This window comes from Triturus cristatus, chromosome 12 (assembly GCF_964204655.1).
Source record: "Triturus cristatus chromosome 12, aTriCri1.1, whole genome shotgun sequence".
NCBI lineage: Eukaryota > Metazoa > Chordata > Amphibia > Caudata > Salamandridae > Triturus > Triturus cristatus.
This window is the reverse complement of record NC_140595.1, coordinates 679091734-679163822: the sequence shown is the minus strand read 5'-3', so window position 1 is coordinate 679163822 and position 72089 is coordinate 679091734.

Genomic DNA, 72089 nt, shown 5'->3' with positions numbered 1-72089 from the left:
TCCTTATCAGGATATACAGATACTCACTCACTTAGGTGGCATGCTTCTTCATCGGGGCATGCTCCACGTTGGATGGTGTGCAATATTCAATGGTCTCCATCTAAGGAGCACTTTTGAAGCTGTTTCTGTGATCATAAAGACACATAAAATGGTGTCTGGAGAATTTTTGAGAAAGAAAGGAAGTGATTTAAAAAATGATAAGGGATATAGCCAATAGGTCTCGCCTTTGGGACCTGATAAGTGTTTAGCCAAGCAGCACATTTAAGACCCAATGCGTTACAAAATATAAAATAATTCAATGAAAACAGTCTGATAATTATCAACAACCTTCCAGAGAAAGCCTGAAGCACACAATGAGCTTGTGGTGCACTTCCAACAATCAAAAACATGTGCTGCAACTTCAGAGCAACATGGTAGTCACAAATAACTTACATTTTATGCTCCATGTCAAGCCACCAACAAAAAGCACAGTATGCTCTGGCCCTCGCTTATGGGGGATCATTTGTATGCACCCTCCACTCTCCGCTATACTCAAGCTATCCCGATACTCACATCGGAGGATGTGGAAGGCCGCCTTCTGCCTTTTCTCAAAGATTTTGCCCAGGTGCAGTCTGTGCTCCTGGTCTAATGAGCAGTTCAGATTCCCATTTATTGCCTAACAGCAACAATCACCCACAGACTGTAAACAAACCCGTGAGCCCAGACAGGCAGTAGAGGTGGGGCCTACAGGTAGCGGTGCTGGGAGGAGGGACTTAGGCTGGCAAAGGCAGAGCTTAGGCAAGGGAGAACTGATGCAACCGGAAGAGGTGTGAAGGAGGTGGCGGAGATTAGAAGAGAGTTAGTTAGAGGTGAGAGCCACAGTGGGGACCATCTTGGTCCTTCCATAACCACTGCAAAACACCCAGCTCACCAAAACATTTTCTTGTGTTAACTGTTCAATTGTACTTTATATTTTTATTGAGTCACAGTATGTTTCCTAAAACTCAACGCTAATGCTTCCGCACTAGGCTTGATGGATAACACACATCACAAATGTATTTTGCGCAGTGATATCTAAACTTGTGTAATTTATGATGGTTCCCATCTAGAGCATTACTATTATATGTTAGGACTTTGTTCCAAAATGGCATCCATGTTTTTAGGTGAAATAGAACCCCCTAAATCCCCGTTATTTTGCTGTGTGAACATTGCACGTGTGCAGACTATGGAAATGGTGGGGAAATGAACCTTTTGCCCGACTTAAAGTTGTCTGGCTCTGGGGACTTGGTACCGCAGTGTGTGAGCTGTAGTAGCGAAAGAGTGACTGGGTTATTTCAGTATGGACAAAGCTATTGTGCACCATGGTGACAACTTACTTTTTGGTTTCAGACGATAAAAGCAATGATTGTGGAGAAGTGCTAGCCTTGATTCGTATGATCGTGAATGCGGAAATGTATAGTAGTTAAAACAAATCCGAATTTTATTAAGTTAGCATGAGAAATTATTTAGAAAGTTGTTTTTTAAGCTGTGACCGTGCCCTGTTGCCCTATCCTTCCCCTTGCGTAGCCAATGATGGAGATAGCGAATGAAAAGCTGAATGGGCTAACAAAAATAAATTAATTAAGAAACGGCGCTCGTCTATATAGAGCGGAGCCCGGAACACCAACAAGAGACTGACAAAAAAACAGTGCCCTGAAATGAATGGTTAAGCACTAAAGTTACGATGCCAGAAGTTAGGCGCTGCTCTGTGGGAGGAAACAAATGAGCACAGGGTGGGTCAAAGAGGAAAGATCACTAGCAACCAAGCATTTTTAAAGGACAATTAAAGTAATGAATAAAAAGGCAATGGGTGGGCTGTAATCTCAGAGTGAATGAATACAGCATGTCTCAAAGAGACAGCACGTGCGCTGCCTAGGCTTAACCAAAAAACACAGAATGACCCTGCTCCAACGTAGCAGGTCAGTGTTTGTTCCATAGTCAGATTAAAGTAACCCAAAAGCACTGCTCTCTTTTTGGCCTTCAAGTATGTTTATTTTTGAAGGACAGTAAAAAGAGTATCACAACTGAATACTCCAGCTGGCTGGATGATCCTAAGGTATTTTCCCCTGCCTTGTTCCTCCTTTTGTCTGATGTGTTCAGTTTTCTGGCTAGACAGTGGTCTCTAAGTTTTCTGACTAAGAGGAGAGGTGAGGGTGTGAGGAAAATGAGCAGAGGGGTAACAGAAACACACAAGACAACCGTATAAAAAGAGGGGTGAAGTAGAGGAAGTTAGATATGAGGCAGATATGAGGCAGAAAGGTGAGGTAGGGCAAGACATAACAGAGGGAGAGAAAGGTAAGGTTGTCGGACTGAAATGTACAAACAGGTAAAAAAGGAAGGTAAAAAAGAGCTAGAGAGAAGCGAACGCTTTATGAGAGAGGTAAAGAAATACAGATGGAGTCAAGAAAGTGTAGAAAGGGGGAGAAGCGTGTTGTGCACCAGTTGATGAGGTAAAGCATGGGTGAGGCAGGCTAGAATGAGAAGTGAGTTAGAAACAGCTAGAGGAAGGCACAGATTTAAAGAAGTATAGAGATAGCAGTGAGGCAGATAGACCAAGACATGAGAAGATGTATAGAAAGACAAGTCATGTTGAGAGATTGGTAAGGCAGAGAGAAAAGTAAAGAGGGGTGAAGGGTAGAAAGAGTTGAGGTGAAGAGAGAAAAAGGTGAAGTAGAGGCAAAGGGATGAAGTAGAGAATGAGAGATGATGCTAGTTCAGAAAAAGTAGAGGGCAAGAGATAGTTTTGATAATGTAGCTGGTAAAGAATAGAGGAAATCAGACACATGGTTGAAGTGAAACATACAGAGGAATGATCCAGGGAGCTGGAATGGAAAGCGCAAACAGTAAGCAAGGTGCACAGAGAGAGGGTTGAGGTATAAAAGATGTAAAAGTAAGACTAAAGAGTGGTGGAGAGAAAGTTGAGATTTAGATCGCGTCTAGAGGAGTATAAACAATTTGAAGACAAGACTAAAGAGTGACGGGGAGAGAGCTGAGGTGTAAAGAGCATCAGAGATATAAAAGATGTAAAGGTATGTTTAGAGAGTGGTGGAGTGAGAGTCAAGGTTTAGAGAGGTATTAAAGATGTGATGGTAAGACTAAAGAGTGGTAGAGAGAGAGTCAAGGTTCATAGAGCATCTAGTGAGGTATAAAAGAGGCAAAGGTAAGACTAGAGAGAGGTAGAGAGAAGGTTGAGGTTTAGAGAGCATCTACAGAGGTATAAAAGATGTAAAGGTAAGACTACAGTCTGGTGGAGAGACAGTCCAGATTTGTAGAGCATCTAGAGAGGTATAAAAGATATAAAGGCTTACAAGTAGAAAGAGAGAATTGAGGTTTAGAGACTGTCTAGAGGGGTTGAAAAGATGTAAAGGTAAGACTAGAGAGTGGCAGAGAGAGTAGACGTTTGAGAACATCTAGAGGGGTATAAATGATAAAAAGGTAAGACTCCAAAGAGGTGGCAAGAGGTAGGTTCATGAGAGGAGGCTGAAGAGAGGTGTACTGAGACAGATAGATATACGTAGGTGAATTAGAGGGTCCAAAAAGTGGGGGTGAAACAGAGATATAGAGGTGTGTGGAGATAAAAAGAGAAAGGATAACGGTAAAAGCGATGAAGTGAATTAAGGAGAGAGACACGAGATAGATCAAACAGAGGGTGAATAAGGTGCCTCCTGGTAATGCCCATAGGACCCCCTGGTAGTGCTCATTGGGTCCCCTGGTAGTGCCCATTGACTCAGACACAGAGTTACTGGCACCATCGGCCTCAGGAGCATCGAAGGTGAACTTACCATGTGTTATGATAGGCGTTAAAACTGGGGCCTTATCTGGGCGTGGGAAGGGCCAAAATAGCAGTGCGGGATTCAACAATTTATGTTGGAGAAACTTGCAGAACTAGAAAGGACTCTTTGGGTGCTCTCCTTTGGTCAACTGCACCTTAGTTAGTCGTCAGTGAGGGACACCTACAGTCGGCCCCTGTACATCACACTGATTAATGTTATAAATATGAACACAAGCTGCTCTGACACGGTCTCTTTCACATTCACCACATCAAGGACACTCCCGCTGACGTCACATGCATGAGGCGCAGAGGTGAAGTACTTTGAGGAGTGGGTTTTGCGAGGGTCCCCTCTCCTTTTCTTGTAGGAGGAGCCCGATAATGTTTTGTTATGTCAATGGTGCGATGCTTTTTGTGCAGTTTGTTGTTATCCTTAAGCGCCTCCTTTGACACATGCAGCACTGTTCTGGAGGGGGCTGCTTTTTGGTGCTAAGAGGTGCTTCGAGGTACACCATCATGTGCACACAGGTTGAAACTGGGCCTGGAGACATGTCTGGAAACAGAACTGTGAAACACGCAATAGAACAGATACATGTGTTCTTATTTTATTACAAAAAGAGGGCGTCGGTGCTTTAAAGCTTAGTAAAATTGCACAGGTTTTGCACAAACTGTTCTACTAGGAAGGTCTGTGCTACAATTGACACAATGCAAGCCAGAATAAAAAAACATTTCCAAATTGACATAAAGGATGTGTACAGTTTACTTTTTTAAACAGAGCTATGCTTTTTCTAATGCATGGGGCTCCCTTTCTATCAGTCTCTGTTATAGTAGAAAGATATCCAAGTAATTTCTCAGTTTGAGCCTCTTAATGTCCGTTTAATCATATAAAAGCCCCACGGGAGAGCTTAGCCGCTGGAGTCATGAATATGCAGACAATTATTACTACCCCTCAAACCTTGCTCCTGTGGACAGGGTGTCCTTGAGGGGTCTGAATCTGACAGACTCTGGAAGAGGTGAGAGGGGTTACATCCCTGCAAGCCCCCCTCTCCCCATAAGGAACTCCGTGCTGCCCTGGCTCCCCCGCCCCCTAAGTACACCCCTCCGGAGAGTTCATAATGGTGATGCTCCCCTCACCCCAGAATCCCGCCTCTCCACGGCTTTTCAACAGCATTAGTCGCAGAGATGGGATTGGAACAAGTCTTCCCAAGATGGCTCAGCAAGTTAAACGCCCGCAGCTGACATCTAATCTTCTGGGAGTCCCCGTGACAATCCTCTCAAGGCCACTTCTGCTTTCCATCTTTACGAAGTTGGGTAATTAAATACCCTTAGACAGGGCAAGAATACCACACATTTTCACAGTGCTTAGAAATAGCGCTGATACAGTATCAAGCACTTTGTAAGAAACAGGATATTTTAATGCATCAGACTTGACACTGAAGGGTGATGCTGGGTCAGTCCCTTCAGATTCATCGCTGAAAGACAGTGATTCGGTGAATTCTATCAAATGTTAGACTGCTGCCTGTAGGGCTGGGGCAGGGTCCGTGACTTACCAGAATTCCTCCCTGAAAGGGCGGGGAGGGAGCTTTGCTGGATGTTGCATCTTTGAAAAGCTGCCAGAGCTTGGACCCTGTCATTCAAGTGGCGGACGTCTGACTAGGAACCTGGAGGGCTGGGAAGAAAACGTTCACAGGGAAGCAGTGCTTAATTTGTGCCGGTGCTTTCCGGTGCTTAGCACCGGTACTTAATTATCAGGGCCGGGTCTACGAGTCTGCTGGCTGCATGCAGTATTTGTAACAAAAGTATTATATATAAAAAGTTAAGAACTCATATATTATAAAGCTAAACTCACTCCAGTACTGACTCGGCGCAGTGTTGTTTTTGATTGCTCCCGAGTCCGACTCGAGAGTCCCAACCCTGCTCCCGAGTCCCGATGAAGAGAGCTGAGCCATTGATTCGGCCAAGTGACAGAACAGAAGATTACAAAATCAAATATGATGGCATTGACAGCCGCCGAGCCGCGGGCCTTAGTTTAGTGTACTGTTGTGCCGGTGGGCGGGACATTGAGATTGGGGCATTGGGATGGATTTGGTCGTTCGGGGTAGGGGCTGTGCGGCAGCGTGCGCAGATTTTATTCAGAATTGCCACGCCCCGGCACACCGCACCGAGTCATCATCATTCTAGGCAGTGGCGGCAGCACGAGGACGTTGAGGGCAGCCAGTGTAGCACCAGGCACAGGCAGGCCAGCTTAAATCGGTAAATAAACTGTCTCTAAGGCAGTGTGCCCCAGCCCACCACCGTAACTGTAAGTACTACTAAATTTAGCAGTATTGTAAAGTAAATTAAACAACAGTAGTAGCCACGCATCGTCGTTACTGTCTACCCCCATCCTGTGACGTAGCTTGGGCCGCCAAACGCGCCTCTTGGTGTGGCACTGCCCCAGCATCTGTGTACTTGGCTCGAGGGGGTGGGGGCAGCGGCTGTCGAACTTCTTATCTTGCGCCGGTGTACAAACCACAAACATTATTTACTGGCGCTAGTTTATGTTGTACTGCAATCGGAATGGAGGATTTGGATCATCAGTAAATCTTAGCAAAAAAAGAAGAATCTCCCTCAGTGCTGCTCCAAAATAAATAACAGACAAACGGAGTCCACTGTCCACCCCACCCCACGAGAATGTGTTAGTAATCGCCCTAGCGCACATAACGGAACTATATTATTGAAGCCATTCTTGTGGGTGCAACAGCAGTTTCAGTTTTGGTGCCGTGCTGCGATGGCCTAATCGGAAAGGCCAATCCGATCGGATGCGGGCATAAGTACTATAAATAGCCCATTACCATTGCAACACCGCGCAGGCAGTTTGCGCAGTCACATTTCTGCCATCCGTGGCCTGCTCCCAGCCCCGCACTTGCAAGACAAGGAGCTGCCAAGCAGGAAGCGCCCAACAACCCAGATGAAAGCCATTATTTCAGGCTTCTTTTGAAGGGGGGGGGGAGGGGGGGAGGGGGAGGCAGCAATAGTCAGAGTAGTTTAATGGCAGCTGGTAAATATATCTCCAACTCTGAGTATGGAAGACTTTCAAGAATGCTGACTGACCGACCCTAATGGATGTGTGCCTCAAATCGGTTCCCTCTGTCCCTAGTCTGTATTTTCTTCATCCTCTTCATGAGCCCACCCGGATGCCTAATAACATCACCTATATTCAGTTTTTAGTTTGAGCCGGTGCCGGTGGCTTCCGGTGCTCGGCACCTGCATCTCAATCTACAACATCGGAAATTATCCACTAGGTATTGGAGTGCTTTTCATGAGCACCAGATAATGTATGCATTCATTTTTTTGTATGCACGCCTGTTATCCTATTCCTAACTTGAGCAAACTTAAACCATGTATTGCTCTAATATTCCAGTTAAGAGTTTTCGAATTAAGTTTAAATTCATATATTTGGGGCGTGGCTTGCGCGCCGCTGCGAGATGGCGGTTCGCGCTTGAGCTCCGTAAAGAGCGAGGGCCGACGGAGACATTGCTGACGCTGAGGAATGCCCCGCTCAGTGCAGAAGATGAAATATTGCCTGGGAAACTGCCGTGTATGCTACGAGGGAGTTTTCTGGTGGTGGAGAGTGGCCAGAGTCCATTTATCGTCATTTTAAGGTGGCGCTTCATGTTCTCACGAGTGGCCGCCATTTTGTTTCTTCTGTGAGGGAGTTTTATTCTCGCTTCTACACGACGACGCTACTGGATTATCCTGTCAGGAATGGAGGCATACAGGAGCTGGTGACGTTTTTTTCACTTTTCTTGAGTGTATTTTGTTTTTTCCTGCCGCCTATTGCAGTGCTGCCCACTGTGTGAACTTTTTGAGGTTTCTGCTACTATATTATTCGTCAGACGCACTGCCACTTCCTTATGTGAGGCTTCTTTGCTCTGGGCTTGATTTTGGTTATTTTCGTAGTCGGTGTGTGCCTACTTGCGCCTGCAGCACATGATATTTTTTGTGAGGTGGTTTTTTCTGACTGGGATCGCCTGCCATATTCTCTGTTCGGCGTTTTTTGATGCAAGTGCATTATTTCTTCCTGCCCATTTTTCATCTCGCACATTGAGTGTTTTACAGCCCCTGGCATTTCTTGCTCTCACTCTATCTGAGGAGGTGTATTTTGTTCCTATTGAGGTGGTTTGCCCTATGGCTGAGAATATGGCCCCTCCACCGAATGCTAAAGACGTTAAGGACTCTAAAGCATCTCTTAAGAGGTCCAAACAGGTTTCCCCAACACCTGAGCCTGCTCCTAAAGACACTAATTCGACTCTTGAGTCCATCCTGACGCGCCTTAATGAGGTCTATGAAATTGCGCAGTCTACTAAGACTAATACAGATTTACTGCAGGTGGAGGTGTTAGCCATCAGGAATGATTTCAAGGCCCTTTCCCTTCGTGTTTCAGGTACAGAAGCACGGATTAGTGGCGCAGAGGATACCATGCAAAAGCACTCTAGATCTCTCACGCAGATAGAGCGTTCCATGGCAGCATTGAGGAAAGACCTCACTGAACAAGAGGATCGTAATCGTAGATCCAATCTGCGTATTTTTGGTCTTCCAGAGGATGTTGAGAAAGAGGCATCTTCCATGATTGAGTTTCTTTATCAATGGATTCCATCTACACTACAAATTTCTTTCCATAAAGATTTTGAACTGGAATGGGCACACCGTGTCCCCTCCTTTCGCCCCAAGTCTGCTACGCAACCAAGAGCGATAATTTTTAAACCGCTGCGTCATCAACATACAGAGCAGATCTTGGCTCATATGCGGAAGGTTAGAGCTGTCTCTTGGAATGGCCATCGTATTTCAATTTCTCAGGACTTTGCCAGGGACACGGTGATAAGGAGGAAGGGCTTTCTTAATCTTCGGAAGCGTTTGTCTGAGATGAATATCCCCTTCTCCTTTGCTGGTCCCTCAAAATTCCGCATTACGTTCAAAGGTCGTGTCAGAATTTTTGACGAACCTGTGGATTTGGCCTCGTTTTTGGATAATCAAATGGAGTTGCAGATGGATCTTCAAACGGGGGCTTCACATGTTCCTGGTTCTTCTGGCACCTGATGCGGATATACATATTCCATTGTTTTTTGTCTTTGTCAGATCTATTAAGTCTAGCTGCTTTTAGATCTGCGCGGTGGTCTCTTTGTCCATTGGTTTTGACGTATTTCTGTCGTTTCTTGGTGCTCCCCTATTATCGTTATGGTGTTTTGGTCTTTAGTGTTGTTAGTTTTATTGTATAAACCTTTCAATTTTTGTGGTAGCATCTCATGTTGGCTTGACTTCACTCCTGTTCGCGTGTCGTCCTGTTACTCCTTGCCTCCCCAGTTTGTCTCTCGACTTATTAGGTCATGGTCCTTTTCCTTTCCCGTTGTTTGTCTTCGGTATGTGCGTCGACTTTTGTGGTGATATTTGGTTTATCTTATCCTTTTGTGGTCGGTCTTTTTGCTTCATGGTTGTTTTTTGTTATTTCGTATTCTATGGAGTTGGTCATTGTTTTTTTCCTTGCTTTATCAACGTGTTGTTGTATGGTTTGTCTAGGTGTTTTAATCACATCTGTTTACTAGGTATTTATTTATGACTATATTTAGAGTCAATAATGGTCATTCATATAGTTGCTAGTTATACCTTCTTTATTGATTTTTTCATTGAGTGATTTGATTACATTGTGTTATTAATTGTCTGTTTCGAGTAGGTTAGTTTTTTATAGATGCTTTGTACTTGATAGATTTATGCCTCTCTTACCTACATGCCCACTTACTTAGGCAAGTATACTTATTCTGCCAGTTTGGGTGTATTTGGCTTTATTTACTCATGGCCAGTTATCTATAAGTTTGTATATAGATTTTACACATTTATATGTAGTATTAGGTCTCTTATTTAGCTGCCATAAGGATTCACTGACTGTTATATTGATAGGATGCTATATACCGTTTCTTATTATGTTTCACTTATTATTCCATATTGTATCATATAGTATGCTTTAGATTGTATTTCTTCTTTTCTCTTCATTATGGTCCTTTTTCTCTTGATGGAGTCCTTTTCGTCTCGTTCTATCTAATAGTAATGTTATCTTTTAGTTCACTTTCCATCAGCTCTTATTGCCTGAACGTGTTTTCTTTTTCTCTCTTTCCTGCTCTTACCGCTCTCTATGACTCATTTTAGTTGTTATATATATATTAATTTGGTCAAACGTGTTGCCTTTATAGTCTCTCATTTCGCTTTATTTTCTAAAAAGTTATAATTAATCCCAGTTCTTAGCTTTTAGATAGTTTTTCTTTTAAAATGTATAATCAGCTATGCACTGTTCTGGGGCTTTTTATGCTGTTGTTGTTGTTTCTCCTGTTGGCCCCTCGCTCTTTTTCCCATGTCCCCCCTTGTATGAATTTGGTCTTTTTCAGACCTGCCGGATGGGCCCTTCTCTCTCTCTTTTTCTGTATTCTCTTGCTTTCTTTTTCCTCTTCTTTCCTTTTTTCTCTTCGGATTTCCTCTTTGGTCTCACCCTGTTTTGTGTTGGCTGTTGATGTCTGCTGGTTAGCTCTCCTGGTTGTTGCGCTTCATTTGTCACATAGGGAATATCTTTTTTTCCTGATAATGGTTCTATGTCTGGACTAAATATACTTTCCCTTAATGTTAAAGGGTTAAATCATCCGGTCAAAAGGTCAAAGATTTTGGACTACTGCAAATCTCTTTCTTCGGATCTCGTCCTTTTTCAGGAGACAAAGCTCTCTGCCAAGGAGGCGTTGTTTCTGAAGAAAGAGTGGGTCTTTGATGTTGCTTGTTCAGATGCTTGTGGCAAAAGGAATGGGGTAATTACCTTAGTTTCTAAACACTCTGGGTTATCTATCGTTTCCTCTGAACAGGATACAGAGGGTCGTTGGTTACTATCTAAGATGTCCAATGGTAATGCTGACTTATTTGTCATGAATATTTATGCCCCCAACAAGGATGACCCGTCCTTTTGGAATACGATCACCAAAAAGCTCGAGGATACCCCTCACTCTGGCAATCTTATTGTAGGTGGTGACTTTAACTTGCCAATGGACCTTATCTTGGATAGGAATTCTGCCTTTAATTTTCGTCCCCCTAAAGCACACAAACAAATGACTAATATGTGCTCTCTTACCCATCTTCAGGATGTTTGGCGTCTTCATAATCCCACTGGTAGTGACTTCTCCTTTTTTTCTTCCCCTCATTCGTCCTTTTCACGCATTGATTATCTTTTGGTTCACTCTTCTCTGGTTCAATTTTCTTCCTCTCCGCTTATTCACCCTATTTTAGTTTCTGATCACGCCGCAGTGACATTTACTCTTACGTCCTTTGTCCCTAGGGCACGAGCTCGTTCGTGGAGACTCAACACAGAAATTTTACATGATGAGTCCTTGGTGCGAGAATTTTCCAATGACATTGAGACTTTTTTTACTGAGAATGTTGGGTCAGTCAGTTCCCCTGTTGTTCTTTGGGACTCTTTTAAATGTACTTTCCGTGGTCAGGTCATTAAATGTATGTCAAGGAGAAACGCAGCCATTAAAAAGGAACTCACGGATTTAGCAGATGAGATCAAACGTCAGGAATCCCTTTTTCGACATTCTCAGGACAAGACCTGCCTCCAGTCTATTAAGAACTTAAAGTATTCATACAATACTATAGTCACTAAGAGAGCTCATATTGGCCTGCAGGCTCAGAAATCTAAGAGACTGCTGTTAAAAAATCGTGCGGGCAAGATTCTTGCAGCCACTTTAAAGTTCCAGGAATCTTCTTGTAATACTTTCCAAATTCCTTCTATTACTGACCAGTTTGGTATGAAAAAATTTAAAACTGCAGAAATCCTTGAGGTTTTCCATGATTTTTATAATAATTTATATACCCCGTCGGCTCAAGCTTCTTTTGAACAATGTCAGGAGTTCTTGAAGTCGGTTCCTTTGAAAGTTGTTTCGGAGGAAGATAATCAATCATTAAATTGCCCGATTACTTCTGATGAAATCATTTCCGCGATTAAAGCTACTCGGTCTGGTAAAGCTCCTGGTCCTGATGGATATCCTATTGCGTTTTATAAAACCTTTATTCCCGTGCTTGTCCCGAAACTCCAATCCGTTTTTAATGCTTTTATTAAGGATGGTTCTGTGTCTGGTTCCGCGGCTGATGCTACTATTGTAGTTATTCCCAAAGAAGGGAAGGATCACGCAGATCCCAAAAATTTTCGTCCCATTTCCCTTCTTAACATGGAAGCCAAGATCTTTGCTAAAATTTTAGCTAAACGCTTAGAGTCCTTTATTCCTCAATTGGTTCACCCCTCCCAAACAGGTTTCGTAAAGGGGCGTCTTGCACGGGATAATATTCGTACTTTTTGTCATATTCTTGGTGCCGCTAAACGATCTAATCTTCCGGCGGCAGCCTTGGCCCTTGACGCTGAAAAGGCCTTTGATAAGGTATCTTGGCCTTTTTTAAGAGCTGTTCTATGTGCACATAATCTGGGTGATTCCTTTATTCGTATGGTTATGTCTCTTTACTCCCGACCTAGGGCTAACATACGGGTGAATGGTGCTACGTCTTCCTTTTTTAACCTTTGTCAGGGCACTAGACAAGGGTGTCCTTTGTCCCCTCTCTTATTTTTGTTGACCATTGATCCTCTCCTCAGAATGATTGACTCGCATCCAGATATTAAGGGGTTCTCTTTTGGGTCTCATCAGATAAAAACAGCTGCATATGCAGATGATGTTCTCATTTTTTCTGATGATATTGAACTGGCCATCCCTGCTATTTCGGATACGATTGTTCTTTTTTCAAAAGTTTCAGGCTACACTCTGAACAAAGATAAGACAGAGATGTTTCCTTTAAATGCTTACTGCTTCTCCTCTCATATGGGTTCGGCTGGCTTTAAATGGCAATCTAAACAGCTAAAATATCTGGGTATCCATTTTTGTTCCACCCTATATGCTACGGCTACTTATAATGAATCCCAAACTATTCTTAAGGTGAGACGTCTTTTAGAAAATTGGACTCCGAAGCATATTTCTTGGTGGGGCCGTATGCAGACTCTTAAAATGATGATTAGGCCTATTATTAATTTTGTTGCCTCTATGCTTCCAGTAAGGCTTTCTGATTCCTTTTTTCATGAACTTGATTTACTTACTTCTAAATTTTTATGGAATGATAGAAGGGCTAGGATTGCTTATAAATTTTTACGGAAATCTTATGATATGGGAGGCTGTAATTTTCCTGATTGGGGGAAGTATCAAACTGCTTTTCTGGCGTCCCAGGGTACCCTTTGGTTTTCTTCTCCATCTATTCATGCTCCTGCATGGTTGACAATAGAACAGGAATTGGCCTCCCCACTGCCGACTGCATCTTTTTTAACCACAAACACCCTTTCTATTCCATTCTCTCGTTCTATTATTTTAGACACTATTGCTACGGTTCGTAAGGTTGATAAGAGAGTAGCAATTCCATTACATAAAACTAGATGGTCGTCTATTTGGCGCAATTCTAAAATCAAAATTAATATTGACCCTGAGTTGATGTCTTACTGGGCTGGGAAAGGTATCTCACTTGTTAAACATCTCTATGATTCCAACAATGATCCTTCCCCTTTCTCATCCCTTGCTCAACAATTCTCTCTATCTAATTTGGATTTTTATACTTTTCTTAAGATTAAGGTTGCACTTGCTAAAGTCCACCTTCATCCTTCTTCCCCTATGATTACGCTTTTTCAGCTTTGGATCAGGACTGGTCATGTTGCGTCTCGGATTTACAAATTTTTATCGTCCTCTACTCTCCTTTCCCAAACTGTCACACAGCAAAAATGGTTACATCATTTTGATCATAGTGTTACTGCTCATATCTCTTCTGATACCTGGCAAGATATTGGTAAATTTTCTCTTCGGGACAAAATTGCCCCCTCTCTAACACAGTCTAAATTTTTTTCTATTAATCTTCTTCACTGGACTCCCATTCGTCTGTATTCACTTAATCTCAAAGAAGACAATTTGTGCTGGAGTTGTGGGCTTCTACCAGGCGATTTTCAACATATGTTCCTTGATTGTTCCCTTCTCCAACCCTTCTGGGATTTAGTTCACAAACACCTCATGCTCATCTTTAACATCAAATTCCATCTGTCTTTTCCATTAATTCTTTTGGGTCCGTTGGCGGCCCCAGTCCCTTTGCCCTTAGATCCCATGGAGTTACAGCTGTTGGACCTCTTATTAACTATTGCAGTCAAAGTAATTCTCATGGAGTGGAAATCTTTTTCGTCCGTCTCTTACCATACTTGGTGGGCTTGGGTTTCCTTTCTACGAAGTGCTCATACGTCAGTGGACCATGCTCATCTTTCTCCTTCTATTTCCTCTGGTGTTTGGAAAGCCTTAGATTCATACATGGAGATGGCATCTGAAGGGTTGGTGGAGCAATATCCCTTTGATTTGTCTGGTTAGTGTTGTCTTGTGTGATGGGTGATTCCTTTGGAAATCCTCTCCTCTTCCTTTTCTTCTCTCTGTCTCTCTTTTTCTTTCCTCCTCTCTTTCCTACTATTTCCGTCTTTTCTTTTTTTTTCCTTTCTTCTCTTTCCTCTTCTCCCTAATTTACCATCTGTGGGTGATACTTTTGATATATATCTTTGCCAGATATCATTTTGGGTCTTCCCTTCTTAAGTAATTTATTTATCTGATGTCTGCAAATTAATGAATGACAATGATTTGTTCTCCTATTAATTAATTCTACATTAATGTTTCTATTACCTTATTGTCCGATATCAATTGTGTCACTTTGGCTTGTATCTTATGTTTCATATTTGCGCTTTTAAAATAATAAAATTCTTTTGAAATCAAAAAAATTCATATATTGAATAGGAACAAAATTCAGTTTTTAAAAAGCACACGTATACATGACCATTTCACACACTGTGTGTTTATATTGCTGATCACGTGTTTAATTCCATGTTCATGACCTCTGCCTGCACTTTTTATAATTCGAACAACACTAGCTGCTCATTATACTGTTGCTCAGTTGTTTTGAGCTGGTTTTTATAAACGGGAGGTGTGCTAACATTTCATGTGAATAGAAAGCTCCATGCAGATTGCATCATGACAGTCCCATCATCTACGTGAGTAAGCAGTAGCTCAATACTGACTATAGTTGGACTAAAGGGACTAGTACTAGTACTGACAAGAGTTACCGCTGCGAGCACTCATTTAGCATTGAACCTGAAAATGCACAATTGTGGCTCAAAGAGGTAAAGTGGGGCTGGACTCAGAGCAGCATAGCCAGTGAGAGCATGTTTTCTACTTGGCAAGAGCATCAGACCAGAACGGAGTGATAAAAGAGTATCAGCATCTGATAAACTTAGAAACAGATGGGACTTAAACTGCAGCCCAATATTCCAGTGAACAAGCCCGGCCTCGGTAAGTGGGTGCGCCAGATGCAGACTTGGTCAGTGCACAGTTAATGCTCCGCCACTGACCCTCTCCCCAGGCAGCCATGACCTCACACCTGCTATGGAGGCAGCACATTTGTGAAAAAAGGGCGAGCTGGCTAAAGTAGCTGTTCCACTTTTCACAATGCAATGGCAACATGAACTGTTACTGCACCTGCCTGGAGAGGAATGACTGGGGCATCAACGGTACCTCCTTTTCTCCCCTTTCAAGTGGTAGCCACACACCACCATCAGTGTGCCACCTCACATGAGGCACACAATGTGGCCCCTGCCTGCTCATTTGCCGTGCGCTGATATCTCCATGCGGTCGCGTAGAGAGAGTGCACAAAGTAAAAAGGTTTCCCTCATTTGTATGGAGCCACCTGGAAGCATTTCTTTAGGTTTCTGTAGAATAGCAGGGTCCTGGGGGCTTTAGCAGGTGAGTGTAGTTTGGCATCAACCGACAGGCACTGGCCGGCCACAGCCGAATAATTTGTTCTCTGCATTTACCTATGCATGCCTGCCTGGGGCATATACTATAGACCGACGGATTGAGGTGCCTGCTTTCTCAGCCTTGGAAGACTTTTAGCTCCAGTGACTTTAGAATATCATATTACCATTGGGGGCAAAATGCTCTAACAGCTTTATTAACCTGTGTATGTCAATACCACTTATTAATGGGTCGCCCTCTATCCCTTATAGGCCTGTGAATTGGGCTTTTAACTCGGGTAGGGGGCCTTTAACAGCAAGTATAGACATTGGTAGCAGGATATAATCTCTGGTGCAGGAAGCAGCTTGGTTCCCTCGCAGGCAGAGGCTGGATGAGTAAATAGGGAACAGCCAGGCCTGGGAGGAAGTGTTCTCTTGGCAGCAGGGCTCATATTGGAGAGTTTCATTTGCCAGGTAGTGAAGTCCTAATCTACTCTCCCTGAAGTGCAGTGCACCCTTCGCCCAGTGACACTGACACCCGCCCGCCGCATAGTTGCCAAGGTTTCAGATTGCTATAAGTGCCATTTTCATAATTTCAGTCAATTCAGTGTAATTATTAGTGATATTTCAATGACTATGAATGTTTCTGACACTTTCTAGTGAGCAAAATCAAGCAATGAAGAGAGATTAGAAACATAAATATCAGACATTGCACCCATTTGTACATCGAGATTGTCTGAATCATACGTTTTGAGCTGATTATGCTCCCAAACAGGGCGTTACATGTCTGTGATTGTTCAACACCTTTGAGAGATGCTTGTAATTTTTAGGCCAAGGTTTTGGTGAAAATTTACTCTATTTTTCTACGTAGAAAAAATATTTCTGTAGTGTGGCCTGCAACAAAACCGGAGACTCACAGGACTCGCTTTGCTTCAGAGTCCTACGTCGAGCCATCTTGATTCTGAATTGAGTGGGTGGAGCCAGTGGATGAAGTGGGTGGAGCCGGAGAAAAGTAGGTGTGGCCTCCGACAAACATTTGAGCACCTGTACTTCATATTTTACAAATTAAGCACTGCAGGGAAGCTTCTTTCAGACAACAGCTGCAACGCAAGGGGGACTCTGGGCGTGTTTTCTACAGCCTTTGGGCTTGAGCACCGCAAATCGTCGAGAAATCACTGATCGAGTGGTGTCCGGGAGAAAACTCGCTGTCTGGCATTATTACTTTTGGGTTCTCAGCTCCCCTTCCAGAATTGTCTTAAATAAAACAGGGAGCCTGAAACTGAACGGTGCTCATGAGACAGTGACGGGAAACCCCTGCCCTCGTAGGAGGTCATGTGTTATGTAAAACTATAATTTTTAGCTTAATTTGTGTATCCCCCACAGTTTGTGTTTTTTGGTGATCAACAAGTTGCAGCTTTGCATGCGTGACAGTTGCCTTTTATATGGAGATCCGTGCCTCAGCGCTCTCTTGTGGATAAGGGTGGCGTCCAATCCCTTGGAGAGCAGTTGTCTTTAAGATGGGGGCGTGGTGGCAGAGCCATGAAAAGCTGGGAAGGAGGTCACAACCGGGACGCGGCACCCTTCACCCCCTACCCACCTTCTCCTGGTATTCTCGACAAATCTCTTACTCTTCCAATGCCTAAAAAGACCAAGCACTTACAGTGCAATCATGCCCGGTTCTAGAGGGTGCGCCGGGTGGGCCAGGCCCACCCAAACATCAACCTGGCCCACCCAAACAGATGCTTTTGCCCTCGCAGTGAGGGCTTGAAGGCAGGCGCGCAACAGCATTGGGCTCACATGTGACTCATACACCTTGTAATCCTCATTGGTTTATGGGGCATTCCCTGTAGACTGATATACATAATTGTATGATTCATTGTCTCTGTATAATGTGTACGTGTGTAAAGTACTGACACACTACACTGATATGAGTAGCGCTATACAACAAATGAAATGCATATGAGAGAGGGGCTACGTAAAGATGAGGGGCACTGTTGGAGGGTGGCAGTAAGGGAATCTGAGGAGGAGGTAGTGGGAGGGGCTATGGAGCGATGTGGGGAACTGTTGGAGGGTGGCAGTGAAAGAATCCAAGGAAGCGGTCATGGGGTGGAGGGGGAGCTAGGGAGAGATGAGGGGCACTGCTGGAGGGTGATAGTGAGGGAGTCTGAGGAGGAGGTCATGAGGGGGAGGGGCTACAGATAGATGAGGGGCACTGGTGGAGGGTGGCATTGAGGGAATCCGAGGAGGTGGTCATGAGGGGGAGGGGCTATGGGTAGATGAGGGGCACGTGTGGCAGTGAGGGAATCCGAGGAGGAGGTCAATAGGGGGGCCATGGAGGGATGAGTGGCACTGTTGGAAGCTGGTAGTAAAGGTATTTACGGAGAAAGAGGTGATTGGTGCGGCACCTAATAAGACTTTCGCATCAGCGCTGAAGCTGGCCCTGTCATGGCCTTTCTGTTTTTGTTTATTTATTTAGCAGTTGGGTCATAAGGGCTACTGTGGAACATACTTTAAAGTGTGTGCTAATTATATTTACTGCTATATTCAATGTTTTAAGTTTGAAGGTGATTTTACTAATGTTTTTACCGGGAAAAATGAAAGTGGAGCCCGATGGTGCCTGATTTGGGGCTGGGGCCCAATGTCAGCTGTGAGATAAGGTGCACTGTAGAGGAGTAGTGGATAATCAAGCCTGTATGGTAGTGCGTTGCAGAGTACGGGGTCAGGTGGAGTTAGTAATGAAGAGGGATTCTCCCTGAAGGCTCGCACAGAGGGAGCCCCAGAAGTGTCACTTGCCTGATACTCCCCCCTCAGAAACCTCCTCTTCCCATCAAAGGAACATTACATGGAAAAAACACTTTTTGAGAGTGATAATATTTAGAAAGAGATTTGGAAAAGAGTGCCTTTTACTGGCCCTTGTAAGACTAAGAAGAGTTAAAGGAGGGCCCGGAAGCAGGCCTGGCTAGACATATAAGTGACAAATCGAGCCCGCAGTGGCCCACCCAAATGCACCTTTGGCCCACCCAAATAAAAATTCCTGGAGCTGGGCCTGAGTGCAATAGGTCTCGCATTTGTGTTAATAAAACCTGCAAGTGACGTTTACGTACTTCTTTTAGTTTTTTTTAGGGGCCTGTAAAGCGCTACATAACAATATTATTAGTGAAATAACTGGCACAAACATGCATACAGGTTCCAAAATAAAGACTACGCCTTGAGAAGAGTGACAGTTATGAGACTGGTGGCGGCATGCCCACTCACAGGACTTCACGTTTAATGGTAAGGTTAACCTGTACCTTGGACTCTGGTGAAAACACTCAGCTTTTTTTAATAGAAGTAGACAACACCCTCGCAATACATCTCCACATACCTTTGGACGACGGCTGTGTTTTTGGCCCCTTTTTTCAGTTTTATATAGCGCAAGCTCAACCCGACTATGTTTTAGTGCTTTATATAAGCACCAGTTACATTATCCAGGGACACATTAATTTTGGGTAGACATGGGAGAGATTTGCTCAAAATCTCAGGATGTTCAGCCAACGTCAAAATCGAACCTGCGTTACATTGCTGCTGTTAAAGCGTAACTGGCTCATACTGGTGCAAGCATATTTTTACTTTACTTTAGTTAAGAATCACACGTCTGTGATTGATAAAAAAGTGTTCTAATGCTCAGTGCAAACGTGCGCACTGGTAGACCCCGGATTAAACTGAGCTCTGAGCAGGGGCCTGTAAAGCGCTACATAACAATATTATTAGTGAAATAACCGGCACAAACACTCATACAGGTTCCAAAATAAAGACTGCGCCTTGAGAAGAGTGACAGTTATGAGACTGGTGGTGTCATGCCCACTCCCATGACTTCACGTTGAATGGTAAGGTTAATCAAGACTAAATTTGATTCACCTGAATGGGTCAGCTTTGTTAACAACTATGACGTCTGTCTACTACAGGAAACATGGTCCTCTGAGGCTCGGTTTATGCCGGGATATTTGAATTTCTATGTCCCAGCAACTAAAGGCCCGAAAGGCCGCCCATCTGGAGGACTAATTATTTGGCTCGCCAGGATTTATTCTCGAGCGCTGTTGTGATCGACACGGGGTCCCTGGATATCCAATTAGTGAGACTAACTTTCGATCAGGAGGGCTCTTTGGATATTTACAACATATATCTTCGGGGTACAAAAGGGAAAAAGTCAAGGGAGTTGGACACTTTAACCACCATCATAGGAACTAAATCGTGCAATAGGGACCTGATCGTAGCCGGGGACTTCAATGTTACATTCGAACCCCTTCTAGACTCGGACTCTGAATGGGGTTTCGACCCCGACGAGGACCGACACTGGGGCATCCCAGCACTTTCGCTACCCCCTATTAAAAGGTGGTCTACGGTAGCAGTACAGGTAAATGCACTTTGCCTTGATAGCGGCTTAAGGGCATTGAACGGAAGAACACAAGGAGATAAGCTGGGAGTATCCACTTTTGGCAATGGCCGCTCAGTAAGTAGGATCGATTATGTCCTCTGTTGTTTGAGGCTGTGGTGCCATCCCATAGATATGGTGGTGGAGCCAAGACTAGAGAGCGACCACAACCCCATCTGTGTTTCTCACAGCTGGTGGGGCAAACCCAGCTCGCTGACCAAGGACCAAACACTGGTTCCCTTGGCGTGCGTTCCAACAAATGATATGCGGAGGTTAAAATGGACCTTGGTAAAGACCAATACCCCAGTAATGGCTCGTATCAATACCAATCTCTCCACAATTAATGCGAATCTCGAGGAAACTTTGAAAACTAAAGATCATAATGAGCAAGTAACCAGAATACATGAGTCATTTTTCGAGGGTCTACGTGCCTTCTTCTTCAAGCAATCAAGCAAGGGTAGTAAACCACCATGTAAGCAACTAAGGTGGTATGACAAACAATGTAAAAGCGCAAGAGGCGTTTTGGCTCAAGCCCTCTCTAGTGGGAGTAAATCACTCATCCAATCAGCTAGATCTGCTTACAAGAAATGCTTAGCCCAAGCAAAAAGAAAATGGGACGAATCGTTCTGGCTTGATTTGAAGGAGGCTTGTCATGCCCGGGACACTATACTGTTCTGGAATGTGATAAAGTGGGGCAGAGGGGGCCTGCCCGAAAATCCCTCAAATCATGTCACCCAAGAAGATTGGTTGGGGTATTTCAAACCCCAATATGCATGTGACCCTTTGTATAGAAACTTGGGCACAACCCCATATGTCTTTTACTCGTCAGGGCCCTTTAGCTCTAAGGACGCCTTAGCCGCCTTGTCCTGTGTAGCCGCAGGGCGGGCTCCAGGATTGGATGGTGTTCCATCCGATCTTTTTCTTGACAACAAAGTTTCCTGGAGCAAGTACATCACCCTAATTGCGAACGCTGTGGCTGAAGGTGCCCCAGTGCCTAAATCCTGGGGGGGTGCTATTATAATTCCAATATATAAAAAGGGTGATAAAACCCTTCCAGGAAATTATAGGCCCATCAGCCTAATTGACACAATTCAAAAAGTCATAGGGAGGATGGTATTGAATGAGGTACTCATTTGGATCGAAGATAACCAGATCCTCTCTAGTCTCCAAGCGGGTTTTCGCAAATACACCAGCACCGTGGACCAGGTGTTCCGCTTCAAGCAATTGCTCTGGAAGGTTGTTGAACTAGGTAAAGGCAGTCTCTACGTCACTTTTGTGGATTTAAGAGCTGCCTTTGACCTTGTCCCCCGAGAGCAACTCTGGAGGGTCCTTGAAAAGCTCGGTCTCCCCTTGGAGCTATTGACTTTAATTAGGAGACTCAATGAGCCTAATTTCGCAAAAATACAATGGGGCGGCCCGGGGGAATCAACCCCCGAGTTTCCTGTCGAGCGAGGTGTGCGACAAGGTTGTGCCATGGCCCCAACACTCTTTTCTTTGTATATTAATGGAGTAGTCGATTACATCCTTCAAGCTAACACCAACGCTCCCAAGTTGGCAGGAGCTCTAACACCGATATTAATGTTTGCCGACGACACTCTTATAGTGTCTAAAACCCCGTGCGGCATGCAAAGGGCTCTGTCAATCTTCGAAAACTTTTGCAAAGATCATGGCTTGGAGGTCAATGTGTCAAAGACCAAACTTATGACATTCAACCCACACCCAAGTTACAGAGCTGGTAAGCTTATAATGAACGGCCAAATTCTGGAGGAGGTAACAAACTTTACATACTTGGGCATTCACGTGTCCCAAAACAACTGGTGGAACAGACATTTGGAACTGTCCACGCTGAAACTCACCCAGATTACGGGAACGCTGGTTAAAGAGCACAAAAAATCCTTTACCAAACCTGTTAAACCAGTGTTACAAGTATATGAGGCAAAGGCCCTAAACTCAGTCCTGTATGGGGCAGAGCTCTGGGGCTTTGATGCACTAACATCCCTAACAGCCGTCGAAAACAAATTTTTTCGTTGCATTATCGGCTTACCACAAAGTATGCCAATGGTCCCATTGCGTTATGATCTAGGCAGAAAGGCCATTAAGGACTTGGCCAATCTCCGTCCGGTTTTATACTGGAGGAGATTATGGACTACACCGGAGCTCCGATCTTACGCATTGGGTATCATGGACGTAATTCAGGTTGACAAGTTCCATAAGATTGGGTGGCTTAGGAATCTTCGCGAATCATTAAAAGCTCTGGGGTTGGAAGGCCTATGGAACGATCCAGCTGTCGCTGAGTTTCCTGCTAAAAAGCTATTGAAAATACTATACTGGGAACGGGCAAATCACAGGGTGTGGGGTGATTCTACTCCCCCCACGATGACCAGCCGTTTCTTAGAGGCAAAGGTCACACCTTTCTTTGAACCTTATTGGGATCTGATCACCTCACCAAGTGATAGGAAACTCTATTTTCAATTTAGAGCAGGATCCCTCCCACTTAGGGCTCTAACTTGTGGGTGGTTTGGAGTAAGTACATGTACTTGCCCTGTTTGTGGTGCCAAAGAAGAAACTATTGCCCACTTTTTGTTCGTCTGCCCTGTATACGCTACTCCTAGACGACACTGGCTTTCCCCTTTATGTAAACTACTGGGCACAAGGAGTTCTGTTGAAGCTATTAGAATCCTACATACAAGCAATTTACCAGTCCATTCAATTGTCCTAGCCAAATACTTGGGGTGGGCATGGTCTCTTAGAAGGAAAGCCCTTCGGTGCACTGAGAAGGCAAATAGGTAGGGCCCTAAAATTCGCCATTACTTGCTAGTTATCTCTGTTTTATCTATCGTATTTTATCACCGATGTGTATTGTACTTCATCTTGTCTGCTCTATGTTTAATTCTACTCTTATCTACAAATTTTACCTATTTATTGGAAGATTTTATATTATCTAGCGATTGTGATATTTTATAATTCTGTATTTTTTTGTGTTTTATATGAATTATTTTTTAATTCGAATAAAGACTATGATGATGATGATGATGATGGTAAGGTTAATCTGCCCCTTGGCTCTGGTGAAAACACTCAGCTTTTTAAATAAAAGTAGACAACACCCCGCGATATGTCTCCACGTACCTTTAGACGATGGCTGTGTTTTTGGCCCCTTTTTGCAGTTTTATATAGCACAAGCTCAACCCGACTGTATTGCAGCTCTTTATATAGGCACCAGTTAATTTAGCCAAGGACACATTCATTTTGGGTAGACATGGGAGAGATTGAGTGATTTTCTCGGAATCACAAGATGTTCAGCCAACGCCAAGACTCAAACCTGCTTTACATTGCTACTGTTAAAGCGGAACTGGCTCATACTGGTGCAAGCATCTTTTTACTATACTTTAGTTAAGAATCACACGTCAGTGATTGATAATTAAGTGTTTTAATGCTCACTGCTAATGTGCACACCGGTAGACCCCTGCTCAAATTAAGCCCCCAGCAGGGGCCTGTGAAGCGCTACATAACAATATTATTAGTGAAATGACCAACCCAAACAAGCATACAGGTTCCACAATAAGGACAGAGTCTTGAGAAGAGTGACAGTTATGGGACAGGGCAATCAGTTCAGACACTACTAATATTATTATTAAATTCAAATACTGATTTTTTTTTTTTAAGTCCTCAGACTCACATGGCCTCATGTTTAATGGTTTGGTTCATCTGTCCCTTGGGCTCTGGTGAAAACACAGCTTTTTTAGTAGAAGAAGACAACACCCCCGTGATACGTCTCCATGTACCTTTGGACGACGGCTATGTTTTTGGGTCCTTTTTGCAGTTTTATATAGCGCAAGCTCAACCCGACTATATTGCAGCAGTTTATATAAGCACCAGTTACATTATCCAGGGACACATTCATTTTGGGTAGACATGGGAGAGATTGAGTGATTTGCTCAAAATCACAGGATGTTGCGCCAATGCCAAAATCGAACCTACGTTACATTGCTGCTGTTAAAGCGGAACGGGCTCATACTGGGGCAAGCATCTTTTTACTTTACTTAAGAATCACATGTCTGTGATTGATAAAAAAGTGTTCTAATGCTCAGTGCTAATGTGCGCACCGGTAGACCCCGGATTAAATTAAGCCCCCAACAGGGGCATGTAAAGCACCACATAACAATATTATTAGTGAAATAACCGTCACAAACATGCATACAGGTTCCAAAATAAAGACTGCGCCTTGAGAAGAGTGATATTTATGAGACTGGTGGTGTCATGCCCACTCACATGACTTCACGTTTAATGGTAAAGTTAATCTGTCCTTTGGGCTCTGGTCAAAACACTCAGCTTTTTTGTGTGAAGTAGACAACACCCCAGCGATAAGTCTCCATGTACCTTTGGTTAATGGCTGTGTTTTTGGCCTATTTTTGCGGCTTTATATAGCACGAGCTCAACCTGACAGGAGGGGCCTGTGAAGCACTACATTCACATTGTAAATTACAACGACTGGGGGGGGGGGGGGATTTAGGGGAATTGTTGAAAAAGCGGCCACTATAATAAAAGCGTGCCCTGATTACAAAATAAAATATTCTACATTATATGTTTTTACACTTATGTGAGGTGAGGTGAGCTGGTGCACACGTTCTTCAAGGCTGTGGGGTAGGTTTGCTAAAGCAAGGAGAGGCACCCGAGTGGCCATTATCAGTATGCAAGCAACAACAAATAACCGGCCAGCGTGCATGTCTGGCCACCGATGTGGTTAAGAAACTGTAACTTCGCTACTGGAACAACAATGAGCGCACCTGTGGCCAGCGTGCCTGTCTGGCTACCGATGTGGTTAACAAACTGTAACTTTGCTAATGGAACAACAACGAGAGCCCCTCCGGCCAGCGTGCCTGTCTGGCCGCCGATGTGGGAAGCAGCGCCACTGCTGAGCAGTGTGGAACTGAAACAAAATAGTGCTTACCACCCACATATTGAAGACAGTGTAATGCCGAAAGCAAACAATCCAGTTCGGATGGACCGTCTAAAAAGGAGACAGGGCGGTAACAAAGAAGCCTCATTTTCAATCGGAGGCCACCGTTCAGCATAAACTATGACGATAGCCAATGAGAACGATGGGTGTGGCTTCAACCCCACTTCTGAAATCTCCTCGATTATAAAAAGCCTCGCAGAGTGAGCAGCACATGCGTGCTGCAACGCAGCTCTGTGAGACCTAAAAAACAGACTGGGCTGTCCGATCAGGCGCAATGAGCCCTGTGCATGTTTACACAGATGAATAAACATGCTGCTTAAATTGTTCACCCCCGATAGCGCCGTGCCAGGCACGGCCCAAAAACACCTGGAGGCATGAACAGTCAGCCCTAAAGGGTACCGCAAGGAGGCGAGATAAAATGCCACAAAAGGCCCTGCATCACTGACGCTGCCTCATGGCTCAAGAGCGTGAGAGTGATGTGGTCAAGGTGTATTAAAAGAAGTGACGCTGGGGGGGGTGGGTGGAAGGGAGGCAAGCAGGGATGCGAGTGAAGTTGTTCAGGCAGCGACCTGTGCAAGTAGCGAAGGTGTGCTTCTGTGGTCCTAGAGAATTCCTGCACGGCGACTGCCATCCAGTAACTGAGATGAGAGCCAGCGATCCTACTGTTGGCAAGCCGCGCTCACACAGCTCGTGGTGCTGGAGGTGGGGCTCTGCTCCTGAAATGTAGGGGGATTAGTTGTGGCAGCGTCAGTGCCCTGCTCACGGGGCCGTGTTGAAAATAAAAATGCAAGTAGCATGCTGCTGTGCCACACACAGGTGCTGGGCATAGTTTAAACAAGCCAACTAACTTTGAAACAGACAAAGAGTAGTGGCACGGGCATGCAGCCACATGAGAGGGAGGAAAGCTCCATTAAAATGCCAGCAGTTATGGGCGCCGAGCTGAACACAGGCAAACACTAACACAAGCAGGAAAGGAGAAAAAGAAAAGTCCCCAAACTACAAATAAACAACTGAAGCGTAATAATGCAGTACTTAGAACCTGCTGTCTGGGAGGAACAGAAAGACAAACAGGAGGAACAAAGAGAAGGACTGGCCACTAGTAAGGGAGGATTTTAAAGGACACTGAAACAAACAAATGGCCAGTAGGGGGATGGCTTTAACCCCACAAGATAAGTTACAATAGGTCTTGAATGCTCGACCTAAAAATTACACCACACATCAAGTGTGATTTTCACTTCTAGGGCAAGGAGCATAAACTCTGAGGGAAAGTCAGTGAGGTTTGGAGTGCACATTCTCGAACTTCACTTGAAAAGGCACAATTTTAAAAAGGAATCAATTAAATGAAGGAATGTATAATACCGGTGACCCTGCAGCGATGAAATTACGGATTTGTGCAATTGTAGAAATTTGAAGCTGTGCATTGTTTTATGACCTTTTTATAAAGTCGCATGTGCTTGGTTTTCCTTTCTTTTACTGCTGAGGACAAAGACGCCTTTCTGGCCAGAGAACTACAGCTACATTATGAGAAATAAAGAAACCTCCCAATTTTGCATTGGCTGCCCAGGCCCACGCATGGAGACTGATTCCATATATGGAGGCTTTTTTAAGGCTGACATGAACCCTTAATTTTCAAAGATATGGGGGCATATTAACAAGCCAGGCAATATAAATATTGCCGCTTTAGCGGCAGAAAACTGCCGCTAAAACGGCGATAATGGGCATGATAATATGCTCGATGGAATTCCAATTGAAGCTCATGTTAGACGTCCTTCACATCTAACATGGGTTTCAATTGGAATTCCACAGAGCATATTATCAAGCCCATTATCGCTGTTTTAGCAGCAGTTTTCTGACGCTAAAGCGGCGATAATTTTATCGCCTGGCTTGTTAATATGCCCCATAGCTTTTATTATCATTTGCTAACACGTTGTGTGGCATTATTCTCGGCCCACCAGCCTTTGTTACACTTTCCTCCTGACTGAGATTCATTGCAGTTTCCTGTTGTGTGATCCTTTGTTATTGTTTAATCTTGTCTAAGAAGATGCTGTTGCAATTTCTTGTTGTGTGCGCCTTTGTACAGTTCCCGCTTGTCTGTTGAGTGAGCCTTTGTTACAGTTTCCTCTTGTCTGAGATGTTGTTTCTTGATGTGTGAGCCTTTGCTACAGTTTCATCTTGTCTGAGATGTTGATGCTGCTTCTTTTAGCTGAGTCTTTGTTGCAGTTTTGCATTCTTCGGCACTTTGTTGCAGTTTCCTCTTTTGTGAGTATTTGTTATTGTTTAATCTCTTCTACAAACATGCTGTTGCAGTTTCTTGCAGTGTGAGCCTTTTTTACAGCTTGTTCTTTTCTGAAATGTTGTTTCTTGTTGTGTGAGCCTTTGTTACAATTTCTTCTTGCCTGAGATGTTGTTTATTGTCGTATGAGCCTTTGTTACAGTTTCCTCTTGTCTGAAATGTTCTTTCTTGTTGTGTGATCCTTTGTTATTGTTTAATCTTGTCTAAGAAGATGCTGTTGCAATTTCTTGTTGTGTGCGCCTTTGTACAGTTCCCTCTTGTCTGAGATGTTGTTTCTTGTTGTGTGAGCCTTTGTTACAGTTTCCCCATGTCTGAAATGTTGTTTCTTGGTGTATGAGCCTTTGCTACAGTTTCATCTTGTCTGAGATGTTGATGCTGCTTCTTTTAGCTGAAGCTTTGTTGCAGTTTTGCATTCTTCGGCACTTTGTTGCAGTTTCCTCTTTTGAGAGTATTTGTTATTGTTTAATCTCTTCTACAAACATGCTGTTGCAGTTTCTTGCTGTGTGAGCCTTTTTACAGCTTGTTCTTGTCTAAAATGTTTTTTCTTGTTGTGTGAGCCTTTGTTACAATTTCCTCTTGCCTGAGATGCTGTTTATTGTCGTATAAGCCTTGGTTACAGTTTCCTCTTGTCTGAAATGTTCATTCTTGTTGTGTGAGCCTTTGTTACAGTTTCCTCTTGTCTGAAATGTTGGTTCTTGCTGTGAGCCTTTGTTAGTCTTCTCTTGCCTGAGATGTTGTTTCTTTTTGTGTGAGCCTTTGTTACAGTTTCCTCTTGTCTGAGATGTTGTTTCTTGTCGTGTGAGCCTTTGTTACAGTTTCCTTTAGCTGAAATGCTGTTGCAGTTTTCCATTCTCTGACACTGTTGCATTTTCCTTTTGTCTGAGATGTTGATGCAGTTCCTTGTTGTGTGAGCCTTTGTTACAGTTTCCTCTGTCTGAGATGTTGTTTCTTGTTGTGTGAGACTTTGTTACAGTTACCTCTTATTTGAGGTGTTTGTAGTTTCCTGTTGTGCGAGTATTTGTTACAATTTCCTCTTGTCTGAGATGTAGTTTCTTGTCGTGTGAGCCTTTGTTACAGTTTTTTTTAGCTTAAACGCTGTTGCAGTTTTCCACTTTCTGACTCTTTGTTGCATTTTCCTCTTGTCTGGGACGCTGTTACGGTTCCCTCCACCCTGACATGCTGTTGAAGCTTTCTCTTGAGTGTGACACTGTTGCAGGGTTCCTTGTCCACGTCTGCTCCTTGAAAGAATGAATCAGCATTGGCAGAAAACTCAGCACGAATTAAGGCCCTGTATTGCTAAAAAGACAGCAAATACAGTACGAATGCAGTGACGTCACCAATGTCTCATTAGTTCTAGTGCAAGGAAGGAAATGCTCACCTGGGCCACTGTTCGAGCTGTGAAATGCTGCACTAATCAGTCTTCAGTGGACCCCTCAGGTCACTGGCCCCAGTGCCACTGCAACTGCTGCACCAGTGGGAGCCACGACCTTAAGCGAGTGAAAGGTGCGCCGAAAAGCGTGAGAGGCAGTTAACGAACAACACAGCTTATAATGCAGCAGCGGAAGGGGGGAGCGACTTGGAGAATGGAAGGAAAATGTGACTTCCCTGTTCATCTTACTTTGTTTTACAAACACGGTACTCAAAATCTCCATTTATATCTCTTATCCAGCTATGGAATATTTCATGTACATAGAGATTTCCTCATGGAAGATGTAAACTCATGGAACATACCTGTTTCTGTGGGGCAATCGGTTGGCGCCTTTGGCTGATAACCAAAAGGTTGGAGGTGCGAGCTCACCCAAGGATGCGGTGTTTTATTTATTAATGTGATCTGTGAAAACTACACATTTTACATAAGAAAGGAGTGCACTGGAAGCTTCCTTCTCATTTTAACTCCCAGCCTTATAAACTCTGTTAGTCACATGAAACCCTGGTGGTGCTGTCTGTGCTCAGGTTTGAGATCCGAGGCCCTGTTTCAGATGCTGGTGGCACGTTCCCAGCGCATAGCTGCAAATAGACACGTCCTGCAATATTACTGCGTTAGGGGCAGGACACAAGTCCTAAACAAGCATTTGCAATGCAATCGGTCTCGCCTTTGGAACCTTATATGTATTTAGCTACGCAGCACATTAGCCTGGGTGCTGAAACATCTACTGTTCTTTAACATGGAGGGAAAGTAAGCACCAAACTCTTTGACACACCAGGTATGGGAACACCTGGAGAGAAATATTGCCTTTCAGTGGAAAATGGTATTGTCCAAAGCTCTCTTTTTAATATAAAATCAGGGCCTTCTGTGGCCATATCCCTGAAAATACAAGATTTGAAAAAAATATTGTCTATGGGTGCTCATGGAAGATAATTTCTATGGACCCGAATCTATAGAATGCTAAAGTGATTCTGGTATTTTACTGAAATCTGCTAGTCGTTTTCTGTCAAGAAATTTAAATAGAGACAGTTGCCAGGAAAATCAACAAAAAAAATAAGTTCCTCAGCAGAAAGCAATTCTGGTATTTTACTGACCTCTGTAGGTCATTTTCTTTCAAGACAGTTAAATAGAGGCAGTTGAACAGAAAAATACACATATAAGTTTATACTAAAGTATATACAAGAGGTCTCGAATGCTTGACCTAAAAATGAAAAATTACTTTCTGGAATAAATAATCCTCAAACTGCTGATGTTTGAATATATAGGTCAACTAATGACAGAGCTCCGATCCAGGACTGCAAGGCCCAAGATCCTTACCTCCCTGGGGAACCACTGCCAGCCAGATAATGATGGTGGGTTGCAGAGACCGTTTGGAAGGAGGTGGATACCAGTCCAGCTGATGGGGACCAGCTTGACTGGATCTGCTTTGGCTGACTGGGCTGCCCGGCCGCCATCTTACCTTTATTGTTAGGTGTGGCTAACAGTGGTGACTGGTAAGTTTTGGAGAGAGGGGGGCAGATGGGACACACACACATACACATAACACTCAGAGCCATGCATTCACACACATGTGCACAAACACACAAACACATCCATTCACAACACTCTTTTCCAAACATTCATACATACACGCACGCACCAAACAATAATTTAAAAGAAAACACACACTTACCTGCAGCCAGCTCCGTCTCGGAGGTTCCAGGAGGCCTGGGACTGCTGCCTTCCCGCATTGGCTAACCTATGGTCAGCCAATGCGGGAAGGCAGCAGTCCCAATGTCATCACAGTGTGGGATGGGGTCAGTGAGACTGCTGACCCCACTCTGTGAGGATGTGTCACTGATTGACACTCGACCCTTGGTGCTTCAGGGCTTAAAACTAAAGCGCCCAGGTGTGAGGCAAACAGCGCTGCTGTCCCTCGTCACTGAGGGGAGGGCCTTAGGGACCTTTGCTGAGCTAAGGACGTCTTGCCCACAGGAGCTGTGACTTCCTCAGCCCAGCAAAGTTCAGCTCAGGCAGCCAGGAGCCTGCACATTTTGCACATGTCTGGCTCCTGGCTGCCTGACGTGAAAATGAACTGTGTCTGTCAGGCTGACCTTTGTTCACCCTGACAGACTCCATTCTTGAGGGGCAAAAGGTGGAGGGGCATGGCCCCTCAGCCCCAATAGACCGGCAATGGCTGGTGGCTAAGCCTGCGGACAGCGAGTCATGGGGACTGCAAATGAGGCCTGAGTGGGGCTGTACTTTTCCTACCCTGGCTGCAGGATTTAATTGTGAGGTGCTGGGGACAGCCCTTCGAGAGGGTGTCAGTGCATTGGCCCACATTCCAAAAGGGATATGACAGTGGAGGACTGAACGGACCACATTGGAGATCTAAACATGGGATGAGCTTCTGCCCTCCTGCCCGGGTCACAATATATGAGACAAGAGGCTTGGAGGTCAGCCCTCGAATGGAGGGCGCAATGCCACAAACCCATGACCACTATATAGCAGCCCAGATCATCTGAGTGCGTCACCTGAAAAGGGAGAGATTTTATGACCAGGATCACCACCTTTCTTGATCCTGAGTGTCCCACCACTTCATATTGTCCTCTGCCCCGGGGGGGGGGGGGGGCAGTTGGACCCCTTTAAATGCATTTCCTGGAAAAACACCACATCTGCTTCATTGCACATAAGTGCCTTGGACACTAGTCCCCTCATGATCACACTACCCAACCAGTGACATTCCATGTGAGCAACTGAAGGGAATACATCTTCATTGAGCGGTTTACCAGAGTACCTCACATGAGGGAGCTGGCCTCTCAGACGGGGCACCCAATCCAGGCCCCTCATTCCCCACCCTGCCTGCAAACATAATAACAACAAGCATTTGCAATGCAATAGGTCTCGCAGTTAAACGAGTATAAGCTATTGGCATTGTAATTGACAATGCCTTTTATTTATGTTTTTAAAACGAAAAGAAAAATAAAAGGCATAGTTATTGGCAATGTCAATAGCTCAAACTCACGTAAATGCGAGACCTATTGCATTGCAAATGCTTGTTCTTTACAGTATGTATGTAAAGCGCTCTGATACCTACGGGTCAAGGTAGCGCTATATAAAACTTTTAAAATAAATTAATTAATTAATGATGACCTGTTGGTAGAGGAGGAGTCATTCACGAGTGAGTATCACGATCATTGCCCGTCCCCCGCCAAGGCTACCAGTTTCAGGCTATCCCCAGTGTCTACCACAAGATGCCACTGAAACCGGTTTAATACTACATCAGCGCAGTGCATAATTATTTACAAATTATGTAGAAATAATTATTATGATTTGTATAACGATCAAATGATAGTTTCTGCCCATGTTGACTTGCAGTCTCGCCCAAAGGATATAGAGAGCGCAGATATGGCCTGTTCGCTAAATTGTTGACCCGTGAGGCATGATGCACGGAATTTACGCCAGTTCTCCAAATTGTGCGATGCTCTATACATCGCTCTTATACCTATTTCTCTATTCTCGTCTCTGCCAAGGATGGGAGTTTTGTAAAAAGGCTGAACATCAGTATTAAGAGTAAAAGCCAGGCCTGTGGGAATTTTTTGTTCACATAAATTGAATGCGAGGGTAACTTCCATTTGGTTTCATGAAGCCGGTCCCTGAACCAAAGAAGGAATGCCTGCAATGTGTGACTCCCCCGCCCCGCCGCACAGGAAGCCCTATTATCACTTGAAAAGGGCAGCTGGCGAGCGGCCTAACCCCGGCAGGGAGTGCACTGAGATGGGAATCACAACCCTGCTGGGATGAAAGAACCGAGCTCAGTGGACGTTGACCCCCGGAGATAATCTGGATTGTATGTGGAAGGAGGAGGGACAGCCCCTCGCACCCTCCTTTACACGTAAGAGGAAAGATGTTTTTAATTGCCGAACATCTCTGAAAGGTGTCCTTTGGCCAGCACAGTAGTTTCAAAGACGCACCGCGTGAGATAATGGCGCAGTGCTAAACTGCTGCGTGGAATAGGAATCAGGTATGCACCCCCGTCCCCACCGTCCTCTTGAGGCGGAGCCGTAACAATTCAGTATCTCAGAGTGGAAAAGCATTGGCAAAGGCAAGAGGTCGTGCCTTTGTATTTGAGCCATGCAAATTACTGTCTCCGTGGTGGCATGGAGCTGGGCAAACCACGCAAAGAACAGAAATGTGCAGTCGCCGTTGTTTAAGCTGAAGCGTGGAGTGAAGCAGGGCCACCAGTCATACCAGCTTTGCCATGGCGAGTGAGCGTGGAGAGGGCCGAAAAGCCTGTGCAACGCATGCATGCTACGAGATCTGTCACTCATGAGTGATTTAGTTGTTCGTAATTGGTGAAATAAATATATTTTGCGGGTCCTCAGTATCCAGTATCTCCTATTCATACATGTTAAACGGTCTGACGGACATGAATTCATGCTTGCGTGACATTACCCTTCAACGCTTGAGAAACCCTTTTGCATTTCTGTACTAATGAACATGTACAGCCAAAATAATGACGACAATCATACTGCGGAGCATTTCTTTTTAGACAACTACATTCCTTATAGATGCTAATGCTATTTTAAACGTTGTTTCATTTGGGGCGGGTTAAAACGTTTTGTCTTTCACGAGTGCGTGTTATTGACGCCATTGTCTTATTGGAGGATCATTCAAAATTGTGAACTGTTTAAGCTACAGCAGATGTGATGATCGCGCCACTTGTTTCTCTGCTTTAATTATTTCAAGTGTGGGGTAGATATTGCGCTTCGTTTTGCAGGCTGTTTATTTTTTCTCTGAACGTTTGCCAAGATTGTTACACACGGCCTATTCAGAGTTAGCTTTCTAAGCCCAAAAGTCTGTTTTGGAGGGAATACCCGCCTACTGCGGCTTTCTTCTACCTTAATAGTGCTTCTGTTGTGGGGAGGCGAGGGGAGTGTGTGTGAGGCGAAGGGTGGAGTCAAGAGCTTCGAAGTCAAGTCAGGCCTGGGGCTGACTATCTGGTTTATTTTTAAAATGCTTCTGCGGGGTTAAAATCCCAGCGGAAACAGACCCTTCAAACTCTCAGAATGCGTGCTCAGACACATGCACTTCATGTCACTCTGTTTGCAAAAACAGCCTCCACAACGGACCAGAGGATAACATCCTGGGGATACAAGCAAGGAGAGAAAACAAGCATTGGCCGCACGTGCTTAAAGTAAAAAAAAAAAATGAAAGACAAGCCCGGCGGAGCGTGGGCGCGAGCGCTTGGGGGCGGGGGAGCGGACCCTTTGAAGTGCTCAAAGGAGCCAAAGCTATAGAGAAGGGAGGGGGGAGTGGGAGCAGCTGTGCACGTGCATGTGATCGTGCACTCAAGGTTTAGGCCAGCCAAAAATGTGGGTAGCACTTTGAGAAACCCACATATAAAATGTCTCTTCGAGCCTTTGGCTCACGAGACCTAAAAACCATAACAGTGCCTCAACTGCCCACCCAACCTACCTTACCATGCCAAGGTCTTAAAACTGGCTGTCACCCTATAGCATGGTGTTAGACCTGACATCCTTAGAGTGGTTTCTCCTAACTTTTTGCCTTCTGATTTCCTGTTTTGCTGACTTCATTGTTACTGGCTTTAGGACTCTGGGCACTTTGCCACTGCTAACCAGTGCTAAAGTGCATGTGCTCTCTCCCTAAAACATGGTAACATTGACTTGTTCATAATTGGCATATTTAATTTATTTATAAGTCCCTAGTAAAGTGCCACACATGTGCCCAGGCCCTGTAAATTGCATGCTACTAATGGGACTGTAGCACTGATTTGTGCCACACACTTCAGTAGCACTTTAAATGTGTCTCATGCCTGCCATTGCAGAGCCTGTGGATGCAGTTTTAAACTGCCATTTCGACCTGGCAAAATAACCTACTTGCCAGCCCCAAGCCTTCCCTTTTATTACATATAAGTCACCCCTAAGGTAGGCCCTAGGCAGCCCTATGGGTAGGATGCAGTGTTTTTAGAAAAGTAAGACATGTACTTTTAAGTTTTATATGTCCTGGTAGGGAAAACTGCCAAAATCGTTTTTTCACTATTGCTAGGCCTATCTCTCCCATAGGTTAACATTGGGATTGCTTTAAAACATATTTTAAATGTAATTTCCAATTGGGAAAAGATAGGAATTCGGAGTTTGGTGTGTCTCCCCCACCCCTGTAGTGAGTCTAAGGCCAGGTCAGGAAGGCAGAGATGTTGTGATCTTCAAAGTCATCTTTAAAGTTTCCTCCACTTCAAAGGCACATATGGGTAAACGTACAGTACATCTGACACCACCAAATCAAAACATTGCAGGAGCCAAGGACATTCTGCCTGGAAGAAGAGTTGTGCTGCAGGAGGGACTGCCACTTTGCTAACTGCTTTGCTGTTTGGCCTGCTGCCTGCTGATTGCTGTGTTGTAAGAGGGACTGCCACTTTGCTACCTTCTTTCCTGTGTTGGCCTGCTGCTTCTTGCCTAGAAATGAGAAGTACTGGGCCTGCTCACTACATCCTTGAACCCATATTTCTCCAAAGGCTTACTGGCTTGCCCCCTGTTCTTCAAGTCTCAGGGCAATCAAAGACTTGTTTCAACTCTGCTTCAGCTGCTGGGATCTACCAACTGTGAGCTCTGCCCTGTCAAGAGGTGTCAATCCAGTCCTGGGCATTTAAAATGGGTTCTGCAGCTAATTTCCTGCAAAAAGTGACGCAGTGACGACTTTGAACCACTTGGAACCAACGCAGTATCCTCTGATGCCGACGCTGTGCCGATCTGAGGACTTCCCTGCGTAGCTCAACTACAACACAGCACCTGAATAGTACAGGGATCAATGAGGATGCTGGACCTGACAGCGAGGCTCGAGATTTGACACTGATGCTTGCACCATCCTATGTACTTTTTCAGTGGGCTCTTTGTGGGTCCTGTTGCCTGCCTGCCCTCCATCGCAGTCAGCCTGAAATTTGGGATTCACCCCAGTCTAGCCTGATCTCAAGTAACCCCTCAGCGCTATTGACTTTAAAGCACTATATTGCAGTTTATTCTTTAAAATTTCAGATCTTGAGTTCCATGTATTGGATGTTTGGTATTTTGGTCTTGTTTTACACAGAGAAATATGCTGTATTTTTCTAAACTAGTGTGGAGTGTTTTTGTGGTGAATTTACTTTGTCACTGTAATTTAAGTGTTGCATAAATACTTTACACATTGCCTCTTAAGTTAAGCCTGACTGCTCTGTACCAAGCTACCAGAGGTTGAGCAGAGGTTCACTTAAGTTGTGTATCTGACTAACCCTGACTTAGATTGTGGTATCTAATTAGCAGGATGCAAACCTCTGCAAAATAGAGACCCAATTTCTAACATGGTATTTCCCTTGCTCAACACACACAAATATTTGGAGCCACATCGATTGTAATCCTCAGTCCCACACTCCATTGCAGTTGATGAAGTGGCCCACACCAGTCCCATGAAATACCCAGTCTTGCAAGTCATTACTCACCACCCCGTGTGTAGGTGCCATGGACAAATTCCATGTCCCTACCATACAACCTGGCCCATTAGTACTTCCCCCATCCTCAACCCACAGCCGATACTATCACACTATTTCCTCCTGTGACACTCTGGAGAGGTCACAAATTGCCATCTGCATCACAGACCGAGTTCCCCTCCAACAATCCACTCCCCCTTCGCCTCCCCCCCCCTGGTCGGTCTCCAACGACTTCCGCTGGTTGTTAGGCTCAGGGAGGTTTGATGTTGGAGAGCCACCATCACCCTCTGTCTGTGCTGGCTCCTTTGTTGGGGTGATCCGTGACCTCTGCCATGCCTTCTGGCGGTGCTTCCACTCCTCCCATTGTTGCACGATAAATCATTCTCATTCGCATGAGGCTGATATCCCGCCTCTCTAACCAGTCCTAGATGGCATCTGCCGCCATGAAAAATTGAGTCTCAAGCTGATCCACAACCCAAAACGTCGCCAGTAATTGGAGAGCAAACCAAATATCTAACTTGCAGAGGTTTTGCTTAACCTCCCAAAAGGAATCCCGTTGATGCTGGCCTACTGTCGTATAGTCAGGAAAAATGTTCAGCTGCTAGCATTTACCATTCGCAGTCCATGTGTTCTCGCCACCTGCAATATAGTGTCCCGATCCCGGAAGTTCAACAACCAGGCAATCATTGGTCAAGGAAGGGCCCCAGGAGGGGGCGGCCAGCTGGGCACCCTATGGGGCCTCTCCACTATGAACCACCTCAAGGTTATTCCATGCAACACCCACAATGAGTGCCACTCCTCCAGGTAAAGTTCAGCAGTGGTGACCTCCAACTCTGGGACCCCCACTACCAAATATTGTTACGGCTGGATCGGCCCTCACAATTGTTTAGTTTGTCCTCTAACATGGCCACCTCTCTCTCCAGGGTCCTCAAGTGGGTGCTGTTCTCCAACACCATTGAGCGGACCTGGGCTACAGTGATTTCTGCTTTCTGCTTCTGCAACTCTGTTTGCCAATTATTATGTTATTATGATCGGCGCTAAGTAGGTGCACCACCTGCAATACTGACTCATTTTTAACCTCCAGGGCCATCTTGGTCTCTTTTATAGCTGCAAGATTGGTGTGCATGTGCACCTCGAGACTGCTGTCCACTGGTGGGATGAGTTGTACTCCTCCCTGAGCCTCCAAGCATACAACTCAATCCCCACCGTCTTATCAACCTTTGTGCAAACCATGGTTTAGTACTCCAAGACCCTCCACTGACAGGTGCCCCCTTTGTTGTCACCCTTCACTCAAAAGTTACAAGGCCCTGCTTTAGATGTAGCTGGTCAGTCAGAGCATCCCTTCATGGGGCAAACAAGCACACCCCAGAACCTTCGGCATAAACACTCTTTCCACACTACAGGCCCTTTATCCAATCAACTCCCACAGTATCTCCCATTGCCACCTTTAGAGGGAGGAGAGGCTAGCACTGTATCGTAGCCCCCTGTCAAGTAAAGCTTCCAGTCCATGAAAGGGGTGGGGGAGAACCACCAGCGTTTGTTCCACAATGCACTCTGCCAAGGTGCTCTCGCCGCCGTGATCCTTAGGACTCTTGAACTAGTGTCTGGGCAACCGCCCTGTCCCCAGGTGTCCGGCACATTCCTTTGCCAGCCCCAATGTCCCCCAACCACATTCTGCTCAATATGCAGTGATCTTAACTCTGTGTGGGCCTCCTGGCATCCTCCTGGCCTGGTAGTGGAGTGGCTCACGGGAGGACTGCATCTTGCTGTATGCAGATTACGTTCTGCTGTAAATGATGGACCCGGAGGTTTTGCTGAGGCACCTGAGGGATGTCTTTGTGACTTACGTCACTGCATTTTAAATATTTGGGAATATGGGTCTTCTGAGAGAGCGGTACGCATTACATGGACATCTTAGGCCGCCTGTTGTGCAGACTGCAAGGGGACATAAAACACTGGAGGGCCCTGCCACTTCTCTTCTGGGGAGGGAGGTGCTGTTCAAGATGGTTACACTATCAGGGTTCATCTACATATTGCAGAACAGCCCCTCTGCACTTCCAGACGCATTTTTCCAGGCCACGATTTTGTTGCCGAAGCCCCTCCTGGTTGGATGGCCCAGCGTAAATAGCAATTTCCACATTATAGAGATAGGTTTTTGAAGCTTCAGATGCCCACTGGTGGACCCCACATTCCGGAAGGACGGGTAGGTGCTTGGACAGAGGGGTTTTGTGCATGTGTTATATGGCGGCAGTAGCACAAACTATATGCCTGGCTACTGCCACAGTTATGTTGGACTGGTGGAAACTGCCAAAGGAAATGGGATGCGAGCGACTTTTGACACCCCGCATCCTGTTGTGGGTGCACAAGTGGCTCCACCATGTTTAAGACTTACCAGGGTTCTAAAAATGGGATCAGATTGGCCTCTTCGTCCTGGAGGATGTAGGGAATGCCAACAGGATGGTTCCATTTGCTCATTTACAAGCAGAATACGATATGGCCCCCTTCTCAAATATTCAAATATCTGCAGTTAAGGCATGCATTGAAGGCTAGGAATCATGGAGATAAGGAAATGAAGGAAAACTCCCTGTTGGCGCTATGGCTATTGGAAAGTAATTTGTTCACCAATGTCATCTCCCTCCCATATGCTACAGTGATGAGGAACATGCAGGGGGAGCTCATATGCATATGGTAACAGTGGCAGGCAATTGTGGGGGAGTTGGAGCATGTGTTTGGGGGGCTGCATGGGGTGGTGGCCATTCAGGCTAACTTCCGTTTGATTCAACTGAACGCTCTGCACAGGCCATATTACACCCAGGTCCTGCTACAGAAAATAGGCAGGGCCCGGACGATTGTTGTCCTTGACAGTGTGGCCAACGGGGTACCTTTCTTCACACAATGTTGAGTTGCACAATGTTTTGATCCTTCTAGGAGAGGGTGATGATGTCCCTTGAGTAGGTCGCAGGGGTGACCTCACCACTGACCGCATTGCTGGGGGTCTGGACGGACTCAGAGGTTACATCATACACTAAGTGCCTGATTAACTTGGGCTACATCATGGCTAAGTGAGGCATTACAAAACATTGGGGCAGCCCGAAGTGCCTAGCGCTGGTAGAGTGGCGGTGGGGATAGAAATGTGCAGGGTCCTGGGGAACCTGTGAGGGGATGGGGTTTGGGGTGTGGGTCCAGGGGATGGGTGGGTTGAGGTGGACTGAGGTACAGAAGGCATCGAGACGATGGGTAGGGGGTTGGTTGTAGGGGTGTGACAAGTATACGTTGGGGAGAAGGGGCATGATAGGGGAGGGAGGAACCCGGACTTTGGTTGTTCCATAATGGCTTCTGAGTTTTTTTTGTATAGACATTTATGAGCACTGTATATTGTTTTGACTTTAAAAAATCAATAAAATATTTTGCAAAAGAATTTAAATAATAATACTTAACCCACAGTTATTATGTGGTCAACATGTTCCAGCCATATTGCCCATATGGGTTGTTGGCATTAATCAGGACTAGTCAGAGGAATCCCTAATCTAAATGCATTCCCCTGCAACGATATAAATGTTCTGAACATTTGGGCAAAACACATGCACACACATATGTAACAATTGTAGCACATAGACAGGTGCAGTTATACTAAAGCAGAAAGCCTGAGACTCTTGGGACGTGTTAAAAAAAGATAAAGGAACATGACATCTTTTCACATCCTTCATAATGCTGTGATCAAGCACCACCACATACACACATATTAATAAAGATATATACCTCAATGCGTGAACACAGTAAATCATGCAATTCAACACACTTGTGAGTTAAAAAGTAGGGCACACACATGAGTTTGAAAGTTAATTTACCCTAACCCTGTGAAAGAAGTGCCCCATGGAGACCAACACCAGGGTGCCTTACCAGCCAAGCTTTGCAGTGGAGAGTCACAAGTTGAAAACAATGCACTTGCAACTAGGAAAACAGGCTCAAGCTTTGAAAGCATTGTCTGTCACTTACTTCATCAAGTGGATATACAACAACTATCCTATAGCTTTTTGGCTCATGTTGCTGAATAATACCAGGTTTGTGACCTAACCCCCCTTTTAAAAAAGCGGGTAGTCAGTGTGAGGTAGCACTGGCCTGGAGTGCGTGTGTGACAACAGAGCACCATGTGTGTATGCATCAAAACATCAAAACACAGCACCCCTAAAAAAGAACTAGCACTAGTGGGCCAGAACATGTCCTACCGGTCACTACTCCAGGAATATGTTGCTTGTACAAGGAACCAAAATATGAGCCAAATGCCTATATGTGTATAGAGAGAGGGCCTTAAAACATCAAGTGTCATATTGCTTGTATCTTGTAAATGATAAAGTGCAGGTGGTGCAGGGCATGGTTAACATTTAAACAAATGTAACCATTAATGCAAAGGCAGAGTTTTGGCCAGCTACATATAAACATTATAGAGGAGAGGCATTTCTGAAAATCAAGTACCATGCTGCTTATATTGAGAAAGGCCACGTTTTTATGCATGTTACCAAAATGAACATTATAGAGGGAGTATTTCTTAGTATAAGAAAGTGGATACAAAAACATAATTAAGGTAGGTGAGAGGGACAAATTTCTATTTCTGTTTATGAAGACTATTCAATACATCTATGGTTGCCCATTCACGTTACATTTTTAGATGAAATACAACTTTAGAGTCACTATACATATCATGTTAGACCCGGCAAACTTGGTGTGGTATTCCCCCAAACATTTTGCCTTCACTCCTTGATTTTTACTGAACTTGTTTTGTAGGCATTAGGTGCACCTTACCCCAGCTAACAAGTTCTACAGTGCTTGTGCTCCCTCCTTCAAACATGGTAAAATTGTAGTAAACTTAATTGGCACTTTTAATTTAATTGCCAGTATTTACTAAATGGTACTATTTGATGCGAGGGTCTCTAAATTAAATGCTACTAGTGGGCAGCAGCACTTATTGTACCACCCACTATAGTAGCATTGTTTAAGGCCTGCCACTGCAGCCTATGTGTGGAGTTTTAAACTGCTATTTTGACCAGCAAAATAAACCTTTTACCAGGCCAAAACCCTCTTTTTAGGTTTCGTCTGAGCCAGCACGCATGCGCTGCTCTGCGAGGCTTCTAGTAAGGACTTTTAACTCAGAGCTTTTTTTTTTTACGCACATCGTTTTTGCCTTTGCGTGCGTCTTTCTAAGAAAGACGATATCAAAACAACAATGTCTCAACCAGTGATCATTACGAAGGGGGAATTTCAGTAAGTGCATAAGTCACTGAGGGAGGGAAAACAGGAGACCAAGATAAGAGAAAAGGGGTTATTATTGAGCAAGTAGTTATAACAGCGCTACATTACAATTGGATTAAAGTAACCAAAAAAACAACAACCAATTGTGTACTGACCGTGCTCGGTGTAAGTGATAAGTGCAGTGACACAAGTGATATGTACACAGCGTGGAGCGGCGCAAAACAATAAAGACAAACAATAATCAGGATCAAACAATGTAAATACAACAAATAGTTCGTTTTTCAGGATTTTCTAAAGTGATCCTGTGGTGCCCATAGATTACACTGTAATGTCGACGGCGTTTCGACCTTGTTGAATAAAGGTCATCATCAGGACAATGGCTACAGCTTTAAGGTAGTGCTGTTTGGAAAGGAAAGAGAAATAGAATAAAGGCTATGAAAGTCCATAAACCATGTATAGAGAAAGTGAATTAGCAAGCGAGGGAAATCACCTGGAGGCACGCAATGGATGAATCAAACGAAGTAATCGCAGGGGTGATTGAAAAGCGATCACTATCAATAAATGTAGGAGGCGAAAAATCAGGTAGCATCAGGACTGGAAAGAAAGAAGACAAAAAATAGCTGAGTTTGTAACCAGATCATGGACAGCCAAAAAGGACATACCAATGAAGGTAACGACTCACGGTAATAGTTATTCCTACCCAGAGAGGCATGATGACGCTGTCCATGAGTAAAGCAATGCGGCGGTATGGCCAGGCAGTTCGGAGGATCAAGTTAACTAGTAGATCGTGGTATCAGCTGCTCCAGTTATGGCATGTGGGTAACTGATGGTAAATCAGGAGATAAAAGGAGGGGAAAAGGGGGGAAGGGGGGACATGGGGGGGCGAAAGGCAGGGTATCGGATCAAATTGAGGATACAAATACGAGTGGTAAAGGCACTGGACAACTATGGTATGGGGCGTGGAGAAGTCTTACCAGCATGCAGTGAAGTTACTTCTTTCAATTGGAAGTAGACAGCGGGAGGTGATCGCTGCCACGATCAACGTTGAATACGAATCCAGGAGTGAATCACCGGAACGAGTAAAACATGTATGGGAGCAACACGGCAACTTCTAAGTAAAGCCGATATCCGAAGTGCGCAGGTCAGGTGGGCAACAGGAACACTAGAAAGTGTAAAGTATCAAGGCAAAGTGTCCCAGGGGGACTGTGAATGGAAAGACACGCCTCAAGGGAAGATGGCGATAGAATGGAAAGAGAAGACAGAAAGCTCTTTTGAAATTACTTCGCAATCAGCAAATATCGACATACATAAACATGTATAAACATGTAAATCAAATTTACATAAATTGGTAAAAGAAGATATATCATTTACAGCATACATGCCAATGAAATAATTATTATTGGAATGGGCGATGTACCCACTAGAAAGGGTAAAGTACAGGAACAGAATACCCCGAATTGGCTATGAGTGGAGCGAAATGCCTCAAAGAAAGATGGCGATAACATGAAAAGAAATGAAAAAAGAGGGAAAACACAAAGCACTTGTTTAAAAACATCGCAATCAGCAAATTTCAACATCAATGAATATGTACATACATAGAGGCTGAATAAACATATTTACACAAATTAAATTAACAGGATATATATCAAAGAAACAAAATGTGTCAAACAAAACAATCATTATTGGAGTGTGCATATTAGGCGTTTTATATGTAAAAACAGAGAGTCAACAAAGACATGTATGAATGTGGTTCGGAGGAATACAATAAAGTAAAATAACCTGCTGTATGATCTAGAGACTTTGATAGGTTCATTACAGTGTCAGGCGATAATCTTCAGACAGAATAATACGTACACACTGGGTACATACAGGCAGGTCTAAGAATCTAAGATGTTGTAATGACCATATTCCATTCATCAAGTGAATTGAGGCCAAGATTTACAGAATTACAACGAGCAATCCAGCGACACTCGCATCTATTGTGTAGAAGTTGTAGGATATTCATTGATGTTGAAATTTGAGAATCTAGAAAACACTACCAAAGGAAAGACAAAGAAACACTGTTACCCCATGATTCAAGCTATTTGCCAAGTACCTACTTATCAATATAAAATCTCAAAAAGTAAAAGTATATTCCCCCACAAAGTTATTTTACAAAATAATCCCAAAAAAACTGCTTAGAAACGTGTAATCACACAGTTTGTAGTATATCGACCTACAAAGAATCAACCCAGCTTCCAATAATATATATATTAAACATGGTTCAAAGGATGAAAAAGGCCCAATACCAAAACATCATGTCAAAATGAACAATTTGCAAGACCTGTATACAAAATTGGAAATGGCCTGCCACACACTAACCACATGATCTCACCCGAAAGTGGAAGAAACCATTGCCAGGTTATCTCATTTAAAATCCGTAAAAAAACATTGTTATCCCAATTAAAAGTTTAAGGTTTCTACCAATTTGCTAACACAAGCTCAAAATCTGTTAACATAGAGTTCTAAATCTAGGAAACTGATCTTGATTCTGTCATATTCTAAATTTAAAGTAACATTTAATGTATTCACATTGACATGCTCATGATAAACTTTCAATTCTTCAACTGTACCCTTTCAAATAATAAAACTTTCATCAATATAGCATCCCCAGTCTGCCATTTTCTCACAGCCCTCCCATATTCCGCTACAGGCATGCTCCCTCTCACACAAACCATGAAAAGGTTTGCAAATGAGGGAGCTTATCTGGAACCCAAATCTGTCCCTCTTTGTAGTTGAATCAGTGATTTCATAAATTATGTCATAGAACTTGTCATGAGTGATGTAATATGTGAGGTCATAAGCAGTGCATGGTGTGGGAGAAACTTATAGTCAGCTCTGTTAACTTTAACTGGTGAATTTCTGTGGTTTTTCTTTTAGTTCAAAACATTTATGTTATCACTGACATATTCACCTAACTATAACATTATTTTAACCTTTGTTTTTTTCAGCTAATTCCTAAGTTTTTTTTAAAACAAGAAGAGATTTAATTTTCAAACCTAACTATAACATTACTTTAACCTTTGGGTTTTTTCTAGCGTTCTTTTAACATAAAGCAATATTTTACGACAATAAGTAAAGCCAACCCCCTGCAGTACATAGCTAGCCACAGAGTCTAGCCTGCATCCAGGCCCTGCATCAAACCCCCCACAGGCAGCCAACCCCACACTGCGCACAGTTTTCTTGTGCACACAGTGTGTGATTGGCCACAGCCAGGTCCTGGGTCCAACTCCCCCCACAGGCAGTCACCTGGAGGCAATCAATCCCATGCCGGGCATGGCCTTCGGTCATGCATGGCATAGGATTAGCTACAGGGCCTGTCTTGTAGCCAGGCCCTGTTTCTAACTCCCTGCAGGCAGACAAACACACACTGCACACAGGTTTTGGCCATGCGCATCAGTGTATAGGCCACAGGGATTGGCCTGCCACCAGTCTCTGTGGTCAAACCCCATCAATCCCTACAGGAGAGTAAAGAGGTATATACTCAAGTATGTCCTCTTTGTATATAAACTCTTAACACAACAGATACTTGAGTTCACAAACCTATAGTCCCTTCTGTCTTCACACAGTTGGGGAGCAATGGCGTCGGCTCATAAGTACCCCTGGTGTCGATTAAAACCAGAGGATATTGTATTGATATGGCAGTGGAAGGGGCACCCGGACTAGGTGCAGAGGCAGTGTTTCCTCTTGATCAAATATGTGACTACAGAGGAGGCATTCCCCCACACAGAACAAGGAAGCCTGCAGTTTAGTCTGACTCAGGTTTATGACCAATCAGACATATAACTGGTAGGATACATTTTCTGTTTTGCATGGTATGAATGCATATCATAGACAGGGAGTCCAAATACCCTGATGAAGACCTTTGACCATCCTTGGCATAATTATAGGTCGAAACATGTTGGTAGTTGAAGCATTCTGTATGGTAGGATACATTAATGTATTTCATTTATGGATCATTCCTTTTGTTTTTAATCAATGCCAGGGGTACTTAATAATTTAAATTCCTTGGGTATACCCCTAGGTATTATTAATTCTTATGACATGAACTGGGCCATTCTATTTGTCCTGATATAGCATTTATAAGAACTCTGTAAGGATTTGATGATGATGATGTTTTAGAATGCAGGTCAGTCATCGGTGACATATGTGGGATCTGGAATGTTGGGGGATCAGAAGTTGGACTGTGCCTGCTGGGGATGCTGTTTAAACTCAACTTGGAGTTATTAAACTTGAACTTGGATCTACTTCATGAGAATATCGACTATCTTTACATTGGCGACGAGTTAAACAGGAAGGGTACTAGAAGACGATAATCGACTCTCAACTGTACAGGGAACAGTGTCTGCATCCTCACCCTGGAAAACGCTCATAACGAGCAAGAAAAGAATAACAAGCTCAAGCGGAAGCAAGTGAAGGAAAATGGAGGCAAATCAAAAGAAACGGAGGCAAGTGAAACCTTATGATATTTTTGAGGCATTTTTATTGACAATTAAGAAGTCTTAGTGGTTATTTATTTACGAACTGAAACGGACTAGCGCGTGCTCGTAATCTCTGTCAGCGCATGCATTGTTAGCGCGTGAGTGCCACCATCTGGAATATCAGGGCAGCGCATGTTCTTAAGCACAACAGTATTCCAAGCACGAGAGGATCAATGCATTCCAAGTGAAGTCACAGAGCACAGCGCGAGAGTAATTGCCAGCACGAGATTATTTCTGCTGAAGTTGACAGGGCATTGTCAACACGTTCCCAGGACGAGAGAGCTTTCCAAGTGAAGTCATAGAGCAAAGCGCAAGAGTGATTGCTAGCGCGAGATTACTGCTGAAATTGACAGAGCATTGTCAACACGTTCCCAGCACGTCCTCTAGTTCTCTAGTAAACAATCTATGGCGCGCATAGTTAAGTGATTGCCAGCAGCTTCGTGACAATTCATCGTACTGTATATTAAATTACAAATATTTTTGAAATAACTTTACTACGATTCCTGCATTGCCTCCTGCCTCCTAAATGCCAATAAATCCTTCCATAACTTAATATATAAGGCGCATACCGATTTACACAAAGTGACCAAAGGATCAAGAACAGTTCAAAACACGTTTGCTATAAAATATAGATCATGGGTGATCAAACGATGGCCTCTCCTCCTCCTTTCTTATCATCTCCTGGTGATCCACCTGTACCCTGGAAGCAGTGGAAAAAACTTTTTGTGACGTATCTTTTAGCAATAGGTGGTGATCGCTACGGACCCCTCAGACGTCAAGCAATACTCCTACATCATTTGGGAATAGAAGGCAGACGCATATATGAGGACTTACCAGAAGTGTCATTGGGCATGGGAGATGGACAACCAAACAATCTCTATGATATGTCTATGCAAATGCTTGAAATTCAATTCACCCCTAAGACAAATCTAGTGTTGGAACGCCATAAATTCTTTTCTAGGGCACAAAAACATGATGAGGATATAGCATCGTATATGTAGCTACTCTAAGAGGTTTATCCTTAACATGTCGGTTCGAGCAGTTGGCTGATTCTTTGATTAGAGATCAGATAGTCAGATGCACTAATAACAAGAGAATTAAAGAAAGGTTATTGATGAAAGATCCAAACTTAGACGAAACCATCAAAATTGCTAAAGGGATGGAACATACTGCCATATGGCTTAAAGAGATTGATGGTTCCAGTAGAGAAGTTAAGGAAAATTTGGTCGCAGAAGTGGGGGTGGTACAAAATAAGGAAAAGAACACCCCAAAAGTGGGATCAGAATCAAAAGTAAAACACGATACGCAGGTTAAACAATCTAGCCAAGAGTGGAGAGAAATAAAGTGTTATCGTTGTGGTGCTCCTGGACATATTGCGTCCAGTAGCAGGTGTGCTGTAAGAAATTCAATTTGCAGAAAGTGCGGTAGAAGGGGACACCTTGCAAAAATGTGTAAGACTAAAATGGATTATAAAAAAATTCAAGAAGTGGAATCACATATGGATGATTTGTGTGACGAAGGTGGTGAATTGATCTCCACCGTAGAAGTTATTTCTATGGTGGATGGTCACGTATTAAAAGAAACATGCGTTATCAGTCAGAAACCTGGTGTAAGACCTGATGGGGTGAAATTAGAAAGTACTGGTAATTTGGAGAAACCTCATTGTCAAGTTTTCCTGGAAGGTGTTCCGGTGAGGGTGTTGGCAGATTCCGGGAGCCTATTCACCTTAATATCAAAGAAGGTATTTGACTTATCTTGGGATGTAAATTCGTTATCCAAACCTGATATTAAAGTTGTAGGGTACGCTGGGAAAAGGATCGAGATTTTGGGTATGAGATGGTTAACTATCGATTTCAAGGGAGAAAAGGTATATGGCAGAGTATACATTAGTGATTATGGCTCGAATTTATTGGGTTGGCGTCACCAGCGTGATCTGGGCATAATCATTAATCCTAATGCTCCTGAACCTGTGATGTTGTCAATTCAAGGGGAAGTGAAGGAGATTGATGTTGCGTTCAATGAAGATCTTATTGAAAAGTATTCAGATGTATTTTCTGAAAAATTGGGTCTATTGAAAGGTTTTTCACACAAAATAATATTAAAGAGCGGAGTGAAACCTGTGGTGCATAAGGTGAGAAATGTACCTAATGCCATGAGGGATCTCTTGAAAGTGGAGTTAGACAAATTGTTGGAACAGGGAATTATTGAACGCATCGAGGCTTCTGAGTGGTTGGCACCAATTGTTGTGGCACCCAAACCGGAAGGCAAAATTCGCTTATGCATTGATCTTCGCGATCTAAACAAAGCAATTTGGGTAGATAGACACCCGCTGCCCAATATATCGGAAATGATGACAATGAATGGTGGTGGTACGGTTTTCAGTGTCCTAGACATGTCGTCCGCTTATCATCAAGTGGATTTGCATGAGGAGTCCAGGCATTTGACTTCTTTTGTAACGCCCTTGGGGGCTTTTCGTTACAAAAGAATGCCTTTTGGATTGGCCTCGGCCTCTGCAGTGTTTCAGAGGATAATGGATAATATATTTGGAAATCTTAATCATGTGTTATGTTTCCAAGATGATATATTAATCATTGGTAAAAATAATTCTGAGCACGATGTATTGTTTGAAGAAGTAATGTCGAGGCTACGCAAACATGGGATGACAATAAAGAAAGAAAAATGTCAGATTAGGAAAAATGAAGTGCACTATCTTGGGCATACTATAAACAGTGGAGGAATAACTCCAAAGAGGAGTATTGTCAGTGCTATTGAAAAGGCAGGGAGACCATCTACCAAAGATGAATTGAAGTCGTTTTTGGGACTGGCAGAATACTGTGCTAAATTTGTAAAGGGATTCACAGAAATTGTAGAACCATTAAGGAAGTTGATGAAGAAAGGAGTTGAGTTTGTCTGGTCTAATGAGTGTGAACAAGCGTTCATTAGTATAAAAGATTGTATTAGTCATGCTCCAACACTTGGACATTTTGATGTTAGTGCAAGGACGTATGTGACAACTGATGCTAGCAAGGTTGGGATTGGAGCAGTACTATCACAAATTAAAGAAGGGGTTGAGAACATAATTGGATTTGCTTCTAGGAGATTGCAAGGAGCAGAGTGTAATTATTCAGTGATTGAAAGGGAGGCTCTGGCTTGTTGTTGGGGGATCAACAGGTTCAAGTTTTATGTCTGGGGTATTCCTTTCAGGTTGAGGACAGATCACAAGCCATTGACGTATATTTTTAAAGGAGGGAGAGGACTGGAAGGGAATGTAACACCACGTATATCAAGATGGTTGCTGTCAGTAATGGACTACAATTTTGAAATAGAGTTTGTGAAAGGAGTAAACAATGTGGTTGCCGATTTCTTATCAAGGGCCCCTGAAGATGGTGGAGATACTGAAATTGAGGAAATATCTATTGGAGAGTTGGCTGTAATGCCGGAGGAATGGATGGCAGCTAGGAGTGTGGATAAGGGAATGGATGTCGTAGAGGAAAAGGTTGTGCATGGGTGGAACAATGAAGATGAAGTGAATTCTGGGTTAAAGGAATATTTCAGAATTAGGGAGGAATTAAGTATAGTTGATGGGAAATTAATGAGAAGGAATCAATTAGTACCTCCTATGGGCATCAGGAGTAGGATTCTTAATATCGTCCAAGAGGGTCATTTAGGACGTGGAGTTATTAAGAGGAAAATAAGACAATCATATTGGTGGCCCGGTATGGATCGGGATGTGGAGGAAAAAGTAAAACATTGTTCGATCTGTGCTAATAGTGATAAATCGAAACAAGTCAAGGAACCTCCGTTGGAGATTGTAAATTTTCCTGAGAAACCTTGGGAGGAATTGGCCATAGATATTTTGGGACCTATAGTAAAATTGGGTTCAAGGAGCAGATTCATTATCATCCTGGTAGATATTCACAGCAAGTGGTTTGTTTTCAAAGATGTGGGAGAAGTAAAGAGTTCACATATCATTGAATTCTTAGAAGATGTTTTTGTTGAAGAGGGAGTGCCAAGGAGAATTGTATCGGATAATGGAGCGCAATTTATATCTAGGGAAATGAAGGAGTATCTATCAGGTATGGGAGTGCAACATGATAAGGTGGCACTTTTCAGACCTCAAGCTAATGGGGTTGTAGAGAGAGTAAACCGCTTGGTGATGAGTAACATTCAGTTGTCTCTTGCTAATCATCTTCCGTGGAAGAGGGAATTGAGAAGGATGATATGGACACATAGGACTAGTCCTCACTCAACAACGGGGGTTTCTCCTTTTGTCTCTTTGAAAGGGAGGAATCCTGGAGTGAAAGAATGTCCAATATGGTTGAACAAGGCAACCAGTGTGAGAGTTGACAGAGCGGAGATTTTAAGGAATGTGTTAAGATCACAAGTGAAAAAAACATGGAATATTATAACAGAAGGAACAGTGTGAAACGTTGTTCCGTTAAACCAGGAGATTTGGTAGTTGTTAAGTTAAGAAGGTTTGTTCACAAGGGTCAGAGCAAGTACTCTGATCCTTGTAAAGTAAGGGAAGTCAAACGCAATGTGGTAATTTTGGAAAATGGGACCACAAGAAGTATGTGTGATGTGTGTAAAGTTTAGACCTAGTAGAATACTAAATGTAAATTTAGGACTGATAGGATATTAGATATAAAGTTTAGACCTAGTAGAATATGTGATGTAAAGTTTAGATCTAGCAGAATATTTGATGTTTTGTAATAATTTATTGTTTGTATTGTTAAGGGGGAAAGATATGTAAGGATTTGATGATGATGATGTTTTAGAATGCAGGTCAGTCATCGGTGACATATGTGGGATCTGGAATGTTGGGGGATCAGAAGTTGGACTGTGCCTGCTGGGGATGCTGTTTAAACTCAACTTGGAGTTATTAAACTTGAACTTGGATCTACTTCATGAGAATATCGACTATCTTTACAAACTCCGGGGTCTGCAGACTTTGTTTGGGTCCGCTGGGGTGGCATTGTTCCTACCCCAGTGTGAGAAGTCGCCAATGATGAAGCATGCCATGATACGTTGTGAGTGACACAAACTCTCAAATATCTTTTTATGACCCGATGCCATTGCTTCCCAACTGTGAAACACAGAGGTGACTATCGGTTTGTGAACTCCGGTATCTGTTGTATTAAGAGCCTGTGGCCAAATCCCCATCAGGTTACTAGCCCCACACCTTGCACAGCCTTCAGCATGTACAGCATAAGATTGGTCTTCAGAGCGCAGAGACTCCTTCTTGTGGAGCAAAACATATATATTAAGAGAAGGGGTATGAAGCCCCCTCTGCGACCTATCCCCTGAGGCCAAAATCTAAGGAGAGGGTGCATGAAGCAATGCTCCCTGATCCTTATTAGGCCCTAGGGATCCCATCCCCTGGAGCCATATTGATGAAAATCGGGAAGGGGTTGTGCAGCCCCACTCCCTGAGCCACATTAGGCCCTGGGACCTGCATCCACCAGGGCTATATGTATTTTAAAGGGGAGGGGGGTCACATAGCCCCATTTTCAAGTCTTATTAGGCCCTGTGCACCCCATCCTCCAGGGCCACTTTTATTTTTAAAGGGGAGGGGCGCCATTGGGCCCCCTTTCCCAAGCCTATTTAGGGTCAGGGACCCCATCCCAAGGGCCTTAAATATGTTAAAGGGGAAGGGAGACACATGGCCCCCACCCCAAACCCCATTAAGCCCTGGGTACCCCATGCCCCAGGGCCTTAAGTATTTTAAAAGGTAGGGGGGCATGTGACCCCCTCCCCAAGCCTTATTAGGCCCTGGGGACCTCATCCCCCTAGGTCTTTTTTTTTATGAAGAGTGCCACAACACCCCCTCCCTAAACTTTATTGGGACCTGGGGACCACATCCCCGGGGCCTTAATAATTTTAAAGGGAAGCAGGGCTATGTGACCCTTCCTGAGTCTCATTAGGCCATAGGGATACCACAACCAAGGGCCTTTGTTATAAAGAGGAAGGGGCATGTGTGGCACCCCTCTATGAGTCTATAAAAGGCCCTGGGGTCTCCATACCCCAGGGCCATCAATTAAGTTAAATGGGAAAGGATTGCCCTCCCTAAACCTATTCTAGCCCTGGGTACCACATCCCCTGGTGCCCATGTTAATTTAGGTGGGTGCCCTGGTGCCCACCCAGGGCACCCATCATATACAATGTTGGGGGTTGAATGGGGATCCCAGGGCTCCCGCGACCTCAGCTAGCTTCCCACATGCTGCAGAAGCCGGCATTGCTCTCGCCCGCAGGGAGCAGCTATTTATGCTGCTTCCTCTGGGTGGGGGCAATCTCTTGATCTGTTTCCCTGCCAGCATCAGTGCAGGGAGGGAAACAAATCAAAAGTGTGCTCCCAGGGGGAGGAGCCTAGCACGCATCCAAGATGGTCGCGTGAGCACAGGGCTCCCCGGACCCTCGCTGCTCCTCGGAACTTATCCTGACTCTACCCTGACTTGGTTGACGGATTCTGGAAGATGAACGTTGGCTGAACCCTAAACTCTTTTCAGAAACCAAATCGGACCTGGGAGACCTGATCTATGGTGGTTTGAACTTTTGAGGCCCAACTGATGGCTGTGCCCGGTGCGAAGGTGAACTGTGGAGCCGGGGCATAGTTGAACAACAACGGCATCGGGGCTGTGCCGGCGGCCGTCTCATCACTTTCGGTTTCACTTTTGGATCTCTGAGTGGCTGGACAGTGGAGTTGCTTTGTGCGGCTGGGTTTTTACTCGGCCTTCGCTTCGTGCCTTTGCCTCCGCCTGAACCCAGTGTGCCCATTGACTTTGATCCTCTCGCACCGCCACATTGCGATCCCTGGTACGGCTCGTGTCAGCTTCGCCCGTGCCACTTTGACGCTTGCTCGGTGGTCCCCTTCGGCGAGCGTGGTTCCACATGGGAGGCAGAGGGGATCCCGAGAGGCGTAAGACCAAGACATCCCTATGTGGGGGACCGGTCCAGACCAACAACATGGACCGCTACACTCAGGGTAAAGGGTCCCCTGGGACGGCCAGTGTTCTCCCGGATGACGCTGGGGGTGTTCCGTCCGCCCCTCCGGATTTGTCCCTGCAGGACATCATGGGCGCCATTAATGGCATCAAGGAGACCATCGCTCAGCAGTACGAGGCCTTGGCCCGTAAAATCGACACGGTGGCCATTGATGTTACGCTAATTCGGGCGGATCTCTCTAAGACCAATGAGAGGGTCCAATCGCTGGATTTGCGGACGTCCACCCTTGGTACGGATGTGTCGGACCTGCAGACTGCTCTCGGCGACCTCAAGTCGACCAACGACCTGATGGCCCGGCGGCTGGAGGACTTCGAGGGACGGGCTCGACGCAATAACATCCGCGTCATAGGTGTTCCGGAGACCTCCGACAATCGCCCGGTGGATCTTATGGTCGAGGAACTCATCCTCAAACAGCTTGCCCCCGCTGGCCTGAGTAAGTTCTTTGCCGTGGAGCGGGCCCATCGAGTCCCAGGCGGTCGGCCGGGAGCTCCCCCGAGGCCTATTGTCGCAAAACTTTTTCACTACAGAGACCGAGATGCGATTCTGCAGGCCTCACGGGTACATGGCCCGGTCCGATATGAGAACTCATCCGTTAACTTTTTCCCGGACTTCACCCAACTGGTCCAGAAACAGCGGATGGGTTTCCAGGGGGTGAAGCGCCGTCTCCGGGACCTGGGTCTTAAGTACTCGATGCTTTTTCCTGCTAAACTCCGAGTGGAATACGAAGACCGGGCTACCTTTTTTGACTGTCCTGCGACTGTGAGTGACTGGCTGGATTCTCTGCCGGACCGGGGTGACCGGCCTGGGCCTTCTGGTGGTGCCGAGGGTGGCGGGCCTCCTTCGGAGTGACTTTTGGTCCTTGACTTTGACATTTTGTTTTGTTCGGCTGGGTTCTACTTCTTTTGTACATTTTGTTTAATTATGATCTATGTTGGGGGCGGGCAGGGACGGGTCCCTTTCCTCCTCCGGGGTCTTTTCGTAGAATGGGGTTTGTAGGGCGACAGGCACACTGCAAGTTGGGGTGGTTTTCTGGACCGCAGGGGTGCAGGGTGGGGGGAGTTGAATTTGGGGGGGGGTTGGTGGGTGGGAGGGGTTGTTTGGATTTGTGTTTTTTGTTTTCAAGGCGAGGTATTGGCTCTGTTTCAGTTTCAGGTGTCGCGCTATTTGCTGGGGGACCTTTGATCTATTGGAGGGGATGGGGGGGGACGGGTTGAGACTGATGTCTTGGAACGTCAACGGATTGGGGGATCGTATCAAACGGGGTGTTGTGCTGCAGTATTTGCGTCGTTTGACTCCTGATGTGGTATTCTTATAGGAGACGCATCTGGTTGGTAATGTTTGTCATGCCATGAACAGGGGGGGATACCGACTCGTGGCCCATTCCGGTTTCACCACTGGCTCTAGAGGGGTGGGCATTCTCCTACGATCTTCACTTCCGCTAGAGATCACCAGGGTTGTCCTAGACGATAGAGGGCGCTATGTGGCTCTTATTGGGAGGTGGGAGGGACAGTCCCTTTCCTTGGTTTCGGTTTATGTTCCCCCGGGCCTCCAGAACTCCACTTTCTCAGACTTGGGTCGTATGCTGCTTGAGCTTCCTGACAGTCTTTTGCTTATGGGTGGGGATTTTAATTCGGTTGTTTCGGGTGATTTGGATCGCCACCCTCCCAGGGCCCTCCCTGCTGCCCAGGCGTGGCTCGGCGGACTCTTGGATACCTTCGGTCTGGTGGATTGTTGGAGGTTAATGCATCCGACACAGTGTCAGTACACATTTCACTCTGGGGCCCATGGGAGTCTCTCCAGATTGGATTATTTTCTTATGCCCGCGGCCCAGACTGCCCGGATTCGAGAGGTCAAGCACTTGGCCCGGGGTATCTCTGATCATTCCCCACTGTGGTTGCTTTTCGACACCGGGATGCGGTCCGCTGGGCGGATCGCCCCTATTAACCCTTGGTACTTGCGAGACCCCAAGATTCGTGATAGCCTTGTTAAGTCGATTGATCAGTATTTTCTCGAGAATGAGGGGTCGGTGTTGTCCTCAGTGTCCCTGTGGGAAGCCTTCAAAACAGTGCTCCGCGGGCATGCCCTATCCCAGATAGTGGCGGCTAAGAGGGTTAAGAATGAGGCGGTGGTGAAGCTGGAGACTGAAATATCGGGGCTGGAGGCGGCTTTGGAGACGGGTGTCACTCAGGATGGGCTTCATGCCCTCAGCTTGAAGCAGTTTGAATATAAGTCTCTTGTCACTGACGCTGCCAAGAGCATGTATAGGGAGCAACAGGGTAGGTTGTATGATGCCGGGGACAAGGCGGGTAAACTGATTGCTTGGTTGGATAAGAAGGAGAGAGTGAATCGTGTGGTCCCGGAGCTTCGGGTTTCGGATGGAGTGTGTGTGACTGACCCTGGTGAGATTGTGGAGTGTTTTGCCGACCACCTCCGGGCGGTGTACTCCCCGGTGTCTGATAGAGATGAGGATGACTCTCGTCTCTTGCTGCGGGATATTGCCTTGCCCGGCCTATCCGTCGAGGACCGTGAGCAGATGGATGCCTCCCTGTCTGTCGCCGAGATTGCTACCGCGATTCGTTCCCTTCGCTCGGGCAAGGCTATGGGCCCCAACGGACTGCCGATTGAACTGTATAAACTACGCCCGGATAAAATCGCGCCCTTCCTCCGTCGTATGTTTCTGGAGTCGCTCGAGCGGGGTTCCCTTCCCGACGACCAGCGTCTGGCTACTATAGTTGTTATTCCCAAGGACGGTAAGCCACGAGACTGCTGTGCCTCATATAGGCCTATCTCCCTACTAAATGCCGAACCGAAAATCCTTGCCAAGGTTCTCGCTAATCGCTTGCTGGGAGTTATCTGTGATTTGATACATCCGGATCAATGCGGCTTTATCCCTCATCGTAATACCGCTCTCAACTTGCGGCGTCTACATGGCGTCCTCGCTAGGGCAGAGTACTTCTCTGAACCGGCCATATTGGTCTCCTTAGACGCCACGATGGCCTTTGATACCATCGAGTGGCCATTCCTTTGGGCCGTATTGGCGAAGTTTGGCTTTGGGGAGTGATTTATTGGTTGGGTGAAGCTCCTCTATGCTGGTCCAATGGCTCAGGTGGTTGTCAATGGGCGGGTTTCTCGGCCCTTCGCGCTCGGGAGGGGTACTAGGCAGGGGTGCCCGTTGTCCCCTCTGCTTTTTGGTCTCGCCTTGGAACCGCTCGCTGCCTGGCTCCGCTGGGAGCCCTCGATCAGAGGGATCCGGTGGGCCCCGGGCTTCGAGGATCGGGTCTCGTTGTACGCGGATGATATTCTTCTGTACCTCACCTCGCCGCGGAAGTCGCTCAATGTGCTTTTTGATGTCCTTACTTCCTTCGGGAGAAATTCGGGCTTGATAATTAACTGGTCCAAATCTTGCGTGTATCCTATCTCCGGTGGCCTTCCTCTCTTGCCGCCTCGGCTTCCGATCCAAACATCTCAATCCGGCTTTAAATACTTGGGGGTATACGTTTCGTTGGATCCGGCGGTCCGCTATGAGCAGAATCTCCTGTCTCCCCTCCGGCGTTTGAGGGCGGACACGGCTCGGTGGTGTACGTTGCCCTTGTCTCCACTTGGTCGCGCAGCACTGTTTAAAATGATGTCCCTTCCCAGATTTCTTTACGCTCTCCAGAACTCCTTCGATATCATTCCGGCGGCCTACTTTAGGGAAGTGGAGAGTTTGCAGAGGAAACTGGTTTGGGACGGTCGTGCGCGTATCGCTTTGGCAAAGCTGACTCTTCCCTGGTATGACGGGGGCATCGCGCTTCCTGACATTAGAAGGTACTATTGGGCCTCCCAGCTGTCTGCCATTAACCATGCTACGTACACTCCTGGCTCGAACCCGGCATATGAGATGGATAAATTCCTGCTTCCCGGCGGTAACTATAACAGAGCGCTTTACTCTCGATCTGCCGGAAGGACCCTCACGGGCCCTACTAGTGGAATGTGTATCGAGGGACTATTTGTTCTCCCCCCCTGGTGGATACGTCTGAGGTTGCCTTGTCCCCCTGATCCTTGAGGGTTCCTTGCTTACTCTGTTCATCTGAGTATAGATTTGGTTTTCCCGTGGCCCCCCCCTCCCTCTCAGACCCCCCTTTTATTGACCACCCTAGGGTGGTCCTATGTGGAGTTCCTCTGCTATGGTTAGACGCCCTTTCAATGTTTTTCGCCTTGCTTTTTGTTTTTCTTTACTTTGGTTGATAGTTATGTAAAAAGGGTGTATCCTGACTTCCTTTATGTGCAGCTTGATCTCCTGTCATTTAGCGGAGCCCCTGCGGGCCAGTCATTGTTTTTGAACTGCTTGATCATTTCTGCATACTAGCGGCCGGCCCAGGAGGTTGTAGGCCCGTGCTTGTACCCTTTTTCTCTGCACAATAAAATTTTTATAAAATTTAAAAAAAAAAATAAAAAAAGTGTGCTCCCAGTCAGTAGGAGCATTTTCAAACCTCCCGCCCGCTGGGAGCAGACTTAGTTTTTGGTCCTGTCAGGCAGGAGTTTCATAAATCCTCCCGCAAGGGGGGAGCAAACACAGGTATCCCTGCCCCCTCCGGTTCGGGCAGGGAAACAGCTGTGTCCTGGGGTAGGCTCACCGGCACACAGCAAGTGAGCTGGATCTGGGCCCATTAATAACTCAGCGAGGGGGACAGTGTGGCCCCCACTCTTTTTGTAAAGTTAGCGGGCCTGGGGAATGGGGACCACATGACCACAATCCCCGTTTTGGCAAATTTTGTCCCTGGAGTAGGGCTCTCGGGGGTCTATAATTGCTTTGGAAGGCAGGCCCCATGGCTTCTTCTCCCAGTTAATCATATTGGGCCATGAGGGATGGGGTCTCCAGGGCCGGAAGCAGCCTTGGGAGGGTGGCCATGTGTTTGCTGCCATAAATAAATAATCCGGGCCATGGCGGATGGGTCCCCTGGGTTCAAAAATGGACTGGGTAAGAGGACCACATGCCCCCTCCCTTATGTAATGAGGTCCCAGGGGCGGGCTCCCTGGGACCTATGATGGCCCCCTTAAATAAACAATGCAGCCCTGGGGGGGTCGGCTCCCCTCGGCCTGTAATTGAAAAATGTAGCCCTGGCCGCCATTCTTTTTTATTTCAGCAAAAATTGCAATTTTTGTTTGTATTTTGGCCCCAGAGGGGGTCCCTCTCGGTTCCCCTTATGGGGCCTAGGGGGCAGGGTGTCCCTACTCTGCCCACTTATATTACTTTTTTAATAACTTCAGGACAGGGGAATAAGTCCCAGAGTCTTGTAATGGCTGGCAGCAACATTTTTCTGATGTTGCTGGCAGCCAATCAGAGCGCTTGCTCCTCCAGGAGTCTGACTCCCACTGTAACAAATTGGCCCATGGGAAAATAAGCTTCCTGGGCCAATCAGAATGCTCCATAAGAGTGTCAAGCTTCTCGTAGACCCAACTGTCCATAGATATTTTGACCCTTATTTTCTAAAAAACTACCAACAGAATTACACCAAATCACAAAAAGAAAAATCTGCGGACCAAGACCTATCTTCCTGTCAAATTGGTTTAATTCCGTTCAGCGGTTTTTGCTATGTCTATGGAAAATGTATGGGGATTTTGTGTTTTGGGACCCCCCTTTCTTCTCGGCCAAAGCTTGACAGATCACCCTGAAACTTTCAATGTACAAAATAGTCAAAAAGCAGCACCTTTTTGGAAAGTTTCATGGAGATTTGTGAAACGGGCCAAAGTTATTAGCATCACAAAAAACTATTTTCCTATATAACAGCAAACTTATTTTAATTTTATTTATTTTTTATTTATACAGATTTGTATAGCGCAAACGTGACCCTTACGATATCAGAGCGCTTCACAATTTTGGGTGAGAGGGATACAGTATTGAGAAGCAAAAACATTTGTTCATTACATAATTATACAAGACGTGTGCAAGAATCCAGTAGGTGTCGGAACTCTTCACATAAGGTTAGGGCGGATACAGCAATGGGTGAGGAACATTTGAACATATATATGTACAATGCATGCTAAACAATGGTATTCCAGGGTATATAATCATGTCCAAAACCAATCAAGATGAGCAAAAAGAAGGCAGTAATGTAGTCTACTAGTCAAGGCCTATTCAGGCAGGAACTTGAGCATTAGGACTTTTTTCACTTCTGTTTTTTAAGGTAGTGGTCGAGGAGATTGTACAGATTTCCAGAGGAAGAGAGTTCCAAATCTTTGGGGCAATGCCAGAGAAGGCTCTGTTACTCGATCTCTTTTTGTGGAAAATCTGTGGTTTCAGGTGCATTGTACTTGCACTTCGTGACGTTCTGCAGCCCCCTGATAGTTCTAGTTTTTGAGCCAGAGAGATGGGGGTCTTGAAGTGGAGGGCTTTGTGAGTGATGCAGGAACGTTTTAGGTGAATTCTGGCCTCATACGGTAACCAGTTTATGGATTGTAGGGCTGGGGAAATGTGTTCTTTTCTTTTTGTCCCAGTAATCATTCTAGCTGCGGCATTAAGGGAAGCCCTTAACGGGGCCAGGCTCAGTTTGGAGAGACCACAAAGTGTGAAATTGCTGTAGTCTAGTCTTGGCAAAGCTAAAGCTTGTACCGCCAATTTGAAATCTTTCTGTGGAAGGAATGGTTTGAGATTCCTTAGTATACTCAACTGATGTTTGACTCCCTTGGTTGCATTGCTGATATGGTTTTTCATATTCAAGTGCAAGTCTAGTGTGATTCTGAGCGATTTAGCTGACTCAATAATGTGGGGGGGAACAGTTGAAAGCAGTGAGGTGTTTCATCCAAAGGTCAGTCTTGGGAATGTGATTAGGGGGAGCGATGAGAAGGAATTCCGTTTTAGATGTGTTGAGCATGAGGTAGTTGTCCATGAGCCAGTTTTGAGTGTTCATGAGGATTGAGTTGAGTGAGATGATATCTTCTGGGGAGGTTATTCGAGATATGGTTGAGTGTCGTCCGAATACATATGAAAAAGGATGTTTGTGAAGTTAAAGGCATTTGCTAACGGTTCCAAGAATAAATTGAAGAGTATGGGTGATAGTGCGGACCCCTGTAGAACCCCCATAGATACTGTATGGGGCTGGGAAAGAGAGTGATTCATCTTTATTCTTTGTGATCTGTTTTGGAGGAAGGAAGTGAACCACTTCAATACCGACCCGGAAAGGCCCTGCCTGTGTTCGAGAGTAGATAGTAGTTTGATGTGGTTCACAGTGTCAAAGGCAGAAGATAAGTCAAGGAGGATCAAGAAGCAGGATTCATTGTGGTTTAGGAATTTTAAGATGTCATCCGTGATGTGCGTGTGTTCCGATTTGGTGCTGTGTCCTTTCCTGAAGCCAGACTGATGATGATCCAACAGTTGGAATTTCTCTATGTGTGAGCGGAGTTGAGTTAGCACGCATTTTTCAAGACGTTTTGCCAGTGTGGGGATGTTGGAAACGGGGCGGAAGTTGTTCAGATCGGAACTGTCTGCGTTAGTGTTTTTTTAGGATAGGGGAGACATGTGCTGCTTTTAGACAGTCGGGGATTTTGCCTTGCACTAGTGAAGCATTGACGATCTTGGACCATAAGGGGAGGTTGGAGGCTTTAATTTCCTTGAAGATGGGAGGTGGAAGAGGGTCTCTGAAGTGGTTAGACAGATTGATTGCAAGGAGGGTGTTGTAAATGTCACTTTCATTGAGGTGAGTAAAGGTGTGCCAGGATGCGTTGTTTTTGAGGCTTAAACTAGGGAGGATGAGTGGCTCTTGGTGGGTAGGTGGGGCCGTGGTTTTATATATTGGGAGAAGGGCCCTCTTTGATTCAATGTCTAAATTGATGCTGTTAGTTTTCTGAGAGACGAAGGTGGCTAAATCGTCACATGTAGGAGAGCTGTCAACAAGGTCATGGCGGTTGGGTGCCTTGACTGATTGTTGTTTAATGAGTTCAAATGGTTTCTTAGGGCGGTTGTTAGCTTGATTGAGTTGGGATCTGAAAAAGTCGGTTTTTGCCGTCTTGACCTTTTTGTTCTAAGAATTCCTGATAGTTCTAAGCAGGTTTAAATGTTTGGTGGAAGGCATGGATCTCCATGATCTTTCAGCCGCCCTCCGCTTACGGAATTCTGAGTTTAGGTCGGAGTTGAACCAAGGTTTGGACATTTTTTGAGAGGCATTTTTTTGCTGTAGAGGGGCAATAGCATCCATGATATTAGAGATAGAGGAATTATAAAAATCAGTGAGGAGTTGTACATCCTTCAAGTCTGCTTGTGGGGGCAAGGCATTTTTGTAACGGGTAGCTAGTTCTTCAGTGTTTATATTTCGGAGGTTCCTTTTCCATTGCTTTGTTTTCATGGGCTGGACTCTCTTTACCGACACCATCATGTTGAAGAAGAGGATGTAGAAGTAGTCAGACTAATCGCATGGGTTAATGAAGTCCAGAGTGATGGTGTTACCTTTGGCTATTATGAGATCCAGAATTTCACCTTTATTGTGTGATGAGCTATCTCAGACTTGTGTCAGTTCTTGATCCGAAAGGAAGGATTTCAGGCAATTCACTACGTGATCATTAGGGTTATAGCAGTGTAGGTTAAAGTCTCCTATAACTATAACTATACGACAGAAAATTCTACCCAGCACACGTCGAGTACAAGTAAAACTTTACAATTATGCAGTGTACTTAATAGCACAATTCATATAAAATAGACAAGATTCTTTTCTCTCTCTTCTTAGTTGTTTAATAGCGTAGATCTTCAACCAGCCTCCAACAGCCAACATGTGTTTTGTTGCATACAGGGAGGTTATCCTGCGACTTTCTCAAGGTTGTATGAGTATAAACACATAAAAACACCATTGTATTCCCTTGGATTCTGTAGTACATGGACTACATCAACCAAAACCAAAGAGATTTCAGAAAAGTCAAAATTCATGCATAAGGTGGAATTCCCCCACAAAACCAATGGATAACACACGTTTACAGAAAAGAAGGTGCCTAAATGTATCTATAACCCAAGAAAAATGGAGAGACGAAACCTATTAATACTGTGATATGCACATGCACGTCACACCTCACCAAAAGTGATGATTTAAAGTTGTGTGAATAACTGGAGGTGGGGAAGGTAGATCTCAGCATAGTTTGAGGCCAACGAAGGATTCAATCTTTTATTTATATACAATAAGTGACGTGTTGGTGAGAAACACACTATACCAACCCTATAAACCCATGGAACACAAAGGCGCCATAAATACCTATATCTTTAAGTAGATAACCTCTGTAAGCCAAGAGAAAACATTTTCGCAAGTAAGCAGACCATTCACCAAACCGGCCGCGAAGATGTCCCGCCACGTGCAAGGCGGATCCTAGGTGCTCGCAACCGCGGACACTCTTTGGAGCGAAAGTGGCCTCACTGCCGGGATACAATGGGGAACAGGACAGCTATTTCCCTACTTGCCCCCACCCACATGGGGAGAGATATTACAAATATATTCCCACTTGGGTACATTGTTTGATGGAGCACGCGGTACCCACTGGGGTCTATGATGGATTTGACAAGTTCTGGCAACCATTTTAAGGACTACTACTACCAGGATGCCAAGTGCCCATTTGGGCGGGACTTTGATTAAATTGCTATTTCCGCTGAAACCGCTGTCCCCGCGATTTTGTTTGAGCCAGTGATGAAGAGCAAATACATTGTTTGAAATGCGTCTGGCGAATTTGATTTGGAGGTGTGGGGGATAGCTGCTACTGTTGCTGCCGACAGTGGTGTGCGGTAACCCTTCCGGGTGTGATGTCTTCTTTGGGGCACCCCTTTGGTTTGAAAATTTTGCGGCTGGTCTGGCCGCGAAAATGTCCCGCCGCGTGCAAGGCGAATCCTAGGTGCTCGCAACCGCGGACACTGTTTGGAGCGAAAGGGGCCTCACTGCCGGGATACAATGGGGAACAGGACAGCTATTTCCCTACTTGCCCCCACCCACATGGGGAGAGATATTACAAATATATTCCCACTTGGGTACATTGTTTGACGGAGCACGCGGTACCCACTGGGGTCTATGATGGATTTGACAAGTTCTGGCAACCATTTTAAGGACTACTACTACCAGGATGCCAGCGCCCATTTGGGTGGGACATTGAATAAATTGCTATTTCTGCTGAAACTGCCGTCTCCGCCATTTTGTTTGAGCCACTGATGAAGAGCAAACACATTGCTTGAAACGCGTCTGGCGACTTTGATTTGGAGGTGTGGGGGATAGCTGCTACTGTTGCTGCAGACAGTGGTGTGCGGTAACCCTTCCGGGTGTGATATCTTCATTGGGGCACTCCTTTGGTTTGAAAATATATATATATATATATATATATATATAAAGCTCCAGAAACTTCAAAGAATGAAGGAGGACCGCACACAGCAAGGTTTCTCGATGCGAGTCTTTATTGCATTCTGTCGAGATAACAGCAGTAACACCAGGACGCGTTTCGGCGTTCGCGCCTTTTTCCACTGAGTTACAAATGTGCAGATTACGTGAGCAGTATTATATCCGGTTTACACGATCTAGTTCCGGTTCACTTTCACATAGACATAGTGAAAAGACTAAACATACAATTTAGATCGTACTTTCTACTCACTCGAAAAAATACTATATATTTTTCATCACCAGTACATAATTCATAATTCATTATTGCAAGTGAGAGAAACATTTCGGAACCAGTAAATTAAATAATTAATAAAACAGGCGGTTAATTTAAGGCAAATTATTACCCTGAATGAGTCATTATGCATAATTGTGCATTTAACCCGAAATACATTTTTAACATAAAATTCATTTCGAACTCTCTGAACATAATTGAGCCCTGTATGGGCATACAATAATAGTTTATATACTTCATAATACAGCATGGGAAACACATTGCCATTTTAATCCCCAATTAACAATGGATTGTACTATTTCAGCGTTTACCTAGGTGACATGACAGTTCCTCCTCTGTGTTCAAACCATAAGGTGTTGTGGTTTGGAGGTCAATGATAAAGCGAGATTCTAGTCTCCTCAGCCTCAATTCTCGGTTTCCCATTCGGTTGCTGACTGGGACATGGTCGAGGCAGAAAAACGACAATAGATTTCTATCAATATTGTGATGTTGTGCGAAGTGTCTCGCTACAGGATATGTGGTGTCTTGTTTTTCAATTGCTCTGGCATGTTCTAGGATGCGCTTTTTTGTGGGGTGGATCGTGCTGCCAATATATTGCTTAGGGCAAGGACATGTAAGGCAGTAAATGCAAAATGGTGTATTACAAGTCATCAATTTATTGATTGGTCTTGGTTTTTTCATGCCAGGGACATTATATGATGATACCTTTTTACTGTTCCTACATGCCTTACATTTCAGACAAGGGAAGAAACCGGAGACTTTGCTGATGGGTTGGACAAAAGGAATAGGTTCATAGTGGCTGTGAACTAATTTATCTTTTAAAGATCTACTCCTTCTGTAGGTTATTTGTGGATAGGGTGGTAGGATGTTACCTATTATTGCATCTGTCTGCAATATGTGCCAGTTCCGGCAAAGAATCTTTCTCAGGGTATTTGTCTCATTAGAGAAAGTTGTGATGAATCTGCAAATTTCTGATGTTGTTCTAATTTTAGCACGATTTGTATCTAGCAGGGATTGTCTTGGAATTTTATTAACCTTACTTAGTGTTTTCATTAGTAAGTTAGGACAGTAGCCACGTAGGCGAAATCTTTCAATGGCAGTTGATGCTTCATATTGAAAGTCAACCTCACGGGAGCAATTTCTTTTTAAGCGTAATAATTCGCCGTAAGGGATGCTATTTTTTAAAGATTTTTGATGGCTACTCTGTGCTTCTAAGACTGAATTTCCTGCGGTCTCTTTTCTGAAGAGAGTAGTACAAATACTCCCGTCTTGGACAAAAACTTTAAGATCCAAGAATGGAACTTCTTGTGTGCTAATTTGTCCGGATAAATGAAGATTCAAAGTATTTGTGTTCAGTGCTGAGATATATTTTTCAGCTTCATCCTTAGGTCCCTTCCACAAGATGAACAGGTCATCTATGTACCTATACCATAAGACAACATTTTTTGTCCAATGTTCGTATGTATCAGCCCAGGCCACCTGTCTCTCCCACCAGCCCACGAAGAGATTCGCGTAACTGGGGGCGAAACAGGTGCCCATGGCTGTGCCCTGGATCTGGCGGTAGTGTTGGTTGTCAAACAAAAAAATATTGTTATTAAGGCAGAATAGAATAAATTCAGTGAGCATGATATTGTGCTCAGCGAATTGAAGAGATCTCTCCTTCAAAAAATATTCCACTGCCTTCACACCATGCTCATGTTTGATGATTGTATAAAGACTTGTGATATCCAAGACAATCATGAGCATGTCAGACTCCCAAGGTATATATCTTTACAACAAGGTAGCCCAAGTGAAGATAACAACACATGGGGAGCTTTCTCCTTCTTTAATGAGGGTCACAGGAAAGTCAGTTGAGCACCACAAACCAAATATATCGGCTTTACGCGTTTCGAACGTTCATCGTTCTTGTTCACAGGCAACAAAAATCAACAAGCAGCAGTCGCGTTGTTTTATATGACCGCATCACATGATAAGTCCCGCCCCAGTGGGCGTAGGCAAGAAATTGCCGCTGGTATTTGCAGTTTTTTTAAAACAGCGATCTTCTCAAGTGAGTGCTGCCGATTCTGACAATAAACAACTGTTGTTTATTGTCAGAATCAATATATATTTGGTTTGTGGTGCTCAACTGACTTTCCTGTGACCCTCATTAAAGAAGGAGAAATCTCCCCGTGTGTTGGCATCTTCACTTGGTCAACCTTGTTGGATGGATATATATATAATATCTTATTTTACATTTAAAATACTCTTAGATAAAGGTTAACATGATGTTATAGTTAGGTGAAAACATTAGTTAAAAGGTAACATGTTAAACTAAAATAACACAGATATTAACCATTATAATTTAACTGAGCATACTAGAACTTGTGCCCCCACCATGCACATGACCTCACAAATTACACCACTCATGACATATATGACCCAAGCCAACGGTGCTGTGCCATCTTCTATTTCACAAAGCACATTAGTCATGAGTCTGACTTGCAACACTATCTTTATTTCAGTGCTGTGGACCCACACTCCGCTCTGTCTAAACACCCCATTACTGACTGTCAGAACGCACACAACTTTGTTTAAGCACTGCAATCCTGAACTTCTGCCCTACTATTTTATCCCAATCACCATCAAGGGATCAGAAGGCGACTGTGATTTGGAGAGTAGGGACGGGTATGGTGACTGGGTATGCCAGTATGAAAATAATGGCGATTGTATTAGGAGTTGTGACTTTTGACAGGGAAAGGTGGAGTGACAGGGAGGCGGCAGGTATTGGGAATGTGACAGGGAAAGTAAATGTTACAGAGATGGGGTGGGTGACAAGAGATGGGAGAGCTCCAGGGATTGGGGTGGGGTTATCAATCAGTGTTTAATCAATCAATCAGTATTTATATAGTGTGGCTAATCACCCCTGGTGGGTCTCCAGGTGCTTTACTGCAGGTCTCAGTTGAAGAGCCAGGTCTTGAATCCCTTCCTGAAGTGATTCAGCAGGGTGAGGTGCAGAGGTGGAGGGGGGGGGGAGCTACAGGCTTTGGCAGTGAGGTGGGAGAAGGATCGGCCTCCAGAGCAGCTGTGGTGGATACAATGTATCTGAGCGAGGGTGAGGTGTATGGAGCAGAGGTTTCTGTTGGGTTGGCGGAGGGCACAGTGGTGGTTCATGTAGTCTGGTCCTTGGTTGTTGAGGGCTTTGTAGGCGTGGGTCAGGTGCTTGAACTGGCATCTCTTCTGCACAGGGAGCCAGTGGAGGTCTTTCAGATGCTGGGTGATGTGTGTCCTCTTGGGCAGGTTGAGCATCAGTCTGGCTGCTGAGTTCTGGATTGTCTGGAGTCTTTGCCTGAGTTCGGTGGAGGTTCCAGCATAGACCTCGTTGCAGTTGTCGAGCCGCATGTTGATGAGGGCCTGCGTTATAGACTTCCTGGTGCTGGTGGGGAGCGATTTGAAGATTATTTGTATTGTGCGGATCGTGTGGAAGCTGGCGGAGGTGATGCCGTTGACCTGACATTTCATGGAGAGTTCGCTGTCCTGTCTAGTATGGTGCAGAGGTTGCGGACGTAGTCTTTCGGCATGGGAGTGGGTACGAGCTCGCTGGCCACCAGGGGTTGTTCCAATGAGTGGTGTGTCTGCCAAAGATCAGGACTTCCATTTTGTCAGTAATGAGTTCTAAGCAGTTGTTTTTTATCCATGTTGCAACGTTTCTCAAGCAGTTGTGGAAGTTTGAATTCTTCAAGGTGGGGTTCGCTGAGAGTGAGAAAAGGAGCTGAGTGTCGTTGGCATAGGAGTTGATGTTGATCTCACAATGTCTGCAAGTGGTGTCATGTAGATCTTGAAGAGGGTGGGGCTGAATGATGATCCCTGGAGTACTCCAGATGGTGTGTTTGGGTTGTGAGGTGAAGGGCGGGAGGCGGACTCTCTGGGTGCGTCTTGTGAGGAAAGATGTCATCCATCTCAGCACATCATTTGTGATTCTGATCTCCCGTAGTTGACCGATGAGTGTTTAGTGCTAGATGTTGAACATTGAGGAGAGATCCAGGAGGATGAGGGCGTCTGAATATCCTCTGTCACATAATGCTCGATGTCATCTGTTGCTGCAATCAGCCCTGTCTTGGTGCTGTGGTTGGCTCTGAATCCAGAAATGGATGGGTCCAGCAGTTTGTTTCTTTTCTGATGATCGGTTAGTTGGAGGTTGATGGCTTTTTCCAGGACTCTGCCAGAGAACGGAAGGAGGGAGATGGGACAGTTAGTTCTGAAGCTCTCAATGATCTGCTGAAGGTTTCTTAAGGAAGGGTCTGACCTTTGCATTTTTCCATGCATTGGGGAAGCTGGCTGTAGTCATGGATGGATTGAGGATGGTGGTGAGATGTTGACTGATCTCGCTGCTTCCGAGGTTGAAGGGTCGATGAGGGAACGGGTCGGTGGGTGCTCCTGAGTGGATGGAGTTTGTCAGGGTGGTCGGTGTTTGTGTGTTAAGTTGATTCCATGCAGTGATAGTGTGGTTGGTGTGTTGCAGAGGAGGTCGGAGGGTTGGGGATCAAAGTGTCTGTAGATGGTTGCTATCTTGTTGTGGAAGTGGTCAGCGAGGGCGTCACAGAGATCCTGTGAAGGGGGAATCACATTTTCTGTGGTGGATGGGCAGGTGAACTCTCTGGCGATGGTGAAGAGTTCCTTGGATTGGCTGATGCTGGTTTCAGTCAGGCGTGTTGAGCCTTCTTTCCTATGGCTTTGATCTGGCAATGGTAGTTATTGAGGGTTGCTTGGTCAGCGTCTTTCCTGCTGAGTCGATCTTTTTTTCAGTTGTTTGCACCCACGTTTTGATGTGTTGGATTCTAACATGTATCAGCTGTTTTGTTTGGTTGGTTGCACACAATTAACCTCATTTAAAAGGTTACAAAATATTCACTAAAAAAGATGGAGAACCATATATTATATTACTAGACGTCGCTTCAAAATTTACTTTTTCCTCCCCCCTTTTGTCTCCTCAATCATTCTCCATCCTTCCTTCCCTTCATCATCCTTTTCATTCTACTCTACGATATCGACACTGCTCAATTTTGTTATGCTAGTTATTGCCTTTTTCACCCCTGATTCCTTATCTTCTTTCTAACGTCCTCATCATCGAACAGCTCCTTTTCAAGATCACCTCATCTCGCACTTCTTATTTATTCCCTATCATCCTTTTTATCTTCCTACATGATCAGCCTAAACGCTCTTAATGTGTTTTTGTATTTTGATCAATACTACAAATTTGTCAATTTGTATGTCACAGGAATGGTGTAACACAAAATGATGGGGCCCCCCTGAAGAATGTGATGAGGTGCCTGAGTCTCCCATATCTTTCAGATATTCAAAGGCCTTGGGCTGAATGGGGCCTCCTTTGAAGGATTATGGGTCCTCTGAAGAGTTGGGGGGCCTCATGAGCCGCAAACAATCAATTTCACTATGCACATTTTATTTATAAAAAAGCGCTGCAGGGCTCATAAAGGGATGCGTGGTGCTATAAAGAAAAAACTAGATATTAATTACTAGAAGTTAATATAAATTAGGTACCTCTGTGTTTTTGATCCTAGAAGGATGAGAGGCAAAGCAGGCCCTGCTAAATTTGATTTTGCGACATGCTTATTTCAAACGTAGACTAGCAGCTAGTGTTTCACTCTATGATATGCCCTCCTCTCCACATCTTCCTCCTTTTATGTAGGCACTCAAGCAGTTTTCTTCTCAGCGGAGACATTAGCAGATCCAGTAGTTTATAGACAAACCACAAGGTACAGGACCGGGTCATTCCACCCCCACAGGAACATTAATGGGATGGGATGGATGGACCATGGAGGCAGTAATCAGCGCTGGATGCCTCAGATCAGAACACCTTTCCTTGTTCTCTCTTATGAAATCTTCCACCCTCCCCTCACAAATTGAACTACAAAAAATTCACATTGAAGTCAGGGAATAAGAACTTACAACATGGTGTTCTGTTATGTTTATAAATTATCTTTATTGCAAACAGCTGAGGAGCCTTTGAAGGCCCATGACCCGAACCCAGAGACCCACTGAGATATCCAGACACACAAGTCTACCCCCCAGCCCCCTAGTATCACTCTTCACCCTTCTGCCTCCAGTACCATCACTTCAGCATCACTTACATGAATGGTATTTGTCTGACTCCAAACCTGCATGTTTCAGCTCCTTTATTAGGTCGAGGGACCGTCCGGTCTGCCGAAGGCAGAACCGGAAGTCCGGAGATCTTATGATGCTTAGAGTGGCTATTTAGCCCGCCTCTCTTTTTGGCTCTCCTCCATTGGCTGGCTTCCTAAACGGAGGCCAGCCATTAGCGAGAGAGCCGTCCCTCCAAATAGGCTCCGTCTTTTTCAGATTCGGGGGCGTGTTCCGTGCTGTTCTTTCCACTTTTTAGCCACGCCCTTTTTAGAACAGCAGGAACACGCCCTCTAAGCCGAAAAAGTTTTGAAGCTTCCATCTGCCATTTTTTAGCTATCGTCTGGCCGTGAGGATCTTCTTGCTGTTGTGCGTCGAGGACATGAGGAAACAATCTTATAGGTAAGGCATTTTGTCTTGTGTCTGTTTTTTGATTGACTTTGTAGGTGTGCCCCGTGTCCTGGCGTCTACGTTCTGCTCCTGAGGATCGTCTTGCTGTTGTGCGTCGAGGGCATGACGAAACTATGCTCCAGGTAAGCCATTTTGTCTGTTTGTTCGTCTCGTCTGCCCCTGATGATCGTCTTGCTCTTGTGCGTCGCGGACATTAGTACACAATCTTATAGGTAATGCAGGTAACTTTTTTTTTGTTTTCTGTGTCCGCCATTTCTGTGTTCGTATCGTGTGCTCCTGAGGATCGTCTTGCTCTTGTGCATCGAGGACATTAAGAAACAATCGTCTAGGTAAGCCATTTTGTCTGATTTTGTACTAATGTGTATTTTTTTAGACATTGTAGGTGGGTCCTGTGTCTTGGCAATGTCATTTATTTTTTGTTTTTAACTGTTTTCTTCGTTTTTGTGTACCTTCCGTGTTATTTCCAAACTTCACCGTCCCATCGGCCATAGATTGCTTTGCCCGGTAACTTTTCTTTGATTGTTGTGCAAGGACTTATGCGATGTACATGTTAGCCATTTTGTAGACTTAGCTTACAATCTAACATATCTTTTGAATTTGGTTTGTTGCCCCGTGTCTTCCCATCTCCGTTTACCATAGTGCATGTATCTGTTTACCTCGGCAGTTGGTGATATCTTCACGGAAAGTATACAGGTAAGTTCAACTTTTTGTTTTCTTTTTAGAATGTTTTTTTGTCTTTACTGTTTGCTTCGTGTTTGTGTACCTTCTGTGTTATTTCCCAACTTCACTATCCCGTCTGCCATGGACTGTTTTGCCCGGTAAGTTCTGTTTTATTGTTGTGCATGGACTTATGCATTTTACAAGTTCGCCATTTTGTCATTTAAGCTTCCAATCTAATGCACCTTGTGTTTGCTTTCTAGATTTTTCCCCGTGTCTTCCCATCTCGGTAATAGTTCTTTAATCTACTTTTTTTGGTTGCTTTTCAAGATTTATCTCGAGATGTGACACTCCATGAAAAACATCGTATGTGAAATGCATTTAAAAATTGCTTTTTTTTTTTTTTTTTTTACAGATTGTTCGCAACTCGTGTCTCCTGTGTACAGCGGATGCTGTTTGCTCCACTCAATTAAGCCATCTGTGTATAGTGTACTAAGACATGTAATGTTTATTAATCTTTTAATGTATTGATTTGTTTTTTTGCCGCTTTCTTTTTCAGATCTTTACAGCCTGGTGGCCATCTAATGTCTTCTCTGTGCAGCGTATGCCGTGCGTCCGAAAAAGGTAAGCCATCTTGACTTTTAGCCTCTACTAATGTATTTTGCATGTTTATCTCGGATTGTGCCCTCTCCAAGGAAAACAAAGTTGGTTACATGCTTTTAAAATGTACTTTTACGTTTCTGAGATGCTGTATGCTCAAATTAGTTTACCAATTTTGTGTTTAGGTCTCTTGTAATGTGAATTTGGTTCTTAATACTATTAACATATACTTTTATGTTTGTTTTACAGGTTATCACCGGGTCTTTACTTTGCATTTCTTTCATTGATATTTTTTTTTGGCTTCTAAAGGTCCATCTCGGGTCGTGGCCTCTCCATAGGAAACATCATCTGTTAAATGTTTTTTTCAATGTACTTTTGCGTTTGTTTTACAGATCTATCACAGCCCGTGTGTCCTTGGTACAGTAGATGCTGTTTGCTGGATAGTCTGGTAAGACATTTTGGGCCATATGTAGGTAGCCTCACATTTACCGATTCATAGATACCGAATTTTACCGATTCGGTATTTATGAATCGGTAAATGTGATGTAGGTAATGATTCGGTAAATTTTACCGAATCGGAATAATTCGGTAATTATGAATCAGTATTTACCGATTCGGTAATGAGGCATACCTTCCCACTGATTCCTATGGGCCTGGAGGCCCATAGGAATCAATGGGAAGGTATGCCTCATTACCGAATCGGTAAATACCGATTCGGTAATGGG